The 72,089-nt window shown below is 39.7% G+C and overlaps 1 protein-coding gene across 2 annotated transcripts; it reads left to right on the top strand.

Moving 5' to 3' along the window:
• The first annotated feature begins 17,216 nt into the window (after window positions 1-17,216).
• LOC148037762 (ubiquinol oxidase 4, chloroplastic/chromoplastic-like) lies at window positions 17,217-38,582 on the top strand. Of its 2 annotated transcripts, none has more exons than XM_087676731.1 (9): window positions 17,217-17,531; window positions 17,732-17,870; window positions 23,136-23,229; window positions 23,380-23,495; window positions 23,714-23,822; window positions 37,568-37,636; window positions 37,716-37,787; window positions 37,868-37,915; window positions 38,037-38,582. In XM_087676731.1, exons 1-9 carry the CDS (start codon window positions 17,329-17,331, stop codon window positions 38,297-38,299), a joined length of 1,113 nt encoding a protein of 370 aa, XP_087532857.1. In that variant the 5' UTR covers window positions 17,217-17,328; the 3' UTR covers window positions 38,300-38,582. The 2 variants fall into 2 exon arrangements, with proteins under 2 accessions (XP_087532857.1, XP_087532858.1); XM_087676732.1 differs by having other exon boundaries at window positions 17,218-17,531; window positions 23,434-23,495.
• The last annotated feature ends 33,507 nt before the right edge of the window (window positions 38,583-72,089 follow it).

The raw sequence follows: 72,089 nt of genomic DNA on the forward strand, positions 1-72,089 counted from the left end.
TCCTAGCTCCTACGCTTATACTTCATACAACCAACAAATTTTTAGAAATTTTCAGTGCTTTCTAGGAGTTCAAATAGTACTTTTTAGTAATCAACTCATCCAGTTGCTTGGGCAAAACATTTTCAATCACAAGCTTGATAGTCACACTATTTTCACAATAATCAAGCACACTAACTAGTGTTCGATAAAACACCTATTGGGGGTAAAGGCGCCTTTGCCTAGCCGCCCGTGTATTGCTACACTGACAGTACCCGACACTGCACACTACAGGTGGTGGATGACTGTCACAATCACTTATTATTTATTCTTTTAGTGACAATTTGAATAAAGGAAGGCCTGGCCACACATTGTGGTTGTTGGAGTTCCCATTTCTTGTCTCTCTCTTTCTTGCTCTTGCTCTCGCGCCATAGCTCTCGTGTGCAAGCTTTGATCCTTCTCACCTTTCAATTGGTATTAGAGCAAGTCCTTTGCGAGCACTTTTCGACCTTCCCCAGCATCTACACGAGGTATGAGAGCTTGCTTCTCACTAAGTTCTCAGCCATTCTTTGACATGAACAACAGGGTTTCATGAAGAGGCAGCCATAGCTTCCATCATTGAAACTTGTTCTATTCACCTCTTGCTTGGACTTGTCCTAGGCTTGTGTAGGCCTATTGTAGGACTTCATTGGGATCTTGCTTATCCCCTACCCACCTTAATTTGGCCCCTCAAGTATAGCAGCATGCTCACGTTTTATTTGCACCTGCTTGCAAAAATGGCTCAAAAATCACTCTTTTTGTCATATCTTAGGCATTCGGAACCCGATTCAAACAAGATAAAAGTCTAAGTTGGGGTTTTCGCATGCTATGGATGAAATGGTTATGTTAGATTTTCCAAATTATGATGATAGAATATTTTGCAATAGATTTCAGGTCTGAGACAGCATGTATTTGTATGCCTATGGCTTATGTGATGCTTCTACTGATGTCTATTGATACTGGTCACTTGTGGATGTTATGCCTCTTATGTGAGACGCATTTAGAGCTGACTTAGCTTAGTCATTGACTATTTTGAATAGTCCCAGATCTGGCCAAAACAGGGCAGTACTTATCTCTTGAAGTCTATGCTTACCGGGATTGATCACTTGATGCATATTGATGCCTGGATTATGTCTACATGTATGGAGATGCTACGTTAATGGATTGCCATCATTTTGGTACTAATTTGAGGCCTGAAATACTCAATCTAGAGCAGTGAATGTCTGTTGTAAACAGTTGGGCTGAAGTTATTCTACTCATGTATGCTTATGCATATGCTATTTGGGTCATGTCTTGGAGATGTACATTGATGTATTGACAATCAGGGATTGGAAAAGAGTTCGGCATTGCTTCTTAATCATTGGTTGAGCTTGAGCTCTGCTTTCCATAGCATTTTGATATTTATCTTGGATGTATCTTGGTACTTATCGTGACCGCTGTGGACATGCACTTATGCTCATGTCACCTACCTATGTTAGTTACATTGTTTGAGCTTGGATGCTATTGGAGCTTTACTTGGGCTTGACATTTGATTGTCTGGAGCATATTTTGGAGGTTTATTGGCTTGCTAGAGTTTATTTTGGGATATACTTGATGTTTGTGGATGCTACATATGGATGTCACACTGCCTCCATGTCCGGGATGTCTCATTGATGCTTAATCTTGTACACTTGTCACTCGTGCTTGTACATGTTTTGTTCGAGTTTTGTTGCTTGATATTTACGGCCTTTGTGCCAGTGGGAGTGTCTTTGGATGCTTGACAAACATTGAGCAGGTGGTCTATGCTATTTGAGCTTTTGAGACTATTTGGGATTTCTTACCCTTTTGGATGATGCATGATTCATATGTCTTGGTTCCTTCCTATGCTTATGAGCTGACTCTTTGACTTGGGTCCCTTTCCTTGTGAGCTGACACCTACTTGTGTCAAGTCTTGGTAGTGGGGCAGACACACTTTGCTCCGTTGACTGGGGGTGTGCCTACTCACTGGTAGATATTTCATGACATGTTCGGGTGCTGGATTCATGCTTATCGACTATCATATGCCTATGTTATGCCCCGCATGATGCTGGTTATGGTATTGGCAGTATATGATTGACTTGGGATTCGCTTCTGGCACAGTTAGTTCTCATTTACTAAAATCTGTCATTTATTACAACAAGCTGAAATATGCAGATTTTGAGCACTTCTTTGAGGGTAATGCTTACTATTTGATGTTATCTTGGTCATATTTGGTGGACAGGTGCTTCTCTTGGTAAAATCCACTCTTTCAACCAGTTTTAGCAGTGGTTTTAGTGCATTTTCTGCTAATTACAACAACTTGCAATTTTGACTTTTTGCATTGATTTGGGACAGTATGGCTGGTCATCTAAAAGACACAACTCTCTTTAACATTGTCAAGTTGGATGGTACCAACTATGGGTATTGGAAGTCCCAAATATGACATGTTTTGATGCAGAAGTTGCAGATTAAACCCTTGCATTTCAAGGGTGTCAAACTTGAGGATATGGATGATGATGTTTGGATGGAAGTTGATGAGCTATGCAAGTCTACCATTATTTTGTCACTCTCAGAAGAGGTCCATCATAATGTTGTTGAAGATGAGAATCAAAGTGAATGGGGCTTATGGGAGAAAATTCAGGAGCTTTATGCGCAGCAAAGTCCTACATCACAGATGTATTGGTTGAAGTAGTTAATGAACGTTCTCATGAAGGAGGGGTCATCCCTATCATCTCATTTCAGTCAGTTTCATGCTATCATTAAGAATCTGTTGTCACAAGGTATTGAGTTCAACGATAACTTGCTCCCATTATTTCTACTTGGCACCCTTCTTGAATCATGGGATATATTCCATACTGCCATATGCACGAACAAGCTTGATGGGCTGAAAATCAAAGGTGTTGAGAGTGCTTTATTGACTGAGGAAATAAACAGGAGAAACAATGATGCTTTCTGTTCTTCACATGCATTGACCATTAGAGGTGGCAGAAATGGCAAGCATGATAATGATCATAAGGGCAAGGACTCTCAGAAGTCCAGGTCCAAGTCACATGGTCGCAGTAAGTCCCGTGGACGGAAGTCTGATCTTACCTGCCATTATTGTGGGAAAGCAAGACATATTAGGCCGCAGTGCCATAAAATGTGTGATGATAAGCACAAGGAAAAGGGAAAAGATAAAGTGCATGAAAATTCTTTTGAGCACAGCATAGTACCTACAAAGTTTAGTGTGAAGATAAAAGAGGTTAATGTAACACATGCCACTGATTCAGATGATGATTACATACTTGTAGCTTCTTCGTGCGATGCCTTACAGACTTCTGAGATACACTCTACGTATGCGCAGTGCTGGCTCTTGGATTCGGGTGCATCATTTCATGTGACACCTTGTAGAGATTGGTTTCATACGTATCATACTATGTCTAGTTCTGTGTGCCTTGGTGATGATAGGTCTCTTGACATTGTGGGTATTGGAGATGTTTGACTGTAGTTTCCTTCTGGCAGTTCTTTTGTTTTGCATGATGTGCACCATGTACCTGTGTCGACTCCCAACCTTATGTCAACTGGACAGCTTGATGATGCAGGGTATTTTGTGTCTTTTGGAGACTCTGCATGGAAGATTACTCGTGGCAGGCTTGTACTTGCAAGAGGTGCCAAGTCTGGCAGCCTCTATCCCTTACTTATATCAGGAGCTACATTGGATCATGTTTTGTATGTGGGTTCTATTCCCCATGTATCCCTTTGGCATGCTCGTTTGGGGCATATGTCTCTTAAAGAAATGAAAATGCTCCGTGCTTTGCAATATCTTCCGCCTTTTGACTCTTCGCATTTTGATTCTTGTGATCATTGTTTGTATGGCAGACAGACTAGAAATACGCATAAAAAGTCCGGTAAGAAACGCATGGGTGAGCCCTTGGCTCTTGTGCACTCAGATGTATGTGGGCCCCTGCCCTGTTAGTCACTTGGTGGGGCAAAGTACTTTGTTACTTTCATAGATGATTACTCACGTAAGGTTTGGGCTTATCCCATAAAGAGAAAATCCGATGTCTTAGACACATTTTAGCATTGGCTTGCATTGGCAGAGAACCAGTCTGGGAAAAGGCTCAAATTCCTAAGGTCAAATAATGGGGGTGAGTATGTATCATACGCTTTTGAGCAGTTTTGTGATGAGCGAGGTATTAAGCATCAGTTGACTACCCCTTACACCCTGCCCCAGAATGGTATGGCTGAACGCATGAATAGGACCATTCAAGAAAGGGTCCATAGCATGCTTAGCCAGGCTAGCTTACCACAACACTTTTGGGCTGAGGCAATTACTACTGCAGTGCATCTCATTAACAAGTCGCCTAGCAGTGGCATTGACTTTCAGGTTGCAGAGGAGGTATGGGCAATCAAACCCCCCTCTTATGATCATTTGTGTGTCTTTGGCTGTGAGGCATTCTGCCATGTGCCCAAGGACAAACGCAATAAGCTGGATCCTAAAAGTGTCAAATGCATTTTCATTGGCTATGGAGATGCAAGAGAGATGGGTTACCATCTATGGGATTTGCAGGTGTAGAAAGTGATCCGCAGCCATGATGTCATCTTTCATGAGGATAAAATGCATATGCATCCTGAATAAGTGGTTGAGATACACATAGTTATCTTTTAGGAGGAGTCACCTGCTCCCGTTCAACCCGCTCCACAGCTAGCTAGACAGTGCGCAGCATCACCTGATTCTCATGGCCCAAATGCTAGACATGCTAATGTTAGACAGGATGTCGGTCAGGCAGCAAAGCCTGGGTTGAGGCTTTCTACTAGAGATAGACAACCTCCTGACCATTTTGCACCCTCTATGGATTATGTACTAGTTACAGATGCAGGAGAGCCTCTTACTTATGATGAGGCTATCTGCAGGGGTGATTGTCACTCTTGGGAGAGGGCTATGCAATCTGAGCTTGACTCATTGCATAAGAATAAGACTTGGGATTTGGTTTCCTTGCCTCAAGGTAAGAAAGCTTTGCCATACAAGTGGGTGTACAAGCTGAAAAGTACCCCTGGACACCCCAAGTTGGCATACAAGGCTCGATTGGTTGCTAAGGGTTTTAAGCAGGAGCATGGTGTTGACTTTGATGAAGTCTTTTCTCTTGTGGTCAAGATGACCACCCTACACTTAATCTTGGCCTTAGTTGCACAGCTTGACCTGGACTTGTACCAGATGGATGTCAAGACGCCTTTTCTACATGGAGACTTGCATGATGAGATTTACATGGAGCAGCCTAAGGGCTTTGCAGACCTTGGCAGGGAACACCTAGTGTGCAAGCTCAAGAAGAGTCTATATGGCTTGAAGCAGGCACCTAGGGAATGGTACCATAAGTTTGATGCGTTCATGTAGTCACAATGCTACAGCCGTAGTGCTATGGATCCGTGCTTGTACACGAAGAAAGCCCGTGACAATTCTTTACTGATTTTGGTACTCTATGTGGATGACATGCTTTTAGAAGGGACAGCTTATGAGGAGCTAGATGCTCTTAAGGCTCGGCTCAAAAAGAGCTTTGAGATGAAAGATCTAGGACATGCCTCTCATATACTTGGTATGCACATTACGTGCGATCGATCTCAGGGACTACTCTATCTGTCTCACAGAGGGAGTACATTCATAAAGTCCTTAAGCGCTTCCGCATGCAAGATGTTAAGCCTATTGGCTGTCCATTACCTTCTTATATGAAGGTTTCACAGGCCGATTGTCTGCAGACAGATGAGCAGAGGGCTGTGATGGCCAAGATTCCCTATGCATGAGCCGTGGGCAATCTTATGTATGCCATGATAGCCACCCGTCCAGATATGGCTTTTGTAGTTGGGGTTGTGGCACGTTATATGGCTACACCTCGCAAGAAACATTGGGATGCCGTGAAGGGTATCATGAGGTACCTGAAAGGCACAACAGATATGTGTCTTTGTTATGGTAGCCAGGATACAAGAGTTGTGGGTTACACTGACTCTGATTATGCAGGACATGCAGATAGTAGGAAGTCCACTTCTGGCTATGTGTTCACTTATGCTGGAGGGGCTATCTCTTGGATGTCCAGGGCGCAAAAGTGTACGGCCCATTCTACTACAGAGACTGAGTATATTGCAGTCACAGAGGCTTGCAAGGAGGCTATCTGGTTAGGCCATTTGATTGCAGACCTTGGTATGATAGATGTTATGCCTACATTGCATTCGGATTCTATGAATGCCATTTAGTTGGCCAAGAATCTCGTCTTCCATGTGAAGAGGAAACATATTGAGGTGAGGTATCACGTCATTCGCGAGGTCGTTGAGGACAAGTCTATTGGCCTTGTCAAGATTCCAACTGAGCAAAATCCTGCAGACTTGCTCACAAAAAGTCTCACTACCGAGCACTTTGCCTTCCTCGGGAGATTGATGGGCATTGGATGAGATTACGTCTTTATCCTCATCCTATTGTACATGTGTACATGTTGTACTGTCTTTTTTTTTTCTCTCTCTCACTGGGGCAGATTCACCTTTAAGTGGGAGTTTGTTGGGGGTAAAGGCGCCTCCGCCTAGCCGCCCGTGTATTACTACACTAATAGTACCCACCACTGCACACTACAGGTGGCGGACGCCCGTCATAGTCACTTATTCTTTATTCTTTTAGTGACAGTTTGAATAAAAGAAGGCCCGGCCACACATTGTGGTTGTTGGAGTTCCCATTTCTTGTCTCTCTCTTTCTTGCTCTTGCTCTCTCGCCATAGCTCTCGCGTGCAAGCTTCGATCCTTCTCACCTTTCAACACCAAATAGCCAATCATAGATTTTTGATTGTTCATAATGATATAGCATTTAAGAAGTGGATTTTTTACTAAATTTACTAAAATCAACATTCATCCACATCGTTCTCTTGTTATGCACACACGTCCTAGTCTCTTCAAAAGACTACCCATAGCACTCATACCTAAATTGTTTTGTGGTGTTGTACTACCCTATCATGAGATCTTTTTCTCACCCTTAACCCACATGAATTTTAAAGATGAATAGTAAAAAAAATTAGTAAATTTTTAGCACTAATCATGTGCCTCAACCTTTACTGTTCATGTAAAAAATTTCATTCACAACAAGTGATGCATCTAATTGTAACAAGCATGACTGCTTTATGAGTTCCCATTGCCAAGCTCCCAATTCAGAAAATTCAACGTAGCTACAACTTACACCACTAGGTAGCTTAGGGGAATCCTTTGTCCGATGCCTCGAACTCTCTAGGGTGATCACTTGTGCTCCCTTGCTAAGATAACCATTGCCTATGTAGTCTTGTAGGTCATTGGGTAGCTGATGGGCACCTTTGCCAGATTCTCTAGTTGCTTTGGGGTGGGACACCTTGAACTAAAAGAAAATTAGGCTTGACCTATCTTGAAAATCCCTTTCTAGCTCTAATTTTGGGCATGAGTAGGGGTGTTGAGCTAAAAATTCATTCTAAACTTATTTAGCTCTTAATGATAGTCCCAATTGTTCATCATTAAGCACCTACTATCTAGCCTTCTCCATCAAGTGGCAATTGTTTTTGGCTTGATTTTTGGTGATTAGCTTTGCAAGACTGATGTCCACATTGTTCCTAGGCTATCATGTACCTAGCTATCTTGACAATCCCTTTCTAGCTCCAATTTTGGGCATGAGAAGGGGTGTTGAGCTAAAATGCATTCTAAACTTATTTAGCTCTTAATGATAGTCCCAATTGTTCATCATTAAGCACCTACTATCTAGCCTTCTCCATCAAGTGGCAATTGTTTTTAGCTTGATTTCTAGTCATTAGCTTTGCAAGATTGATGTCCACATTGTTCCTAGGCTATCACTTGCTATCATGTACCTATCTTGACAATCCCTTTCTAGCTCCAATTTTGGGCATGAGAAGGGTTGTTGAGCTAAAAATGCATTCTAAACTTATTTATCTCTTAATGATAGTCCCAATTGTTCATCATTAAGCACCTACTATCTAGCCTTCTCCATCAAGTGGCATTTGTTTTTAGCTTGATTTCTGGTGATTAGCTTTGCAAGACTGATGTCCACATTGTTCCTAGGCTATCACTTGCTATCATATAGCTATCTATCAATGTTTTCTATTGTATGATCATATATAGCCCATGTTTACTATTCTCAACTAGTTTCCTACTTGCCATGTTTTAATATCACAGTGAGAGCAAGAGAAAGTGTGCACAAGAGGGAGAGAGAGCTCAAGTACAAGAAGAAGATATTGCTTAATGAGTTGTTTACAAGTACAACTGGTACACTCTCCTCTACATTGAGAATGACATCTAGGCTATTTAAATAGCCTCTAATGGCTAGGGTTAGGGTTTTCGCTTGCCCTTTAGTTCATTCACACCCAACTATCATTATCCACCCTTGCATACATAGGATTCCCATGCCTATCTCTCAACACCCCCCCTCAATGGTAGAGTGGCATTAGACTACAAGATATGTTAATGCGCCCCCCCCCCCCCCCCCCTCGCCAAACAAAATAGGATGCTTTTACAAATCAGGCCACAAGAGTGCTTATAAGTAGAGGATTTATATATTTAGAAAAGTCAATTGGGCGTTTTGGAGACAAAGTTGGCTTCCAATTCTTTTGGTACTTCAAGGATGGTAGGACATTTACTAGTAATATGCTCTACCTTCTTACATTTGTGGGCACTTCAATTTGTCAGGATATTTTTTCCAATAGTTGTTGACAAGATGTCATTTCTTATTGCAAAAAGAAAATTTGGTGGATATATGAACCAAAACTTGCTCATGAGCTGTTGAAGTAGATGCCTAACTGGTGTTGCCTTCCTTTTTATTTCTTTTCTCCTCATCTAAACAAGATTGGATAGTGCTTTCTAAGGTTGGATTAGGGGTATTTGTAAGAGTAGTTACAAGGGTTGGGAATACCTTATTTACTACTTTCAAGAGAATTGCAATGGCAACTTCATCATGAATTGGAGCTTGAATTCAGGATAGTTGTGCCATGAGCCCCTTTATGTGAGAAATGAACTTACCTAGGTCTTCTCCTTGTTTGTACTCCAGGCTTAAAAAATTGATCTTAAGGAAAATTTTAGAGTTCTTTCCTTTAGCGCCATAAAGCTTTTCAAGCTCATCCCATTTCTCCTTTGGTAGTGGAGAGTTGGTCAATGTGATGAATCAAGGATTCGTCTAGATGAAGCATGATTATGGCTTGGGCTCTTTCATCATCTTCTACATCAAGTAGGTTTGATGGATCAATAACCTTGGTCACTTTGATGAAGGGCAAGTAGCCCCATTCCATCATTTTATACTTCATTAATACCTGCCATGGATGAAAGTATTTTCCATCAAACTTATGGATTTGAGGCCATGGCTATGATAGGAAGGTCTTACTGATTTCTCAAGGTAATGGCAGTGTCTAGTCCTTTACACAATGGCCAATAAGTGAGGAAGCAAAAGAGATGATTAATAAGTAGCGGGCTTAAATGTGATATGTTACAAAATGAGATGAGGGATCAGGATAATGGTTTATGTGTTTATAACCTACACATAGCCTTACAATGACAGTTAGGCACTTAATGAATATGCTTAAGATAGAGACTGATCTCCTAAATATTGAGATTTAGGGTGAAACATCTTTCACATACCCATTAGAAATAGGATCATGACTATGAGATGTAGCATTAGTGCTTACAAGCACTCATCTCATAGTATATATTTACAAGTCGGCTTTCTTACGAGCTTAATGATGTTCATCAAGTGTCATTGAACATGAGATGGAGCTTCCAAATTTGCAAGAGACTCCTTAGGACTTAAATTAGTGATTAGAATCACTATTAGTGTCAAACAAGGTGATTAATGTTGAAAGAAGAAATCTTAAAGCTTTTTGGCTATGGCAGCTAGAAAATCCACAGTTAGGGTTTCATAGAGATCTCTTTTTGTGGGCAGAGATTTGAGGAGTCCTCTTTTAGGAGGATAGCCTACTAAGGGGGCTATCAAAGCCCCATGAAGGTCGTCAACATTTCACCTTCAGCAAGTCGCACCATGTTGAAGAAGTCCATGCCGTATAGATTGTGCTAGTTTTGTGTTTTTTGAAATGTCGGCCTCCTAGCTACCCAATGTCAGACTTTGAAGCTCCAAGATATTGCACGTTGAGCTGGAGAAGAGATGTTCAAAAGAGGTATTGAGTTAAAATGCTCTCTTTTGCTCTCTCCAAGGTCCTCCAACATAGGTGGGTATGGCTGGCAACTATGGAGGTGAAGAGGTATGGTGAGAAAATGACATGCTCATGTTCACTTAGTGGGAAATGGAATTGAAGGAAGCTTGTTGGATTAGAGATGGCTCTGATATCATGTTGTAATATTAGAGTGAGAGTAAGAGAAAGTGTACACAAGAGGGAGAGAGAGCTCAAGAACAAGAAGAAGATCTTGCTTAATGAGTTGTTTACAAGTACAACTAGTACACTCTCCTCTACATTGAAAGTGACCTCTAGGCTATTTAAATAGCCTCTGATGGCTAGGGTTAGGGTTTCCCCCCTTCCCTCTAGTTCATTCACACCCATCTATCATTATCCACCCTTGCATACATGAAGTTCACATGCCCATCTCTCAACATGAAATGTGTTACCTTAGCCTATATGTTGCTATTCTACATCATTACCAACCTGCCACATCAACAAAACAAGTTGTTTTTTGTTGTTCCTACACTAGTCTGCTCCTTTGTCTCATTGTTATAGACCTAAGCTGCATTTTCTATTGCCAACTAGACATTCATAGAGGTTTCACTACATGATTTGAGATCCATCTAAATACAACACACTTTCCAACTCTGGTCTCTATCCTAGTCTTAGAGGTATGGGAGTTTGGGGGTTAGTATTTCACATTTGCATATTGTGTTTGTAGCATTGAGCATTATACATATATTCAACATTCATTATTCATTCATTATCTTCTTTCATGTTCATTGTATTTGAGTAACTCTAATCCTAACTATACTCTTTATCAATTTGTGCTTTATTGTATAATTGTGTTTGTTATCTCTATAGGAAAAGTATTTCTTTACATCACATATTGGATTGGATGAGTGGACTAACAAGTTGGATTGAGGTATGGCCATTTTGAGTTTTTAGTAATGCCCTTGGGATTGACTAATGCATAAGCTACTTTCAATATATTAGTCTAGGACATTTTTAGCCTCAAACTCATCCTTGATACCTTGAGGGAAAACAAGATCTAAGCAAAGTGGAGCAACTATTCCTTCTCCAAAAAGAAGATTGAGTACCTAGGGTTTATTGTATCAACGAAAGGAATCTTAGTCAAGCCTACAAAAGTGAGGGATGTTTAAGAGTGGTCATCTCCCTACACTATCCAAGAGATCCCAAGGGACTTCTCTATCAAAAGTTATGGACATTTTTCCAAGGAAACCCTATTTTTGACTATATACAAAACATTGACAACTACCCTTGTATTTTGTATTTCAAGTTTTAATTGGGACAAGATGGCTTATAATGTTAGACCTCCCCCCTAGCATGAAGGTGTGTATTCATGTCCACCTAGCTCTCGTGCATGATTATGGCCTCACTAAGTGTCATTTTCTTTATAAAGTACTCTCTTTGTTTTCATTTTGGTTTCTTTGTGTGATGAGTATTACATTGATATATACTTTGGCTATGGTTTCTTGGTCCATTACTTTGTATTTTTCTATGACCGTTAGGTTTTATTTTTAGTTAGAAGATAGTTTCATTTTAGTCAATAGGTGTTCGAGAGTAAGGGATGGTCATTAAGTGTCTCTCAATAAGGACCAAAGAGAATGGGTGAAGATATAGCCTCCATTTATAGAACTAGAATAATACCTAACTATATCATATACGAGAAAGCAAGGATAGGACAGCCTCGATGTGCTCGACATCACTATCCATTAGTAAATGACATGGAATAGGATGCTCCATGAAATGGACCTAGACATTGATGCAAAATAATTGGCTACCAAAATGAGTTTGCAATTGTAAAGTTTGCTACCAATATTATATCTTGGTAAAAAATTTAAATTGAGTCTATGATGCATACATAGTTCAAAACAAGGAAGACTTACCATAGATTGATCTTTTGCAAGGTAGAGCCAACTTGGGACATGTACCATATTGCTTTATGTGAGTATGCATACTCAATAATATGCACACCAACATGTAAGTCTCTCATTGTGGTATGATTGTATGTCATTTGTATTCTTGAGATGTTGTGGAAGAAGAGGATTCTCCTCCTTGTCCAGTTAGAGGAGCATGTATGGGTGGTAGTGGAGGTGGTGATGAGTCACAAATTGTATGGTGAGAAAATACAACATGACATTTTAATTAAAAAACAAACATAATAAAGAGATGAAGATCCCAATGATAATGATTAACATACATACATACATTTCGATTGATAAATAAATCGAAAAAGGAAAATTAACGAGCAAGAAAGTACATCCATCCTAAAGGAAATTATAGAATACAAGCACCAAATTTAAAAGATTTGCAAAAGCATTATCAACATCTTGGGCTTTTTTTTTTGCAAATACATATGCATGTACATTACTTGCATATGTATATTTACATTCCTTCTTGCATTTCTTACTTATTAATAATTTTAACAAAAATATATCTTAAATCTTCCCTGGGGGGGGGGGGGGGGGGGTCACTATATGTAAACCGTTTATATCCTGTGCATTCAAAGTATATTAGAAAATACCATTTCCTTACATATTATCGTAAGGTAATCAAATGACCCCTTGTCCTTTAAGAAACTTACAGATTTTTTCCAAATTGAAATTTAAAAGTCCCTTCTATAAATATAATATTGTAAATCTTACTAAATAAAATAATCATTCTTTTGATTGCACATGGTACACTTATATTTTTTTAGGTGACCTCCATGAGAATATTGCTTGTATTCTCTCTTTTATATTCACTATTTTTTATTGCTTACTAGTATAATGCATTAATTAAAATGTAAAAATTTGCATTTCATCCTAAAAATCAATTATCAAAGTGCATGAATAAAATTCATGGAAACATTTTAAAAGAGAAATGTGAATGGAGATTTGGTGGCCAAAACAAAAAATACAATAAACACTTTTGGAATATTAATTGAAATATTAGTTGACAATTTACTATATACAAATAACATGATGAACGTAATGGTCCTCTAAATCTATAGAGAACACAATGACAAATAGACTAGAACTGGCCACACTTCACATCTTGGAAGGATGTGAACATTAGGATTTCAAGCCACTTTTATAAGTGTTGACTATACAATTTATTAGGTTATAATTAGCTACATGCATATGTATCTTTATTCATAATGATCACTAAGTATACAAAAAGTTTTAAATGACAATTGAAAGATTATGGTTGTTTGTCTACATTTAAGGAGATGTGTGTGGTCACATATTACAGATATATAATGCTAAAACTCAACTTACCTCCTTGGGACATTTTTGTAAGTGTGCTATGAACAATTGTAATTATTATTATAAGTTGTTTTACTTGTCTTGCTTCTCCTCAGTTAAATGGTTTAATTTAACTTTATGCAAGAGTTACATGGAGAGATAGACACAGAGGAGATAGTGGACATGCATATTTTGACATTACAAAGACACGTGCACACATGCAATTTTGGGTGAATTTTAATTGCATGCATCTCATGTATCCATGTAATTTTGAGTGAATCCTAATTGTCAACACCTTTTGTTAATTCACATGAACAAATGAGTAGGTGTGCATACCATAATCACCTATCTTTGCCTTCATGATTTGATAGAGCTGCAACTAACTTTTGTGTACACAAACATGAGAGTATTGGTCAGCAAATGTGTGTGTGTGTGTGTTTTTGTTTGAGAGAGAGAGAGAGAGAGAGAGAGAGAGAGAGAGAGAGAGAGAGAGAGAGAGAGAGAGAGAGAGAGAAGCTCTGAAATAAGCTATTTATGCTTTTAAAGTTTTTCAAAAGTATTGCTTAAGGGATGCCTATCATGGGCATTGTTAGGATATTGCATGGTGATGATGATTTGATTTCATCTACTTTGGGGGGCCTTAATAATGAGAAAGCATGAAAATCTTTTGTTAATTCTGTGTATGCACAAAAGGTGTTTTTATATTTTGATGAGTTGGTATCTCTCATGAACTGAAGAGATCAACATGTAGGGTGAATCATTTGAATAAAGTGGTGAAGAGGTCTAAGCATTTCACTCAAGTTTAAAAAGGGAACATGGCAGATTCTCTTCAAGAGGTCATGCTATGGGTCGTGTTGGTGGTAACCTACAAAATATGTCAAATCACTAGTTTGGTGATATGCATATTTCGAGAGGTTGTGGTAGTTCAAGAGGAAGAGGTGGATGATAAAGTAAAATTTCTAGCAGTTTAGGTATCGTTTGCCATTATTGTGGAAGAATATGTCATAGTGCAATCCATTGTTTTGATATGAAGGATGAAACTCATAGTGGAAAGCTGTAGCAAGGAAATTATACATCATCTTTAAGACACATTGAGCAAAAAAGCGAGTGCTTTTTTACCATGAAGCATATAATGAATGTTGTTACAAGAAAGATGGCATGTGATGATATATGGTATATTTATTTTGGTGCATCTAATCATATGACTAGCCGTGTTGAATAGTTTGAAGATATGCAAGATTTACAAAGTTTAAGTTATGGAGAGAGAGTTGATGATTCTTGTCATTGGATTTCACATATTGGAAAAGTTCATTTAAGATTTGTTAAATTGGTTTATTTGGTGCTTTATGCATTGTTTATACGACACTTTCAACATAGCTAGAGTTGCCATTTAAATGATCTCCCGTAGCTATGCCTGTTTTCACACCTTGATTCTCATCGCCTATATGATGTAACCACATCATGCTCCTGTAGCAACACTATATCCAAGTTAGATTTGAGGATCCATTTCCAAAAATAAATCCTCTTAACATTACCATTAAGGCCTTTGGCATTATAGGTCACAATCTTGATTTGATCATGAGTCATTTCTTTTTTGTTGGTCATAGTTTTGCAATCTTTCAAAGCCCTTGTTACTTTTCTCCAAGATAACTTGTTCATTGAACTAGGTATCAAGCATAATTCCCTCTTACTTTTCCAATCTACTCACATTGATCTGCGCTAGACAACCATCCATGTTTTTGGCATCATACTACCCTATGCCTTTTGTTCTTGATACCGTTTGAATTTTAGCATCCATGCTTGGGTATTCCATACCCATATGCTTGAGTGGGACTTAATTGAGTTGTGTAAAGGCATTTACTCTACTTGACTATCTTGTTCCAAAAGTTTTTAACTTTCAACGATTTTGATAATGTGCTCTCATGTATCACTAGTTTTTACTTTTGATTGGAGCTTCTTCCTCTTTGACTTCTGAAGATCTACCATCCTTCATTCTTGTTGACATTAGGGTTTTCTCAATACTCTTTCTTGCAACTTGTAGATTGGATTTGACCACCTCCACCCAAGAGGCTTTGTTGATTAGGTTTAACTTGATCTTCCTCCTTTGCTACTTTTGGACACTCACTAAAGTAGTATCCCTACATATTGTAGTTGAAGTAGGTCCTTGCAAATTTACTCCAAACTAGCTTGAGCCCGAGTTCTGCCATATAAGGGATATCAATGGCAATATACTCTAGCTTATTTCCTTTTATGTCCCCTAGAAGACAAAGCTAGTTCTTGAAGGGGCTGGCCAAGGGAGAACTATAAAGTGATTTGCACAACTCCTTCTCAATACAAGGTAGTAGGTTCCACATGTGAGCAAGTAGGTCCAAAATCTCCCTACATGGCACATCCTTTTTGGAGGTTGCCCCCTTCATTGTCTCCATTCATTACCATGTCATGATGTACACAAGTTTGAGTCCCCAAGAGTAACGTGCTGGGCAAGAACCTTCTACATGGCTTCGTTGTTGTCAAAGACCACCTTAAAAAAAACTCTTTCTATCATGAAAGGTCTCATCCAACATGCCATTGTTTTGAGTATGGTATTGAGTTAGGTGGCTATCTCCATAGCCTTGGAAGGCAATTTTGTAAAAAAACACAAGGACTACCTTTGTATCAAATATGAACACATTGTTATATATATTGTCAAAGTTGAGTACAACATGTTCGAAAGAGCCCTTTTTTTGCCATCCATGTTTTATTGTGAATGGTTGATGTGAGGATCTCCAATACTAGTTGAGGATTGACCTCAATCTTGAGCTCGTAGCCTTCTTGTGAATTGAGTGAAGCATCGTTCACTTGGATATAATCCACTAATGGCTTTGTAGATCACGAACTTGCACCATGCACTTTTGCTTTTCTCATGTGTGAGGTTGTCACCACTCCTCTTAGAAGTGATTCATCATTTTCTCATATGTTATTGCCCTCCATAGTCACATCTTCTTGGGTAAGCTTGCTTAGTTTTTTTAGAGCCAAACCCCATGTAGAAGTTTGCATGCAAGGCTGGTCACATCATGTTAGTACTTGATGTCAGCAAGTATTAATCAATTGGCACTTTTGCTTTTCTCATGTGTGAGGTTGTCACCACTCCTCTAAGAAGTGTTTCATCATTTTCTCCTATGTTCTTGCCCACCATATTCACATCTTCTTGGGTAAGCTTGTTTGGTTTTCTTAGAGCCAAGCCCCATGTAGAAGTTTGCATGCAAGGCTAGCCACTACGTGTTAGTACTTGATGTCAGCAAGTATTAATCGATAATTAATGGCCCTTTTAATTAAGGTATTGAATGCCATGTTGCCACATCTCTCGTTGTTGCCCATTGGAGCCCTCTCCCACTATTTGGTATTTAACCCGAGAATCCTCAAAGACATTTGGATTCCACAAAGTCGCTTTTACAACACTTAGCAAGTGGAGCTTGATGTGATTGCTTTTTTGATATCGTAGGAGGTATCACATATGATGTTGTAGGTTTTTGTTACTTACAGTTATTGGAAGTGAATAGCTATTTTAAATATGCCTTTAGGGATGCCGGGCACATGATTTGATCTTGCACACCTTTTAAACTCAACCCATGCCCAAACCACCATGCCATGACCCCAATTGGCATTACCATTACCATTATTGGTTTGTGGACGTCACAAGATGCATCACTTACGATGTAAATTTTTATTAGTTACCTTTCAATACATGACGTATTATCACGATAACAAAAGAAAAGAAAAGACAAACGAAAGGTGACAAAAACGCATGTTAGCGCACCAGGGCGTAAATATCGGCAGGAATATCATTTTGCTCCGCCTTCTGCTCCCCCAATCTTCATTCATTCGTTCGTTCATTCTTTCCCTTCGGTTGGTAGCGCATTCTCACAGCAGCTGCAGCAATGGCTCACCATCATCACCATCATTATCATCATCATCTTCTGCGACAATCCGCTTCTCCAGTCGCCCAGCGGGTTATGGCCACCGCACAAGGCCGCACATTTTGTCCTCCCGCTCACAAATTTGATCACCAGCTCTGTGCCTTCCCCGCTCGTGTGCGCTTACCCCCCCTTCGCCGTCGTCCTCGCCAGTCCACTTCTTGCAGGTATGCTGGTGACGAATAAATCCTGTTCCATCAATCATTTATGCAGCCAGTGCTTTTGCGTTACTTTCTGTTTCTCTATAGCATCGGAGACCTGCCTTCTCTCTTTTAAGAAAATTCTGTTCGCGTGCAGTTTGCGCCTCTGCATAATGTTCTATTCAACTTAGACCTGTCTTTTTTCTGTTTTTGATTGCATTTGCCAGAACAAAGGGACTGATTAGATCAGTTTTAGCTGGAGACGTTGACGAGAATGAAGCAGGAACAGATGGCACTCGGGTATCAGCTCGTGGCTTGGAGAAATGGATTGTCAGGGCAGAACAAAAGTTCAATGTGTTAATAACAGTAAGTCCAGGCTGTGCTCACTTCTGTTTTCTAGAAATTTAGGGATTCTGCACTGTTTGGTTTGAACTGGTGTGAAGAGAAGATGGTGCTTGCAATTCGAGCTCAAGGAACAGCCTTGGTAGTCATTGAGTGCAGATATTCGGCCTTATATACCCTTTCATTTGTTGGGTGAGAGAGATTTTTCACTAAGTTGAGATGTTCACACTTGCATCTCACTTGGAGACATCTATCAATGTCTTATAACAGATAACAGTTTTTAGTGACTCGTCGTAAAAATTGTGTGTGATTTTGGGCAGGCGGGGGGGGGGGGGGGGGGGTGTTGGAGATTCTTGCCTTGGTCATTGGCGAATGCTTCATTGTGAGGTGATATTCGGTCATTTTGAGGCAAGAATTTTACCTGTCCCTTTGCTTTAAGACTCCTTTAGATTTAAAAAAAAAAGCTACTACCATATCTGCACTAGTTGTGAAGACTTCCAACTATGGGCAGTAGTTTACAACTTCAGAGCATGCAGGAGCTGTGTGTTTGCTAAACCCTTTGCTATCAACTGGCCTAGAAAGGCATACTTTTGTCAAAGGGGATTCAATACGATCCAATATGTTGCTGATGCTATTGATCAGAGCGGGTAATTACTTTTTTCCCTCAGGATAACAGAAGATATTGGTTAGAAACGTATATCTGACCTGTTCTGCATTTATTAAGAGATCTGATTCAGCAAAGATTGACACAATCCTGGAAGAATGACAATAATAGGTTGGCTGATTGGAAATCGGTTAATCATGCATCAAGGATTCTGTTCTTTTCCACATTCAACTTTCTGCTGCTAAAGCATACAAGATTCTTGTTTCCTTATCATTGCATTCACCAGCATGCTAACAAACTTTGGGAAGTAACTGTTAGAGGTCATTATTGCACCTCACATGTGTCCATCTTAAGGGGACCATGCGGTTACTCTTTTGGGCCACTTGCATTCTTCTCCTAAGTATTCATACTTGGGTTGTGCCTAAATATTTGTGATGTTTACCCTTTGCAGGATCACTTGTACTTTCTGCATTCCATTGTGGCTATCCTTGGGTGAGGGATCCTTTCTCTTGGATATGGAGACAGGATGGCTTGCCTTTTTTCCTCCTTGTGATGGTGATGGTTGTTGTACTTGCTTTGGTTGCACACTAAATTCAGTTTTGTTGCTCTCATTTGTCTTCTATGCTTTCATGTGTTTTGTGTCTCATCTCTGTGCTCTTCGATCTCATGTCCTGCTTCCATGTTTTGTCATTCAGACATGGTATCAAATGCTTAGGTTGTGTGCCTGACATTGCATTAGACTTTTCAGAGTGTTGAGGTTTGAAGTTTGTCTGCTAACATAGGTTTTTAGGTTGAGTGCTTGCACACTAGTTGCTGCTCTTCTGTCCTGGTAGCTCATGGTTTTTGTGCTGCTTTTGCTTTTGACACTTGCGTTAGTGATGTTTGTGCTGATGGCAGACATGGCAAGTGGCATGACATCATTGCCTGCAGTTTTGGAGGTTTTCATTGCTATCGGTGGGTTGCCGGAGTTTTTACTTTCCTCATTTTCTCCTCCATGGGGGTTTCTTTCATTTGCTGGCTGTTTTTACTTACTGATGTGCGCTCATGTGTGCTTTGACCTGCTGCCACTCCTGTTGACTTCTGCTTTTGCCACCTGGTGGCTTTACTATGGCAGTGACACAATGTTTTCTTCACATTCATTATTGAGTTTCTCCCCATTTCCAATAACATGTGCCAATCCTTCCTTTCCAGAAGCCTTTGCCTTCATTAGACCTTGTTTAATAAGCCCATCTCACATGAGTTTTCAGCTGTGCTTATAACAGTTGTTCCTATGGATCTGGAATTGTGCTTTTGTATAGCCACCTTTTTAGTCTTGGGGAGTGGATCTTCCCCTGAGGTAACCCCGTTCCCTTCTGATCCCTTTTCATTTCCTATTTACTTATGTTTCCTCCTTGTTTTCATCTAGAATCTCAGCTAAGGGGACATAACTATGCTCACGGGAAATCAAAATGAATGGTAGAAAATGCAAAGTGTATGACAACACATAGAATACTAATAACTACCTATATAAAATGCTGAATGAAAATGAATGATACAATCAGGGCTCTATGTCTAAAAAAACTGGGGCAGAGGTTTCTGAGAATGGTGTGTTGGAGTGTGTCGTACTTGAGTTGGATCCCATGGTGTTGGAGTGTGTCATACTTGAGATGGACCTTGAAATGCAGCAGCAACAGTCCATCAGTGACTTTGACAGTCTTGGATGAAGATTTCAATAGAAAAAATAGGTCTGATGATGACCGTGATGATGTCTGCAGCAGGTGTGGCAGTTGGGTGGCAAAACGACAATAGGCCAGCCTGTTGTACAGAAAAATGTAGCTTTGGGGTGATTCTTGATGATGTTAGTAGCTGGGTGACTGTGTAGACAGCAAAATGCAGGCTGGGAATGCTCCAGATTAGATTGCCAGCAAGTTTGGAATGGTGAGTGTGAGCAAGGGTGGCATGTCTACCAGCTGATCAACTTCCACCGCTCAAATTGGAGTAGGTCATCCTAGGCTGGGTGGAAGGTGGACAGCAGTCTCCTTCATCAGTGGCGATGCCCTCTAGATGGGCAGCAGGCTGAAATAGACCAGCAGCAGCCCCTAATGGGGTGGGCAGTAGTGTGAGGGTAGAAGGCTGATGGCTGAGCATTGAGGGTAATGAACGAGCGATGGAGGATGCACAAACAGTTGACTCTATGTATAGAGGATTTCAGTACATTTGTCCCACTGTGGTGATTTTGATGGTGTGATGATGAAGCACCGAAAGCAAAAAAGAATTGGAATGAGCATGTGAAATAGATGATAGATGTAGTACTTGACCTTTTGCTTCTATAGTCACCTCTTCTTGTGTTCACATCCTAATATGGGTTTGGATCTTCATGTTTGCTTAAACCCATTACATGTGCTTCAGAAGGACCAGTGGCAGGACTTGCAAAAATTGTATCATACATACCTTGCAGTGTATTTGATGGAGAAGATGACATTAGATAGCACATAGCTTCCAAGTTGATGTGTCACCTCCAACTCCTCTTTGAGTTGGGTTTTTAGTTCTGCACCTACATAGACCTATGATTGATGTGCATCTCCCTTCATGTTGGATCATGATGATAAGGGCTCAATCCGTGTTGATCTTTCTCTAAGCTTTACCTTAGAACAGAAGTGTATTTCTCGAGTGAGAAGATACATTGTGCATGTTAGTAGACTTTCCTTTGGAGAAAACTCTATCCTTTCCATCCTACGAGTCGATAGAGAATACCAATCCCTTGGAGCTGATGTCATAGGCTTTGAGGGAGATTGCTTTGGTGAAGATTTGGAAGACATCTCAAAAGGTGTTCTTGCATACTCTGGAAGGTTTGCTTTTCATGGAGAATAAGGATCTTTAGCTCTTAGAGCACCTTTGCCATGATACCATGTAAAGAAATGACATGGCAGATGCAGAGAAAATACAAAGTGTTTCACAACATGTAGATTGGGGCAGAGGTGTCTGAGAATGCTACTGGAGTGTGTCATATTCGAGATGGGTCCTGAAACGTACCAGCAATGATCCATAATGACTCTGATTTTGGATGAAGATGGCAGCATAAAATGCAGGTATAATGATGATCCTGATGATGTTTGTAGCACGCTAGAAGCTGACTGACTATTTAGGCAGCATAATACAGGCTAGGAATGCTCCAAATCAGGTCACTGGCAGGTCTAATCAGCTCCTCTGCAGGTCACGAGGCTGAAATGCTGGGTATGCAGCAAGGGCAGCCTGTCTACCATCTTTGAGTGATAATAAGCCTCCAAAACACGATTTGTAACAGGTTGTGACAGGCTGATGGCAGCAGGCTGCGATGGACCAGCAGCAGCTCCGGATGGGGTGGGGGCATTAGTGTGAAGGCAGAGGGATGATGGCTGAAGGCTGTGTGTAATGAATGGGGATGAAGGATGTACAAAAAACTAACTCTATTTATAGATTAATTTTGGTGCATTTGTTCTATTGTTCAAAAGTAAAGCCATTTGTTGTTGGTAATGAGCAATAAATGCAGTCTGGGGCTGTTTAAAGGAGAGACCATTAGGGTTAATGCATTGTATTTATGATTAATGCAAACCCTAGTATTAATGGCTCAACACCAATGATTTCTAGAAGGTGGTCAATGGTGAGGAGACAAAGCCCTCTCTTGGTGCAAAGGCCTACACAAAGTTATCTTCAAGCACAAGATGATCTTTATGTGGAGTGCATTTGGATGCAGAACAACAAAACACAAGGGCAATTTTCAGCTTTGGTCTGTTTATTGGGGCCTGACATTTCTCACTTATGAGAGGGCTATGAAGATCTGGGACAAGCTACATGGTGTATATGAGCAACAATCTTCTATGGGAGCTATTTATCTTCAATGCCAGCTGTACTCCCTCAGCTACAAGTCTGGTGAGACTGTGCAGTCCTTCCTCATGCACATCAAGATTATTCCCATCCAATGATTACTCTTCCCCCCGCCTTGACTGATCAGCAGCTTTCCTTGGTTTTCTTTAAGCTTCCTCATGAGTATGATGTTATAGCCAAAGCTTTACTGGTTTGAGTGTCTTCCGAGTTATTCTCCTTTGGTGGGTCGACTTCTATTCTCCTTGGGGAGTAATCTCTCTTCCAGGCATGGGGCAGGTCTCTTGCCTTGGCATTGGAGGCATTGTATCAGGTTTGGTTGCTGGGTCTACCAAGAATGCAGTGGCCTTTCATGTTTTTCGTGTCTCATCTTTATGGACTTTGATCTTGTGTTCTGCTTCCGCAATTTGTTGTTTTGACAATAACAAGGCCATTAAAGTGGTACAGATAATGTCCACATGGAAAATTAGGCTCTCCCCTAAGGAAGAATTGTTTCTTTGAAGATGTGTGAATGATGTTCTAGGCCTCGTTTTGGGTGAGGTGACATCTTACCTTACCATGTCACAGTCATTGCAGCTATGGTACTACTCATAGAAGACTGTTTTTGCAATGTTGCATCATTTGTTGTGCACTTTCTTATCCGATCATTTGGATGTCTTCCAGAATGTACCATCCTTACATTTTCAAAGAAATTTTAAATATTTGGGAAGCTTGTTGCTTCTATTGTAGTGCGTGCGCAACCAACCCCCCCCCCCACCCCAAAAAAAAAGAGAGAGAGAGAGAGAGAGAGAGAGAGAGAGAGAGAGAGGACGAATATTAATATTCTTAAGCTTTTCTTTTTGCAGGACTCAGTGATTGTGTTACTGGATGCTCTTTATGCAGACAGACATTATGCAAGGTTTTATGTGCTGGAGACCATTGCACGAGTCCCATACTTTGGTATGAAAGCGTCATTTGAGACTATTGTTTATTCCTGCCACAATCTTGTCAAACAAATGAGCATAGGGATTGGTTTTGACCTATCCTGTATGACCCTTCTGACTGCACTGCTGTTTAAATTGATGAGGTCTCTGTTCACTTTTCCCCCAGCATTCGTATCAGTCCTGCATTTGTATGAGAGTTTTGGCTGGTGGCGCCGTGCAGATTACCTCAAAGTTCATTTTGCAGAAAGCTGGAATGAGCTTCATCATTTACTTGTTATGGAGGTCTGATCAAGTTGTCTCTGGTCTGAATCTTCTTGAAGATTGTCAGTTATAACATTCATGTTTCATTAAAAAACTAAGCTTACTGTGTTTTGATTGAAAACCTACAGTTGGAAAGATTTTCTGGCTTTAGGAAGTGATAGTCGATGTTATAACCTTCATTTGTAAGCAGTTACGTTACCATGTTTTGATCGAAGTTCTCTGCTTGAAAAGACTTGCAGGCTTTAGGAGGGGATGAGAGATGGTTTGATCGATTCCTGGCTCAACATATTGCAGTGGCTTATTTTTTTGTCACAGCCATCATGTATCTTATCAGCCCCCGAATGGCATGTTAGTACATTTATCTTGCCTTCAAGTGTTTTTTAGCGTTCAGAAGAATTTGCTTATGTAGAGATGCATGGTGAGCAGGTTGACTCATTTTCAAGGTCATATTATTGGGAAGAACTTGAAAACTAATTTGTGAGGGAGGGAGGTAATGTTATCATCTCTTAAAGCCAAATTGACACATGAGATCAAAATTACATGATATAACTGGGAAATACAACTGTCTGTATAGTGCTGAAAAATATGAAAGAAAAAGTACCAAAGAATTGCGATGAAACATACAAGGGTGGAGATGAAAGATTGGGTGTGTGGTAATAGCCTTCAACTGAACTCCTCATAAGTCTTCCCAACATGTAATCAATCTCCTCCAAAGTGTAAATTTCTGGGAGACTCTGACAATGTTTGGAAATGATGCCTTAGATCCTCCTATGTAGCCTGGATTGTTGGGTGGAGCCCCAAAGCCTGCGTTGTCTAGCCTGAAATTGTGTGGTCCCTTCATTGTGAGCGCTCTCACAGTTGTCATCCAAACTGTCTCTGGACCTGCGATGAGTTGGGGTGTCCCTTTGGTGCAGTCTATTAATTTGCTCTGCACTGGTCTTGTAGGGTTGATTTGTGCTCCTGAAAAATGAATGTCTATTTCTGCAAATGTTATGTACAGAAAGGTCCAAACATCTCTGGTCTTTTTAGTCCTTTATGTTGGAAAGAAGAAATAAACTCCCAAAGAGAGAGATATCTCCTCTTGATCTCGTTGTACACATATGTAGTGCTCCTATATCTCAAGCTCCATATGGCATAATAAGCATGAATGCTGCTTTGCTGGCAATCTCCACAGGCTATATCTCTGTGTCCCAACTCCCAGTCTTCAATTGGTGAGAAGAGGTGCATATTGGTTCAATGGCTTTCATCAAACCATATATCTCGGCCATATCACGAAGCCATCCTCTAGTCTGTCCCTGTAGAAAGCCATCTTCGTCCCTAGCTGCTGTGGGGGTGAGCCATACCCTCTGAAAATCAAGTTTGGTGAGGTGCAGCATAATGACCCTACTGATCTGTGGGCTGAAGTTTCAACTATGGGGATCTAGAGACTTCTGGAAAGGGGAGTGGGGCCATAGAGAAGTCATGAGTCTGAAGCCATGTAGATCAATATCCACACCAACATGATCCATCACTCTCTCTAGGGCTAGGGCTAGTTTGGCAAACCTGTGCCGTGGGAGATCCCATAGGCTATTTAGAAATGTAATGAACGTGTCCACTACTGTAGGTGCTGCACCAAACTCTGCTCATATGATCATAAGTGGGATCTACCCGCTGCTGTATGTTGTCTTGGTTATCAATGTCACCAAAAATCTCTCAATGGAGATCAAGTTGAGGTTGCCATACCTGTACTCCATATAAAAGAGTTGGTGTGACTATAGTATCAAAGACCCATAGCTTGGTCTTTGGCTCCTGGAACCACACGTATGAGCATACCCTTTCCAGATCTTGTATGTCTAGGTGTCAATCTCACCTGAGCAGGAGCTGATCTCATGAAGAAAGCTGGACCACCACAGAAGACACCCAAGTATGTACACTAAGTTGCATAGTTCCCAAATATATCTTTATAGGTGAAGTGTGGTGCAGGGTGCCCCACCTTGTGAGCTCATGCTTGATTCTGGAGGCCTACAATGTGGTCCATGCTGAGAAGCATCCAGTGATTACTTGGAATAGTGGGGTCACTTCCATCGTAAGGCACATGAGTGTTTGTGGCAATTGTACTGCAGCCGGATGGAAAGCCCTCACACTCGACCATATTGAACACATTTTTTTAATAAGAGCGGCGATATGGCGGTGGCCTTTCCTTTATGAGCGCGATTGTTTCATGAATGATCATTTATATTCTTTTATGACCTCTACATATTGGCATATGTCCCACTAGTAATCCTAGTCTATCAAAATGCACTTGTTTTCTCTCACTAGTCATAGAACTGATTGTCAGAAAGCAGCACATTTTCCTTTTTCCACTCTCAGAAAGAAGGAAAGATGGGCTAGGTTTTTGACTGTAGATTAGATACCCACACAGCCTTATCTAAGGTTAGAACCACGAATGGTGCAGAAGAATGTGTTTTTGGCAGACGCTTGCTGTCGGTCCCTTTTTTATTTGTTGACCTAATGTTGTAACCATATCTGACACTTTTGAAGAACGTGCCATTCGGTTTGTTATGGTTTGGTTGTCTCAAATGGGCATTGGTCAGTGACAATTGTCTAGTAGGTTCGTTAGGCATGAATGTGTCCTGATAGCTAGTGCAGATAAGGGATCTTGTAGTTTGAACACCCTAAGTCTAGGTTGGTTGAGTCATTTAAAAGAACTTGTGGGCTCACATATGATGTGTTAGTGTTGTGACCATTCTAGGACTCTAATCCTTTGTAGCTGCATCCAACGTCTGGATGGTGTGGGCTGATTGTATAGAACATCAGCCCTCGTGATATGTGCCTGGCTTGATACGCTTGTTGATCTGGTGAGCTAGTTTGACATGATGTGGGCTGATGGTATGAGACATAATACATTAGCCCTTGAGGTATGAGCGTGGTCCAATATGCTTGCTGGTCTTAGTGACCTTGTTTGGCTCCATGCCATGGAGGTGAGCTTGATGTAACACCCCAATCCATCCTGCACACATGACAAGACACAAGCCATACCACCACCAACCTGCACCAATATGGGTGGGTTCGGCTTGCCTAGGGTATTGTGTCATGAGGATATTTATTTTTGAAACCTCACTTAACATGTGGATTAAATTTTAATCACATGATTAAGTAAATGTTGCACATGTGAGGTGCAACTGGGATTAGAGTAAATTTATGAGCATGGGACTTGAGAAATCACGGGATGTCAAAGGCAAAAGTTGCTATAAGTTATGTTGCATAGGTACTTGGTGGTATCTGGTGCCAATTGTTGGCCTAGGCGATTCATTTGGCCATAAGTGTCAGTTGGTGACACTAGAGATGTGGCGTTTAATGGTATCTAACACTGACCTAATGGTCAAAGATGGCACAAAGAGACTTGGGAGTGGAAGATGCCTAGCGAATTTAATTATTGGCTAGTCAGATTATTTTTTTGGGCACCGAAATAATTATTAGATAAAATTTCAATAAATTAAAGACTGAAAATTAATATTTAATGATGGATAATGTTGGAAAATCCATTTGGGAAGGCTGCCACTTGGAAAACTTACCCATACAAGCTGGTAAAAGGTTGAAGAAGAGGAAAAACGAGATCGTTCTTCTTGTAGCAAATGTGGGAGAGCTGTGAGCAGCCATGGCGAGCCTATTTTCAGCCATTGCAGCCAGCCACGAGTGAGTTCTGAGGAGGTGATTGCAGATTTGGACCCTCCACAGTTGGGCAATTGCATTTGAGTACAAGATGACAGCTGATTTGGATGTCTCAGTTGTAGAGGGGACATCATTTAATGCTGTTGTGGTAGGGCAGCAGCTGCATTTGACTGATTTTCAGTCATTCTTCTTGACAAAACTCTGAATTTCCTCTCTCTATAGCTTTCTCTCTCTTCTCCCAGCCATTTCATAGCCTTTCTTTGAAGATCTCAGCTTTTGGACCCTTGGAGGTTGAGAAATTGCAAATTTCTCTACTATAAACCCTAATTTACAGCAGAAATTAGGATTTATCAACAGCCTCGGAAAGCGTGCCAAAAATTGGAAGCTCCAAGACTTGGATTTTTCAGGGTTGAAGGTGAATTTCAGCTAAATTCAGGTGGAGGACTAGCCAGCCATTAAATTTGGGGCATTTCCATTGTCTATGAAGTGGGTGAAGACCAATTAAGTGCTTGAATCAAGGGGCAAATCATATTGAAGACTTGCTGGTCACTTTGGACAGCAAGGGGAGTTTGGATTGCGAAGGGGATCGGGAGAATCCCATTGTAAATCAACTTATTTTTCAATAAAGCTAAAGAAATACCGAAAGGGGTGCCAATTTTGGGCCTAATCGGGTGTGTATTGTCCAAGATCAATAGCTAAATTTGTATTTTCAGATTTGCATTTATTTTGTGTTGCTGTAATTAAGTTGTAATCAAGGATTTACCACCCATCCACGGAAGGAAGGCTGGTTTCATATTGAGTCCAATTATGGTGATCACATGATGAAAATGCTCTGGGTCAAAAAGATGGGAGAAGTCTCCATATACCCACAATTCCACAGCATGTAAAAGAGAGGGTAGAGACATCTCATTCTTTCCCAATGCCCAAATTTGGATCTCTCTTTCCCCCCTCCCCCTGTGTAAGGGTATGGGCTTTGTAGCTATACCATGGCGTTGGAGCCAAAAATACCTATATAGAGAGTAGTAGTGACTCTGAGCTCAGCTCGGTTTCCACTCTACGTGTGATTCCCTATACTCAGTGGTGAACCCTTCCATGTGCGGCGTCATGAGGGTGTAGTCTTGAGATGTGCCTTAATGTTGTATCTTTCGATATCATGAATACAAAGATTCCTTATTGATATATCTTGTGTGCCATTTTGCTGTGCCTTTTTATGCCTCATGACACGTTATCACTTGAAGTCCCGTGAAGGTTTGTAACACTTGGTATTAAAGCAACTCTAGCGTGGAGCATACTAGCTCGAGAGGGGAGTATGCTCATGGATGTGGAGGAGATCCTATCATAACACGTCGCGCAATGTGGCGCGATGACCCTGTCACAACATGATGTGACATGATGCGACACGACACGACTTGTCGCCCCTTGGGCGTGTTACCTGCTGAAAATTGAAAGAGAACTCGATGTGCCAACAAAGTTGAGAGGGAGTTGTAACATGATAGGGACGTGTGGCATACCATTTATAAATGTCTTGGAGAGAGTTGAGGCTGTGGGAGGAGACTTTCTTTGAGAGGAAGATGAGCCATGTCACTGACTCAAAATCGCATACAAGAAGAAAGAGAGCAAACGAAGAAGACCATCAAAGTGCTAAGAAAGACCCAACAAGGAACAGATGTGCTGTGCAATCTCGAAGAGAAGGCCGAAAAGCTGGATGAAGACGTGGAGGATCATGGTTGTGGCAAGTGAGGATGGCCCAAGACCTCGACAGGAAGTTTTAAGAGAAGATTATTCTGAGGTGGGACTGGGAGACTGCCTCTGGATTTGAAGGAGCCAAAGAGAGGGCCGAACCATACTTGAAGCAGATGCAGGCTAAAAGAGTCCAAGAGCTAAAGAATGGAGTGAAGCCAACCAAAGGACCAAGGAGCCAAGAAAAGGAGGAACATGTGAAAGAAGAATAATAAATATGGTCAGATGAAGATGAAGACTAGGGAGAGGATGAGCTCAACCCAGATCTTGGAATACCTTGTTCCAACAAGGAGCCAATGGCTACTACCGCGACTACTATTCGGAAGATTACTACCAAGAAGGCTACCTTGAAGACCAATACCTCGACAACGAATTCCCTCCTGAAGGAGATGGATACTACTGCCCTGAAGATGTTCCCATTGACTACCACCCTGAAGGAGAATACCTCAACACCAACTATCCCTATCCCGGAGAATGCCGATCCAAAGAAGTTCCAAAAAAGGAAGAAATGATTGAACATTATGTGAAGGGAGAAGGATGGAAAGTGGATGTGAGTTCAAAGGTAGAAAATATTATGATGGAGTTAGGATACAGGAAAGAAGATAAAGCAAGGTGGACATGTTAGAAGGATGAACCACTTTATCCACAGGTTGTGGCCCAGTTGAAAGATGAACCAGCGTTAGAAGAAGAGAAGGGGGAGGATGAGCTCAATCTTGATCTTGGAACATCTCCACCCATTGAGATTGAGGGTGAGGCCAGGTTGGCACCCTCTTATGAGGCACGAGATGCCTTTGATGAAGAAGGAGGTGAAGAAGTAGATGAAGAGATAGAGTTAGAAGATGAGAATGGAAGGGCGAAAGCACCTGGGGCAGGGCATCCACTACATGGAGCCAACACTTCTACTTTGGATGATATAGGTGAAGGAAAAAAAAGAAGAGAGGAGTTAGAAGAGAAGAAAGAAGAAAAGAGGGAGGGGATGAGCTCAGCCCAAATCTTGGAACACCTCTACCCCAACTACCTAAAGAAGAAGCGAAGGGTGAGGAGGAGCTCAGCCTAGATCTTGGAACACCTCGAGCTTGACAACTCTAATCCCAACAACCAACCAAACCCTCACAGTTCAATGATGAGAGTCTAGGAAAAGAGTTGAAGGAGAGAATCATGCAAATATGGGATGAGATAGAAGAAGATGATAGGAAAAAGGAAAAAAAAAGATTTATTAGATGGAGCCATAGAGAAGATCAAGGAAAAGATGAGACAAGAAAATAGAAGAAAAGAGATAGAAGAGCAAGTAGAGTTAGCTAGGAAGAAGCTAGAAGAGAAAGAAAAGCTAAAGCAAGATAGGAGGACTCAAATAGAAGAAAACAAGAAGAAGGAAGTTAGGAAAAAGATTGAGCAAGTAGAGAGAGGCGAAGGAACCAAGTTGGAAGAACAAGTATAGAGAGCTAGGAAGCCAAAGGAAGAAGATAGGCTAGAACAAGGAGAGCAAGAAAAGATAGACCTAGGGGAAGTAGGCCGAAAAGAAGGAAAGATAAGAGAATGAGAAGAATGAGAATGAGATGAAGAAGAAGGCGAAACCAAACGCCAAGAAACGGAGGCAGGGCGCTAGAACCAGGATGAGAGATGAGAATGAAGATGCCTCCAAAACCCCCCAAACTCTACTTGTGGCTAAGGACGAAGCAAACCGAGCTTTTGATCCAAGGCCACATCCCATCCTAGCCAACTTGGATCAAAGCTACTTCCGCAAACCAAAATCCGGTATAAGTGTTACGATTTAGTCCATTCACCTCCAAGAACCTCAACTCCAAATGAGGCTAAGAAGAGCCAAAGATGTGGCATGCACCAAAACTACAGCTTTCATACGAGAAGGCGAGTTGAACCAACTGGTTTGTCTAAGTTCAAAGCAAGCAAGAAAGATCCGGCAAGGAGGCCAAGGAAAATAGCCCAAGTTCTTGACTTGGCGATGAGGGCAAAGTATCTTGGCAAACGAACCAAGAGACTTAGGTCCCCAAGGCCCAAGGCGACGGCACAAAGAAAGGGAGGACCGGCGCAAGGAGCAACTCAATGGGCTACCTCCCTTAAGACGTGGCACAACATGGCTATAATTGCGGTATCACGCCTTGCCTCCAATAGCGCGACAACTTGGGATAGCGCCTACAAAGCTTGGCATGCAAAGCCATAAGTGCCAAGCCACATCAAGTTAGGACTATGAAGCCTCCACTCCTCAAATGTAATTGAGTCGAAGGTGGACTGGAATGCAAAAGAATAAAAGAACTAAGTCTAGATGGGTAGACGCTGGCTAGCTAGATAGAATAAGCTGATCCCCAAGTCATAGTGCGGCAGACACTGACCAACTTGATAGAAAAGGCTGCGTTAAGACCCGCTAATGAGTCAAGTCCTAGACTGGCAGACATTGACCAGCTTGATAGCATAAGCTGTGTTAAGACCCCGGAATGAGACAAGAAACCACCCTTATATTGCTGAGGACGGCAATTCATTAAGCGAGGGTGAGTGTAAGTGTATGGGCTTTGTAGCTATACCATGGGGTTGGAGTCAGAAACGCCTATATAGGGAGTAGTAGTGACTCTAAGCTCAGCTTGGTTTCCACTCTACGTGTGATTCCTTATACTCAGTGGTAAACCCTCACATGTGCGGTGTCACGAGGTTGTAGTCTTGAGCTGTGCCTCAATGTTGTATCTTTCGATATCATGAGTACAAAGATTCCTTATTGATATATCTTGTGTGCCATTCCACTGTGCCTTTTTGTGCCTCATGACAGGTTATGACTTGAAGTCCCGTGAAGGTCCGTACCCTCCCCCTCTGTTGAGCTAAAACACACTTTTTAGCTGACTAGCATTCTTAAACAACCCCAAAACACACTTAATTAATGAAAACCCTAAAAAGGGAAGGGGTTCGAGAGAGTTTCAGTGGTTCCAAAAACCCTAATTTTTGGGGCACCCTTCTACATCTATAAATAGATAGGCTGCCCCCATTCAGCATCATTCCATTTGTGTAGGTTTCACACTCTCTCGTGTAGATTTCAGCCATCAGTCTACCTCCATGTGCCTGTCGAGCCTTCGCGATTGCTGCCACCTCTCCCTCCAATCTCGGAGTGCCCTGGTGCCTTCTTCCAGTTGTCGCCCATTGTCTAGCATCATCTCCCAAGCTGCGTTTGGCCTCCAGCTGCTATCGCCAGCATCTCCAACATCAGGCGACATCCTACAACTTGTGTTTGCATCCTTCTGGAGCAGCCTGGCATCATTTCTCCCCTCTGCAAGTTGTTGCCTCTATCTCTGGCAGTCTCTGGTGTCAGCCTTTTGCAGTTTTCTCTCTTGTTACACTTCGATTGGTGGTTACTGACTTGGGATGTGTCTCCGATGGACGTCACACTCCGACATTGCTTTGCCCTTGAGCACACTGTACACTCTTACTTTCATTTACATCATTCATTCACTTCAGAGTTGTGTTCTCTCACTCTTCTTCTGTTTGTGTTTGAGTTTTGAGTTTTGCTCTCTGTGTCTATGTCTGTCTCTTTGTGTTTTTGTCGTGGTCGTACGCTTTGTGTTTCCTCAGTGCAAACCCTAGTAGTTTTCTTCACATGGTATCAGAGCCGGTGCTCTTGTAAAGAGTATCTTGCGGATATCATGGAGAGCTAGTCTTTGTGTGAGGCACACAATACGACTTGTAACCAAATCACAATGTCCCAGACACCTTCTTCTCCAGTTCTTATGATGTCCTATCAGGCTTCTCCATCACTGGAGACCCTGAGACGGCGTTATGGACTCGGTGAGGAGGATGACACTCCACTTTCACCTTCACCTTTTTTTTCTACTCCTATTTTAGTTTTCACTAACATGATAGAGGACTTTGAGGAGTACTATCACAACAAGTACGGTGATGTTTACACCTCTCCTACAAGCTTTGCTACCACATTTGGACCGGTTGGTGAGGTTGGCCACCTCTCCGATCATGGAGGACATACGGTATTCGGAACGTTTGGTGATCCATCTTTATCATCTCAGCTAGGTCCAATGTCAAGTTTATACAATCCTTTTGAGTTGCATGAATCAAAACCCTCACCCGTTTCTTCTTTTGAGGTAGAGGATCCAGATGACTTTGCGTATGTGAACTTTAATAGAGGGGGACCTACGAAGCAGATGACATCTATAGCTTCTGTTTCATTTGAGTATGTAACACACACTTCTCACTTCCCTCCCATCCCACCCTCTTTTATATCACACCTTGATCGCCTCTCATCATCTTTCCAAAACCTTGGATTACACTCCACATCTGCATCACACACCCTAGGGGTTGGATTTTCTATCTCCGCTCCTAGTATTTTCTCCTTCTCTACCCCATTCTCTATCTCTTTGTTCCATGGTAATTCATTAGGGGGAATGCCACCCTTTAACACAATGCCTCTTACTTTTCAGCAAATGAGCACACCCATAGCTCTTGGGTCGACTATGATGGGTATCCCCCTCACTATCCCCAATTTTACATCTCACATGTCCACTCAAACACAGGGGTTTTCATCCTCAGCTTATGGTGCGTCCTCACACTCTCCTTGGGTTACACCTACGCAGGAATTCCCATCTTTTGCTCCCCGTATTCCCATCCTATCTCCTTGGGTTACTCATGTGGCTACCATGCCCATGCCTAGTCAGCCCATCCCTACCTATGGATCCACCTTGCATACTACCCGTATGCCTGGTGGGCACCTTGGGACCCATTTCCAAGTGTACTCCACTCCCCCATCCTACCTACACTACACTTTTTCACACTATCCATCTCCGAGCACTACCATTCCTATTGCAACGGCCAAGAATGCCTTCACAGATAAGACACGTTCTAACGGGTCAAATTTCACCACTTGGTCGAATTTCATGCAACAAGTACTTGAGTCTTAGGGTCTTTGGGACCTCGTCATTGATCTAGAGTCTATGCTGGATCCTTAACTAGCTCACCCTGACTACATACGTCAATGGAGAGTCCACAATGTCACAACCAATGTTGAGCTGATGAAGGGATTGCTTTTCGAGTTCCACTCTCAGTTGCAGCACCTTCCACTCGCGTCAGAGCATTGGAGTCACCTTCTCGATCGCTATGTGGCTCGAGATCGTACTCGGCGCATCAATCTCGACTTTGAGCTTCATGAGCTCTCTATTAAGGAAGGGGATGATCTGAAAGTCAAGTTGACTGAATATAGGCGGTTACTCGCCGAGCTCACTACTACTGGCTCTCCAAAGTCAGATGACGATTGGGTTACATTCTTCTTGAATAAGTTGCGCGAAAAGTACTTCAATTTCATTCAATACATCATCTCACAACCTAGATTGCCAGCCTTCTACGAGTTTGAGTGCCAGTTCTTGCGTTATGCGAGGCCGCATGATCAAGTCCACAAGAAATCCTCATCACATCCTTATTCTGAGCAGAGGAACTGGTTGCCTGTTCTTTAGGAGGGAAAACCAACAATGGCAAGAACTTGCAAGATGCGAAGGCAAACCAATCAAAGGGTGACTCCTCTTCCTGAGATGGAACCAAAGAATCTAGACCTATTAGGCATCAACTCCCTAAGGAAAACCGGTTTTGCACACACTACCAGAGAGCAAGCCATGTGGACGAGGAGTATCGCTCCAAGGCCCAAGGTTTTCCACCTAAAAAGCCTCAGCAGACCGTTGCGACTGCACAGTCTAGTGGGGCTACGCCTTCTCCTCGTGCTTCATCTGCTCCTTCAGCATCCATTGTTGTTGCTGGACATGTAGCTCGAGTATAGCCTTAGCAGCCCATCTCTTTCACTACCCCTGAGGGACTGGCTGATTGGTTCGTAGGTTCCGACCCCGTTGCAGTTCATGCATCCATCCCACCTTTCTCTCCATCTCGTCAGGCATTTCCTTGGCAGAGCCCTGCTATTGGACGTATGTGATGGTGGCCACCTTCTTAGACTAGCATGTCTCTAGGTCCTTTCAGATACCCTAGGTCAGTCTAGCATTCATTTTTCGCACTCTTAGAGTCGGCCCATAGGATTCATTGTCCTTAGCTTTTCCATTCTTTTGTCTTCCGTTGCATTTACTCACACACATACACATTCATTGCATTTATTTTGAGTTAGATTTTCTTTTTGCTTTGGAGCATCTCACCATTGACCTCTGTGTTTGCAGATTCTTATCTCTTTTGCAGGGTTTTGTCTTTCAGTGTAGGGCTAACTTGTAGATTGCTTTGGTCCTACTTGGGCTAGAGACGTGGGGATGTGCACCGTTTCTTTCACGGTTTCATCATCCTAGGAGTACTTGCTCTTTTTCCAGCATGGCGGTTTTCCTTCTCAAGGCAAATCGTATAGCATCTCTCTCGATGCTATCATGGCGGTGACTTCTACCTGCTCTTTCAGCGGGGTGCTTCATCTACTTCATCCACTTCATCTTCTTTCATTCCTCATGATTCTCGGCATCATAAAAAGACCGACATCAGACTCCTCTTTCTTCTTCGGGATCTACATCCAAGTTGAGAGGGGGTTCCTACCCTTCTTGGTATTCTACAGATGCCAGCACTTTGTCTTCAACATTGGCCCCCTTGTTGTACCTTTCCCTTTGCATTGTATGATTTCATCATCCTTGTACTAGGGCACTTGGGCAAGTGAACAATTTCCCTACGAGGGACACTGTCCAAGTGGCACCTGTTGCATGAGCATTCTTTAGCATGTAGTATACTTTGCATCTCATTGTGCAGAGCACCACTTGAGCAGATCCTAAACTGTTTCCACTGGCGGCTATTGTCACCACACCATCATCCTCCTTCATCACATGGATACCTCATCACCTGTTTTTTCTCGTCATCGACATCCTTGAGTGGATGGGTATGCTTGTACTGTTTTGTGATGTGTTGGATGTACCCTCTCTACTTGTGTTCTTGGGTCACTGTAATTCAATTGGCTGCATCTCATATAATTTAACTCTCTTATTAAAAAAAAAAAGTTCAATGTGGTTCCATCCGCCTTTGTAGGGCTTGGTAGGCCACTAGGCAGCCGAGATGCACCCTTTGTCCGATGCCGTGTTCTCTTTGGGGTGACTACTTGGATTCTCTTGGTAAGATAACCATCGCCTCTGTAGACTTGGTAGGCCACTGGGCAGCCGACGTGCACTCTTTGTTCAATGCCCTGGTTGCTTTGGGATGGGACGCCTTGGGGTAAGTAAACATCATAGTGGTTGGCCTAACCTTTCAGCTCAGTTTTGGGCTTGAGAGGGGGTGTTGAGCTAAAACACACTTTTTAGCTGATTAGCATTCTTGAATAGCCCCAAAACACACTTAATTAATGAAAACCCTAAAAAGGGGAGGGGTCCGAGAGAGTTTCAGTGGTCTCCCAAAAACCCTAATTTTGGGGCACCCTTCTACATCTATAAATAGACAAGCTGCCCCCATTCAACATCATTTCGTCTTTGCAGGTTTCACTCTCTCTAGTGCAGATTTCAGCCATCAGTCTACCTCCACGTGGCTGTCCAGCCTTTGCGATTGCTGCCACCTCTCCCTCCAGCCTCGCAGTGCCTTGGTGCCTTCTTCCAGCTGTTGCCCACTGTTTGGCGCCATCTCCTAGGCTGTGTTTGGCCTCCAGCTGCCATCGCCAGCATCTCCAACATTAGGGGACATCCTACAGCCCGCGTTTGCATCCTTCTGGAGCCGCTTGGCATCATCTTTGCCGCTGTTGCCTATGTCTCTGGCAGCCCCTGGTGTCAGCCTTTTGCAATTTCCTCTCTGATCACACTCCAACTAGTGGTTACAGACTTGGGATCCATCTCCGGTGGATGTCACATTCCGACATCTCTCTGCCCTTGAGCACACTGTATACTCTTACATTCATTTACAGCATTCATTCACTTCAGAGTTGTGTTCTCTCTCTCTCTTCTTTTGTTTGTGTTTGAGTTTTGAGTTTTGTGTTTAGGGTCTGAGTTTTGCCCTCAGTGTCAATGTCTGTGTCTGTCTCTTTGTGTTTTTGTCGTGGTCGTACACTAGTGTTTCCTCAGTGCAAACCCTAGCAGTTTTCTTCATCACCCCCCCACCCAAAAAAAAAAACAAAATGAAGAAGAAGAAGAAAGAATCAGACCTTTAGAAAAAGAGAAAAAAAAGAATGGTGTCTTCATATGAGACATGTAAGAATGAGATCGTGGCAGCAACCGTCAACAAATAGAGGATGTTTGCTCGATGCCTCTCGATAGAGTGTTTCTGTGGGCTGTCTCCCAAAGGTTACTTCTTCTCACGCCCCTGGAGATGCCATTTCTTGTAGCACCCAGCATCTAGTCAATGGAGATGTATCACGATTCATGGAAGGTTGAGAAGGTGTAACCTTGCTATTGCACAAGTCATATGGACACTTACCGTCAATTTATGACCAGCATGATGGATTTCATATTATGAGGTTTACAAGTCGTGTCATGTACAGAACTAGCACACAGCTGTGTTTATTGGTGAATTCTGGCCCCGCCAAACTATCCGATAACTGTGGTTATTGGTGCTTCGGAGCTGCCAGATAGATGTGGTCATCTGTGAATTCTGGTGCTTTAGAAGCTGTTGAGGGGGGGGGGGGGGGGGGTGTCTATTAGAGTTTGATCAGGCAAATCTTTTTGTAGGTTCTGATGACTCTGTTTACGTATTTAGTTTGGCCTGCCCCTCTTACGTTATGTTTTGAGATGAAGTTGCTTTTTTGTATCCTGCAGATCACTTCTCTGAATGTGTTGAAAGGCATGCTTATTCTACATATGATAAATTTATCATGCAGCATGGGGGTAAGGGTCATGAATTACAAGTCAATATGTATCTGTCCAATGAAGAGTTTCTAACATTTTTGACTACTGTCATTTGCAGAGGCCTTGAAGAAGCTACCTGCACCAGAGGTTGCCATCAAATACTACACAGAGGGTGACCTGTATATGTTTGGTATGCCTGAAGTATTTCACAAGGTCTAAAAGATCTATTTGGTGTTCAGTTTTCATTTTATTTTCCTTGTGTTCTGACAGATGAATTTCAAACAAACCGGCCTCCTGAGTCTCGCAGGCCCAAAGTTGGTAAGCTTGTAATTATAATGTGAAGATGATGCTATTCTGTGGTAAATCCTAGTAGGATCAATGTTGATGTCTCTCTGGACAGCACATTTGTGACATGAGAGTGCTGGGCAACCTTTAACAGAGAACCTGTACGATGTCTTTGTGAACATCCGAGAAGACGAAGCGGAGCACTGTAAGACAATGCGTGCCTGCCAGACACCTGGAAGTTTGCACTCCCCTCATACAGTTCATCCTAAAGGCAAGGCAGATGTAGATGACACAGAGAACTGCACAGTATCTCCAGCAGAGTGTGCTGGCATTTTAGAATGCCTAACCGCATCACGCTCGTTTGCTGCACGTGCCCGACAGTCAGGAGTGGACATTCCAGTTCATCATGAGCCCTAGGCTTAATTCTGTTAATCTTTGGCAACTCAGTGTATGCCAGTGTTGACAAATGATTCAGCAGCTCAGACAGTTAAAGCTGTTGACTGGGCAGCACAGGCTACTGCGAACTCTGCCTGTTGCAACATTGTGCTTGTAAAAGTGGCCGAATCTTATGAAGTTAAGCATGTAGCAGAAAAGAATTATTGTTTTTGGACACGGCACCATCTCTTTAGGTGGCTTTGGAAGTTTTCTTGCGAGAGCCGTGTTGACTAGTTATGTAATTATGACATGATCTCCTTCCATATGTTATGTAGATTGGCATGATCTCGTTCTTTGTACCCCCTAGAAACTGTCAGTATGTGTGCTTGGACACTGGTGTCGGTTGCTCCCTTCCTGTTACTTTTTGGCACTTCTCTGTTTTGAGGTTAGAGAGTGTGATGGGAAATTGGAAAACAGTAAGGTGTGCAAAATATTTGACATGTCTGCGTCTGGACATATAATACTGGTCCTAAATTTCTATCAAGGAAGTAACTCTCGTAAGACTAGTTATCTTCTTTATGCCACTGGGCATAAAAATTGATGTCTTGGCTCATACTTGCATGAGCCTTTGAGGCGCTTAGAGAATTCTCTCACTCTCTCCCTACCCCGCCAAGATGTTTATGTTGAGATGGCGCCATTTAACTTCTCTCCAATGTGTTTATGAATGCTTTAATGGTGTTCTGTTCTTGCCAATGACAGTCCACAGCTTGAAAGAGCCGACGGACCTCTTTCATTGACGCAGGTTCTACCAGTCTGGAACAACTGTGTGCATCCACGCACACGTGTGTGGCGAGAGAGAGAGAGAGAGAGAGAGGGAGGGAGTCCCTTAGATGATCCCAACTCCTGGATTCACATTATTGAATTAGAAGATTTATCTGTGTATATGTAGGTGTGCATATAAATGTTTGGACGAAAATCTAACCACGTAAAACAATCAGACACAAAGGACATGACATAACCACGATATTGGCATCTAATTTATAAGAAAACTAAATTAAATGGAGGTCTCTTTTTCCAGAGTTATTGGTTTTTCCCTATAATCATTGGAAAAGATTTTATAGAATGAGATAACTTTTGAAGGTAAAGGAGTATTAGAAGCTATGAACATTGCTCAATGAAATTGGAGAGCTAATCATAGTGAGGCTTTATTCAAGAGAATTAATCATAATGGACCTTTATGTCGTAAGAGAAATAAAAATAAATGTTGACAAGGCTACTTTCAATGCTGATGCATGGAATGGACCCAACAAATGGAGAGATCAAATAGGACGTTAAATGGCCTTCTAGTCTATGAGGTTAAGGGGGGGGGGGGGGGGTGGTTTATACAGAGCTGAGTAACACTAACTTGGTGGGATAGAAATCTTGCTTGCACAGAGGTCACAACCACCATAACTACGTTGAGAACTTGAGAAGCATTGACAAGAAGTACTTTGGTTGAATATGATAAGATATGTCTATTCTAACTCTACATCTGTAAAGGTGACCATGATAACGACTCTTGCAATGTCATGATAAATTCTTATTGCGAGTCAGGGTCCATACCAACCATGAAGCATTGTAGCTTCTCATTTGTGTAGCATTGACTCATATTGACAAGTATAGTGGCAGGCTATAAAAACAAGCAAATCAATATGTAATATGCTTCCTTGCTCTTTCTTTCTCTTGCTCTTCCAATCCCCTTTGCCATCCCTTTGTGCATCTCATTGTTTGATCCATCTATTCAAATAGATTCAATGATGGCTTCAAATAGGTTATGTTCTTCATACACTTACATGGACTGGGATAAAACACAACTTGTAAACAAAATGTTCCATATTAGAAATACTTTCAAAGTGAATAAGGATCAAATGAGTGGAAGGTAATGAAGTCTTATCCACAATTTCTTTGATTTCACTTCCATGAACCTTGAAAGTCCTCTTTAGATAGTTGCACTTAGCCCCTCCATCACCACCCTATACCATTGGGCATCCAAGGTGACATGTTGAAATTGCAGTAATCAATCCATAAATTCTCTTGGATCTTCCTAAATTTAGGTGGTTCAAAGTGAATAAGACTCAAATGAGTGGAAGGTAATATAGTCTATGTACCTGCTTGCAATGTTTTGGGATCACAAAGATATAGCGTAGATCAGCCCATAATTTTATGGAGTTACTTTCACTAATCTTCAAGGTTCCCTTTTAGATAGTTGCACTTGTAGCCCCTCCATCAGCACCCTATACCATTGGACATTCAAGGTGAATATGCTAAAACTGTGGTAATCAATCCACAAAATCTATTGCATCTTTCCAAAGTACTCCATTTCTATCACCACATTTATCAACTTGAACAAATAAGAAAAGTAATACCTTTATGTTTCTCCATGTAAGAATTAAACTTCTCTATTGAAGCCTCTATGTATTTCCTATCATTTGATTCTTGCTCCACTATTTAATATTTTATATCCACATTTTTAAGCCTTGAAATATATAATGAAGTTGGAAAGACAAGTGTATGCAGCATGCTTCCCTTCCAATGTGTCTTTCCCATATAATGAATTGCATTCATCACACCAAATTCAAACTTGAGGTTCTTTGTTAACATCTTCATTGTTTAAGTCAAACCTATTGTCCCTTATGATTTTCGATTGTTATAACTTCAGCCTTACTCTATTTCATTCTTGTTTCCAAGTTTCAAGAATGCTTGGACTTAACAATCTACTTCTTTGGATGTGTGATTGCTTGGAGTGTCATTTTGTTCCTCCCAAACTTGTTCTAAACATTGTTTCTTATTTGAGAAAGGAATTTCATTTGTGATATTGGCACTCCTCTTAATTTGAACTTGAAATTTGTCACCAACAATCCACTTCTCCTCTTGTCATTTCCTAACAACATAGTTCTCCTAGATGAAATCCAGAGATCCATCTATAAGCTCATCACCCTCAATCTCTTCATAGATTTGAGAAAAAGTAGATTTGGATCCTTCTTTTCTCAGTCTCATGAGTCCTAGATATTCTTGAGTATCATTGAGAATCATTGGAAACTTGTGAAAAGATCTCATGAAGCCCAAATACCAAGGTCAATTGTGAGGGGACTGTATTCATCATTAAGAGGGTGTTATAAGAACATGAGCCAATTGGATGAGAAAAAACGATATTTCCAAATGTTATGTTTACTTAATAAGCACTCTAGGTTTATTAAATGAGAAAATAAAATATATTGTAATAAGCACTCTTATTTCTGCAATGTAAATATGAAGATATAATTATTAGTACATTTTAATATGTATAGGCTAGTCACCAATGTTTCACAATTTACCAACTAGAAAAGACTTACAAATACTAAATATGTACCATGAAAAAATATACGAGACAATAAATACAGTAAATTTCAAAATCTTTGAAAAAACTATCAACTAAGCAAGTTCTTTTGAGCCACATAAGACCATGGAATCTTGAAAATTATAATAATGTAACTAACTAAATCTTGAAGCACTAAAATCCTACTTAAGTATTTCATCTTTAGGAAACAAAGAGGGATATTGAAGAGTTCAATTATTTATTGATATCTATGCTTCCAAGAGATCCCTATTATTTTTAACATATATTTTTAAATCCATATATCTAACTTATCTTTTTTTAGAGTTATGATTTTTGTTTGTGCAAACATCTGAATGGAGCAAGAGATTTTACATGTGGAGTTGAAAAAAGTCACTTTCCACTAGTACATCACCCCTCTTTTTGTTTCCTTTGCTTTTCTTTAAAAAAAATAAATTACTACAAGGGGAGGATGAGTGGGGACTTTGATGGTCATATTCTACAAGGGGGAGGCAAGTGCCCCAAACCTCAATTTTTGATATTGTACATACATAGGTCATTGAAACATTAAACCCGTGATATGTATTGGGGGAATGCAAGAGGTATATACTTCAATATTTTGATATTATACACATGTACAAGTTTTGTTGAAACATCAAATCCATGATATGCACTAGGAAAATGCAAGAGGTAAATGGCTTAGTAAAGGATTAATGATTCTATTCTTATATTTATATCCATTAATAAAGAAGAGTCTCTCTATACACATTTCACACATTACAATGTATAAACCCAACTTTTCCACCTATTAGCTAGCCATAAGCATACTTCCTCAAGACTAATATAAATGGGGATCCATTTTATTGGAATACAAGGCCATTATTTTTAAGAGAGAAAGAGGGACAAGAGTTAGAATTCATATATAAATCAAGACTGTCTTCTCTCTTTATCCTAGGACTGATTGTACTTGATGTACTAATTGAGTCCTAATTCAATATTTGGTTATATTGAAGCATCAAAAGTCAACTTCAACTAGTATATAAACTAGCTTTCTACATGCTATGTAATAAACAATTCAATTTTACTTGAACCATAATAACTTTTTTCACAAACTTGTGAATCTTACTATTGCTAAAGTATTCAGAGAAAGTTTTGACTCTTGTAAATAGGTTTAGACTACTTGATCACCTAAATGTGAGTTATATACCAAAAGCTATGATGGCTTTATCAAATCAAGGCATCCAACCTGTCTAGTTATTATTATGCCATTAGCTTGTTTGAGTTCAAACCAATATTATGTAGTTGCAATGAGTCAGCTTATATTTTCCTTTGTACTTCTTTGCTATTATAATACACTTGAGTGCTTTCTTGTCTTGGCTCTTAATTGATTCTTATTTATTGATTTAGTCTTTATTCATTGGCTTATTGTAAGTTATGCCATCTTGTTTTCACTCGCTTATCTAAAGACACTTCAAATAAGTTGGTTATTTGGGATGGAAATATTTCCTTAATGTATTGTTGATCATATATTAAGAAAAAAAAAGAACTAAAAAATGGACCTTTTAGCCCCTTCTCTCTCCTTAAAACAAGGAAAAGAGAGAGAAGAATGGTAAAATAATCCTATTCTCTCTCCACTTTTGTAATCTCGTTTTACCTTTTTATATTATGCACAAAGAATTTTCTTAGATTCTTTCTCTCTCCTCATTTAAGAACCCTTTTTCAACCAAATTTTATATTAAAAAAGGAGTTAGTTATAGGAGTGTGATGCTTGGTTTTCAATGTAAAATAATTAGTAGATATGAAGTAATTGATATTTCAATCAAAAATAAAAAAGTAAAAATTTAAAATTTTATTTAAATATATTTTGGGGGGTTTTTTAAATATAATGTATTTTGGTTTAAAAAAACTTGTTGGTCAAATTTTCCATTTTTTAGAGATGTTTTTGAAGGTACAATTGAATTTTACTATTGTGATCTCTTCTCTATGATTATGCAATCTTCATTAACACGGAGAACTACTTATACCTCTCTTGCTCACAAATCACTCATCCATAACTATTGTATGCAATCTATCTATGTCTATTTATCTATCCTCCCTCATAGCACTAAGCTACCTCCTTCCCCTTGATACATTTATGTACCTCTCTGTGCATCTCTACTCTATCTCCTGAAATAACCAAGCATGGCTCTCCATTTTTATTAAAATCTCTATGCATCCCCTACAATCTATCTCCATATACACACCAAACCAACTATTTCCATTAACATCTTTATGTGTCTATCTCAGTGTCTCTACCTATGCCTCTCTAGTTTATCACTGTAAACTAAATAGCCCTATTCCTATTAAGATATAAGTGTGTCATTTGGCTTCTCTCGAGGTGAGCTCTCTAAATACTAAAACTCATATGCTCATTAGCATCTCTGTGTAATCAAGCTATATATTTGCAACAACTAGGACAAAAGCAATAAGTAAAATGTATATAGGAAAGAAGAAGCTACATATTGTAGTAGATGCCGAATATGCCCCATTAATACCATATTGGGGAATATGGAAATTTCCCATAAGTTTGGGACACATGGTTAAATCTTTGGATTTATCATAACTTGAAAACTATAACTCTAAATCGAGCACTCTATAGCTCAATAGATTCCATTTTTCAAGCACTTTCCAATGATAGGTTGGACCATACGATTTTGAGAAACTTATGGGCATGTTATCCGTGTGCCACATTTTTAGTATTAAAAAAATGGGAATTGGGAGATTCCCAAACTCACTAGTATTGTGTTCATTGTTTAAAAGGAACCAACTTACCATTGACAATCGTCATGTTTAATAGAGTTATAGACAAATGGTATTGAAGCAGTTGATGGGAAAATCTATCCAGTTGATCCCCTAACCAATAAGACTCTAACTTTGTTTGGAATTATAAAATTTTTGAAGTATATATGTGAGCGTAATAATGGGTTGATTGGTTACACTAAGTGGCTCACTGATCAAGCATTCAAAGTGTTTATAACTTGCCGAGCAACCATAAAAAATTATTATGATGTAATCATTACACATCAACTTCATATACAACATCTCATACAACAAGTCACATAGTTGAATGAGACTATAATTCAATAAAATAATCAGATTGTCTCAATGCAAGATACTATCCATGACATTGGTGTCTCATATGAGAAGATAAAGATACAATTGAATGATTATAAAGATTAACAACAAGCTAATATAGGAGTATAAACAAAAGAAGAAGCCAATCAATGAGTTAATTGTGAATAGTGACCAATGGAAGCAATGCATTTAAGCATGCAAGGAAGCTTAGAATGAAATCCTAGGTGAGGGTGAGCTTGGATAATATATTAGAAGATTGCTAAAGGTGAGTACATTGGAAAACTCTTCGAGAAATCTAAAGTTCAAGGTTGTGAAAGAGAAGGTGATTGAGTCCATGTTGAAAGATATGTCAAACAAGTTCTTAGTTGTGGATGTACAATCCATTTGTTACAGGCGGTTGGTATTAGTACGACAATGTACTAAAAAATATGCAAGGGTATGAAGGCCGGATTTGCTCATGTACTGAAGAGAAATAGAATCGTGTTTCTTCTTAGACCTTCAAAGTTACTAGAGGCCCAATCAATGGCAATGTGTAATGCAAAGGTTTTAGAGTTGATAAGAGATCCCATGCATGTTCAAGCTATGGAGATAAGTTTGGGACCAAAAATACATATGAGGTGAATTTCAATGAACTCAACAATTATGATCTAGATCTATATAAGATGTAGACATCAATGGTAATGTACTACAATATGTCTATTGAGGAATGTAATGATAAACTACAATTTTTCATAAAATTAGAGAAAAGTGAGGTCATCAAAGGAGTAAAAATTGAAAGAGCTTTACAATTTGATAGGAGAGACCTAGGAAACTTTAGTGTTCAATCAAAGCGCCATGTGTGGTGACTCACTGCATTTGAGGTTCTTAAGAAAACATTTGAGGCACTACAACTATTCTTTATGCAAACAAGCATTCCAAACATAATCCATTATCAAGAACATGGTGAGATGCTCTCGGCGGTTGAAGGGTATAGTCAACACTTGGTGGATCAACATCTTATAAGAGACTTGAAAACTTTAAAATGCATGTGTGGAATCTCCGATGGTGCAAATGCAAAGCATTGACAGAGAGGGTGAAAGGAAAGGATAGGAAGAAAAACTAGGGGCAAAGGGTGACAATTGTTGCACCAATGTGTGACAAAGAAGGTCCCACTTAGAAGCCCATCTTCAATATTCCATTGGATCATATTCATATTTGTTCATTGCATGCTTTTATCAAAATAATGGAGAAAATTATGTATGAGTATATTTGCTTGCTTACATGATGCAATCGGAAAAAGAAACCATTGCAATGTGTAGGAATGTGGAGTGAGTGCTATTAGAAATTAGACTACACAAGCTCAAGTAATGATTGCATTTTGATATCAATAATTGTGTATGTTTACAAAAGTGCAAACAACTCTCAATGCCATATTGATTTGTATGGCATATTGGTGATCTTTGGTTGGACCTAAGATGCTTACTATTTAGGGCTTAACACATACTTCTTTACATCTATTGCTTAGGTTATAATGCTTGAGAGAAGAACAAGCATTCTCTTGATGGAAGTACGTAACAAGAAAGATAAAGAAGGAAATTGGATCACGGATATGCATCATTACTTATCTTGGGTACATATGCATTCAAGTATGAAGGGAGTCTTCAAGGTGAAAGCATCTACAATTACAGATATATCAAAGTACTAAAAGGGTAAAATTTTAGCTCCCGGGCAAAGGAAGGTTGAGTCACATCTTGTAATAGAGGCATTGGTACAACATGTTTTCATGCAAAAGTAAATACATATTACACCCAATGTAACCGTTTAACAAAATATTGTAAAAATTAAGTCTTTATAACACATTGAGAATGAGAAATTTCATGATATATATGTAACTAATTGTCTTATATTTACAAAATTATACCCTTCAAATTACTATGAGTTGAAAAATATTAAGAGTTTCACAAGTTCTTTAAAGTGTCATCACCTTGAAATTAGTAGATTACTCTTTGAGGGGTACGTAGCTAAGCAGCTCGCAGAGAACCTTGTATTTTTCCACAACTCCAAGTACATATTGCCCAAGGGGGGTCAAGAATATGGAACCCTTGAGATCTATCAAATCTCAATAGCATAGAATGTCCATTGTATAGTAGTTTATACATATGTATAGCACAAGAATTTCAACAGATGTATTGAAGTCTATGAAACCAAGCACTAGATCAAAGAATATATACCTAAGTTGGCTCATACCAATTGCAATTTTTGTGCATATGTTCAAGAAATGTGAGGGTATGAGACATACCAAAAGCACGTATGCCATGAAAAGCTCATTAGAGGATTATGTAACAAGTATTCTAAACTTGGATATAAAAAATCACTCATAGTCTTACCACAGTAAAGTGGCGAGTCACGAACAAGAGACATGGGTTTTAGGTAAAATTTTACTATCTTGGTTGACTATTTTCTTACTTTGGGATGGATAAGCAAAAATTTTCTTCCCAATTATGGGCACTTTATTGCTCGATAGAGTTTATGCCTAGTGTTTAAGTATCATAGATGGAGGATGATCAAGGGTGAATGATTGTGCCTTGATCAAGACACACATGAAAGTACAATTGTGGATGTTACTGTCATCTATGAGAGTCACGAGCTCCAAGTGTCGCAGATAGAGGATGATTGGCCCTTGAGTATAATGTGCCAAAAAGTCACAATGTTAATAAAAAGTCCACTTGCTAGTTTCTATTTTAAATTAGATGGTAGAAATATTTGAAACCAAGATAAGGGTATTATTCCTAGTGGAAAATGCATGGCTCCACATATTTTAGAAATTGTAGAGTCTCCTTAAAATTCCAACACCACAAGTTGTAATATCCAACACTAGTAAACTTTCAAAATTTTTACTAATGAAATATTATCACTTTGCAAAATCATATGCTTGTAATATTCTAACTTTTTGTTATTTTTAACTTGTCATGTCTTTATGTAATTATATTCAAAACTATTCAAACATGTGTATGTGTACATGTACTTTAAATTTTAAGATAAGATGCATGTGTCCAATTGCACACCAGAGGAGAGCATTGCCTACCCTAACCTTGATTCCTTTTTATACACATTTTTTAATCAAGGTTAGACACATATATCTAGGTATCCACCCAAGGATGGGAAGAAGGCACCTCCCTTTCTATGTTAATTGATAGAGTGTATGTGTATTCTTGCAATTTACAATGAAATTTTTGAATATATATAATACCCTTTTACTAACATGTGATATATACACACACCTACGTAATGAGGGGGAGAGGGGGAATAGGGGCTCCTTCTAGATCATAGCTGATGCAATGCGCAATTATCACATTGATACATTTACATATGCATGTGAACTTTAGAAATATGCTAAGTAAAGCCATAACTAAACATTGTATGCAAACAATTCTTTAATGGTTTAACACTTAGGGTTTTTAAGGTGGAACTACTTTAGTTCGTATTTCTTTGTTTCATTTCACACATTCTCACTTCATCTCTCTACGTGCACCACATCTCTCCTCATTGCTGTTATCATGGATGCTTGCATATACTTTGACACATGGATCCATGAGACTCTCTTTGCACTTCAAACTCGAACACGTGCTCTCACAACTAGATCACCCCCTTCAAGTCTTGGAAGACTTTGTGACCATTGTGACTGATATAATACATGGTTGAGCAAGAGGATAAGATGAGCTATGGGAAAAACAAGAAAAACAAGAATGAGAATATGATAGAATGAAAGAAACTTGATTTGATTAATGAAACAAGTGCATTGTTATTTGGAATTTTAGCTATGAAACTCTTCCTTCTCTTTGCTTATGGAATGCATTCCATCCATTTGTGTGTGACCTATTTGGTTGCCACCTCATCCATCCTTATCCATCCACATCTCTTACACCTAGTTCCCATATGCATCAAATATGCTAACAAACCCCCCTTGATGTGTGGTTGGTCATTATACCAATTTCCATTGTCATTAAGCATATGATTATAAAATAAGAATCTCTCTTACCCCCCTGCCCAAAAAAAAATAAAAAATCATACTCATAAGTATGTGGTGTGACCAAACAGGATGTAAGAAAATAGCTTTTAGATTGATTTGGAAAGTTGTTCCCTTGGCTACATCATCGGTGCCATTAGTGGACATTACAATTGCAGGATTTAGAATAGGTGTCCAATGGATGGAGACACATCATTGGATTCATTTGATTTAGGTACATCATGATTTTGAAGCATCTTTTCTGCATGGTTTGCTTGTTGGAGTAGCACTCTCTTTCGAAATGATCAAAGCGTCTACAAATTGTGCATTGACGTTTACCTTTATTTATGAAAATATTTTCTTCATGATTAGTCAATCCACAATTATTCCATTTAAGCCTTGAATTTCTTATAGGGATGAAAACATTGTAATGAGTAGTGGTTGAAGTAGTCCCAATGGATTTAAATTTTCTTTCTCTCTCTAGTAAGGATGCCTCAATGTTGTGCACCTTCAAATGTTCCATATTAGACAATGTTCAACTAGATTTTGATAACCATATACATCACAACTCACTAATAAATAGCCTTGGCCTCATCTTCATCTAGCGTTCTTTTTAGAATAGCCAATTCTTGTTTAATGCCTTTGTATTTATTCAAGCGACCTGTGAATTACCACCAATGTGATGCATGCATTCATCACCTAAGCCTGCTTGCTATGTATCCCAATGCTTTCTCATTGTTCTCTTCATATTCTTCTCCTGAACTTATTGTGCCTCTCCCAATGATAATGCCCCATATGCTCTTCCGCATAAGAAGATACATCATTTTTTATTGCCAAGTGTGGAATACAAATCCTATAAATTTATTAATGATATCTTGAATTGACATGATGCTTTAATGGAGAGATCTTATTGGGCTTACAGATTAATGCCCAACAGTGTTTAACTCTGTACAAGGTATCCTTCAGATCTTACAATGAGGATTGACCAAGTTTTAATAAGCTAAATTTCTCATGGGGACAACCCTCTTAGAGACAAATTGATTTATGTAGGCAGTAGTGTGGATGGAACTTCTACAATAACCAATTTAGATGTTTACAATGTGAACACAGACTATTTAAAACTAGTTTGGATAGTTACAATGTGAACATGACCCAAGAAATAATTGGTTTGCAATAAATAAGTGTAAAAGGGAATTAACCTTAGTTTATAAGTTTTTTCTAAAAAAGAGGACTTATATAAGGAAAACAATGTGGAGCTACTATTGTGCTTTAGAAAAATGGCATTGATTATCCATGCCTTGAATGTGCCTCAATGGGTTGATTGCTTCTTGAATGTGTGGAGCTACCATTGTGCTTCAAAAAAATGGCGTTGATTATCCAGACCTTGAGTGTGCCGTCAATGGGTTGATTGCTTCTTGAACATCCTATAAGAGTAGGAAATTCAATTCAAAGGCTCACAATGAGGGCAATCACTCCTCTTCTTCTATATTCTGTCTTTGATGAACAAGAGTAGCCCCCCTACTCTTACTTGTCTGATAATTAAGCAGGCCCTCTGCTTGTGGCATAAGCAACCCCTCAGCTTGAGCTAGGCCCTTGCTTAAGCTAACCTCTTAAGCAAGGGATTTAAGCTGACCCTTTTCTTGCAACCAACCACAAGAGACTCGATAATTAAACCTTTTAAGGATGCATCAATGGCTGCTCTTCTTCCCTCTTTTGATGATCAAACTAGAAAGTAAGCATAACAAAAAGCTATACCTTGCTTGGAAAAGCCTCTTCAACATCGAGCTTCGAGCTTCTTCAAATGCACATGAATATGGATGCCTCTCTACCTCACAAGCCTCAAGGAAAGAGGTTCTAATACCATGTTAGAATACATGGTTGAGCAAGAGGATAAGATGAGCTATGGGGTAAAGAAGAAAAACAAGAATGAGACCATGATGGAACGAAAGGGACTTCATTTGATAATGAAGCAAGTACATTGTTTTATAGATTTTCAGCTATGCTACTCTTCCCTCTCTTTACTTATGGGATGCATTCCATCCTCTTTGGCTATCACCTCATCCATCCTTATATATCCACATCTCTTAGACCTAGTTCTCATACACATCAAATATTGAGTCACCACATGCACATACTCCATTGAGGGATCTGACATAGCTTGGGTGCCTTTGGAATAGCTCATGGTATTTCAAGAAGGAAAGAACCACCGAAAAGTAGTGAGTAAGTGTTTGACCCATGTGGATCCTTTACATAGAGTATGCATCGTTTCCATGGGCAATGCACTAGGTATAACACCTTTGGAGCTCATGGAACATGATTGCGCATCAGCAATTTACCTCCTTGCATTAGATACACCCATAGAGGAGGAAAGCGATGAAGATAGAACTCCATAGGTTGTTGCTATGATATACAAGGGAGAAGAGTTGATTGAAGAGCCAATAAATGTTCAAGTAAAATGTGAGGTGGTGGTGGTAGAGCAAAGGTTGTCTCTCATGGTGCCACCCTCTTCAGAAGAGCCACAAGTCAACAAATCCAACCTTGCCTCCTTGACACCATTGAAGTAGATAGCATGTAGTACTTGCTTCTATCAAATGTGCTAAAATACTTGGAAATGAAGGAAGAAGAGTTGTTCTCATTATCCTAGTTAGGGATTCGATGGAAGACCTCATTGATTATGATTATATTGATGTGCATCCAATGATGGAAGAGGATAGAAGATATGATGGCATAAGCTTATATATAGTGAGTGCCATCATAGGAGCATAGGAGTAGATTACCTTGGCTAAAGAATATTGCCTTGTGTTGAATGCTAAGTTTGAATTGCTATAGCACAATCTATTTGGACCAAGGCCCCAACTTCCTACCAAGGAGTTTGTGGATCCCTCTGCCCAAAGAGATACCTTGTTGGCACTTTCACTCGAGAAAATAAAGATACAAGATTATGAAAATGTGAGATTTCTAACTATCATACATTTTTACTCAACAAATCTTGATTGCAAGGTGCGTTAGGTTCTCGGAGTTTGCAACAAACTGTCCCAAACACTAAAATGTGGATAGGTTAGCTGCATGCATCATTTTTGGCCAAGATTTCACCAATGGACTCCACAGACTCGATGCACCCTACAATCAAGTTTTGTGACATTTTGATGAATCTAGATTAGTTACTAATCATGTTATTTGATTTGATCGTGTCATTCAAGATATACTATATATAGATGAGTTTGCATCAAGACAGGGAGGATCTCGACATATGGATCGGCAGAAGGATTTAGCTCTGAAGGAGTACATTGGCAATCTTGTTGCTGAATTGGTGGTCTTCCACAAGCAGTGCTCACCATGTAGGAGAGCACCATATGTATTTTTCTTGATGAATATAAGATATTTTACATTATCCCTATAAATAAATTTTCATTGAATAAATATGTGGTTTGCTTAAGTGTGACGATAATGTATGGTATGTTAATGAGACATTTGTATACATTAACATAGTTTGATTAGATTATATCAACATGAAGTACCTATACTCACATTGTGGATAGACGATAATGTAATTCATATCCATATCTAATATTACTTTTGATGCACACATACTTAAAAAAATAAATAAGCATCATGCATTTGAAAAAATAAAACAAAATAACTCTACTTAAACTAATTGAATTGAGCACACATTGCATAAGGAAAAAATATATATTTTGATTTACATAGTAGACAAAATATTTTGGCTTTCTAAGTATAATGATTCTATAGTACTCATGGTGTTGAGATATCGAGCTCCACTCTTGATATGCCAGGGTGACCATTGTGCATTTATGTCACCGACTTGTTAGCTGTAGATGCGGTTGGTACACCGCCCATGAATAATAGCTAGATGACAGCTATCCTTATCTACTCTAGTTCGTGGCTCAGTTAGTATGCCACCTTAGTTAGTTGAGTTTGGTTTGAGACCCATATATAGGGCTCTTCTATTTCTATGTACTAGAGTTATTTTTGGCTTACATAACTAAGAAGAGAAAAACTGTTTTCAGCCTCCACCTGTGTGTGTATTCTCCCATTGTGCAAGTAAGAAAGCTACAAGTGAGACTCCTTCCTTCTCTCCCACAATCGTAACATGGTATCAGAGCCTGGTTCGTGGTAAGGAGCTCAAGAAAGCAAACCAAGTTCATGGTGTTCTGGTAAGAGGACCAGTGTTGCTTTCATTTTTCGAGTTTGGGAGCAAGTCTCTGCAGGTAGCACAGTCAAAAAGTGCAAGAGTGCATTGTCCCAGATTGAGAGACCCTTCGTGGTGTAGCAAGAGGGCAATATATGCTGCGGGAAAGCGCTTTAGCCCTGGTTGCCCTGTTTTTTTGATTCGAGGCCATTTCGGTGCCTGTTTTGGAGGCGGAAGTTTTCCATACGCACTCAGAAAAAGGCCCTGTTTTTTGCTGTGCGACTACTGTTCTACAGGTCGGTGAAAAGTTACCGTAGAAACTGCATTGTATGCCTGTGCGCAGAGACATTGGGAGTTATAGAATCATCCTTGTTGCTTGTTGATGCAAAATCGTCATTAGGAAGTGACTGTGTGGTCAAATACCACTTTCGTCAGTTTTGCAGATTTGCCCTTGTGAGGCTAAAGCTGTGTTTTTTGCAGTGACAGAATTCTTTGCAGTATTCTATAATGGCATCTGATTCTCTTTCACAGATTGTCACTGAAAAGCTTGACAAGAACAACTTCCAAGCATGGAAGTTTAGAATGACGAATTTTCTTATGGGAAAAGGATATTGGGAATTCTTTGCAGGAAATGAAGAAGAACCAGTTCTTCATGATATTCCCAATCAATAGAAAATGCAGGCATTTAAAGGATGGCATGAGAGAGCCAGAAAAGTTATGTACTGGCTGTCTATCAGTATTTCAGACTCTATGATTGTGCATATTCAGGATGCAAGTACGCCAAAGGAGGCATGGGATACTTTGTCAAAAATGTATAGCACAAATATGCAAGTCAGGAAAATGCACCTCAAACAAGAGCTGCACAATGTGCAAAGAGAAAGTATGAGCATCAATGACTACTACATGAAGGTGAAGAAGATTGCAGATGCGCTTGCTTCCATTGGGTCGCCAGTGGAAGATGATGATTTAGTTTCTGTGACCTTGAATGGTCTAGGAAAGGATTATGGTGGTGCATCTTCTTTAGGAGGAACTTCAAAAGAAACTGTCTTCTACTCAAATGCTGGAAGAGGTAGACGCAGAGGTAGAGGAGACCGATCTGGAGGCCGTGGTAGAAATTAGAATATGCAGCAAACTCAAGAAAACCAGTTCTATGGAGGAGGACGTGGTAACTCTAGAGGCAAGGGGAGCCAAAGAGGTCGTGGTGGATAGCAAAGAGACCAAAATGCAAACAACAATGTTGAATGCTACTACTGTGGTAAAATGGGTCATATGGCTAAAGACTGCTATAAAAAGCAGAATGACATCATGAATGAAAAATTACAACAAGGGAATTATGCATCTTCTAGTAGACAGGGTGATGACAGAAACGAGCATTTGTTTATGGTGCAGCATATGACCAATTCTGTGACAAGTGCAGAAGAAAGCAACGATGTGTGGTATGTTCACTCAGGTGCATCAAACCACATGACAAGTCATACAGAATGGATGGAGGATGCAAGGAAAATGAAAAAATCAGGATTTGTGGAGACTGGTGATGATACTGTACGTCCTATTGTGCAGATTGGAAAAATTCCTTTGTTTATGCAGGATGGGAAAAAGAAATACCTGTCGGATGTATTTCATGTCCCGAATATCACCAAGAACGTGGTTTCTGTTGGTCAAATGGTTGAGCAGGGCTTGCAGGTCAGATTTAATTCTCATGGATGCTTTGTTGAGGATATGAAAAATAAAGGTCGCTTGATAGCAAAAGGAAAGAAGAAGGGCAGAATGTTTACGCTGGATGCAGATATGCCTGAATTGAGTGCAACAATGTTTGCACATGGGACCAGTGTAGTTGCAGATATTGATATCTGGCATAAACACATCGGTCATGTTAATGTACAACGAATTAAATCAATGTAGGCCCAAAATATTGTTGCAGGATTGCCTAAATTCAAGGTTGCAGAAATGCATAATGTATGTGAAGCCTGTCAATTTGGAAAACAAGCAAGGAAACCATTTCCTAGACATGTTCAAGAGAGTAAGAAGCCATTGGAATTAATCCACTCTGATGTGTGGACTACTAAAGCTGCATCTATTGGAGGCTGTCATTATTTTGTCACTTTTATTGATAACTATAGCAAAAAAATTTGGGTGTATTTTATGAAAAAGAAAAGTGAAGTGTTTGGGCATTTCAAAACTCTTAAAGCTATGGTTGAAAAAAAAACAAGCCTGCAAATAAAATGCCTAAGGTCAGATAGAGGGGGAGAGTACCTCTCAATTGAGTTTGCAAGGTTCCTGCAGGAGCATGGCATAAAGCAGCAATATTCATGCAGTCATACCCCACAACAAAATGGAATTGCAGAAAGGAAAACCAGGCATATCGGAGAGGTATCTCGTGCCATGCTCAACGAAAAAGACTTGCCAGATTTTTACTGGGCTGAAGCATACAATAGTCTACATAATGAACAGGACTCCCATTGCAGCAATATATGGGATGACTCCAGAGGAGAGGTATACTGGTAGGAAACTAGGTATTTCTCATTTGAATATTTTTGGTTGCATTGCCTATGTTCATGTGTCAGATGAGTTGAGATCCAAGTTGGATCCAAAAGCTAAGAAGTGCATCTTTATTGGTTACTCTCTGTAGAGCAGAAAGGGTATAAATACTATAACCCTTCTACTTGTAAGTTTACAGTGAGCAGAGATGTTGTTTTTGATGAGATGAGTAGCTAGTATAAACCAGTAAATGTGATTGATGATGTAGATGCACAAAATGGTAATGCTGCACAGAATTCACAGCAGTAGTCACAAAATATTAGTGGACCTGGAGTGTCCTCTAGCAGTGGTTCACATTCTTTGCCATGGACAGACAGATTGAGATTAGGAGAATCTCCTCAAAACAATGCAGATAGTGGTATGCAGGTTTCACGAAAAGGAAAAGAGAAGGTAGATTAGCCCATGTTTGATGTGAATGCAGGTCACTCTTATGTGGATGGTGAATCTAGTGGCTCAGAACAGAGCATTGATGATGAGTTAGGTATTCCTTCTATTGTTACACCTAGAGTAAGGAAGACCAGGGTTGTTTTGAGAGCACCTAGGAGTGAACCTACTTTGCGTAGGTCTACCAGATCTAGGTATCCTGTGGATAGGCTGAAGTATGATGGATTTACAGCCATTCACTATGCCTATATGGTCAAAGTGATATAGGAACCAGAACCCACTTCTTTTGAGCAAGCCATGGGAAAAGAAAAATGGGAGAAAGCCATGGATGAAGAAATGGATGCCTTGGAAGCAAATGCTACATGGGAATTGGTACCTTTGCCTAAAGATAAGAATGCAATTGGTTATAAGTGGGTTTATAAGGTGAAGCACAATGCAGATGGTTCTGTGAACATATACAAGGCAATATTAGTAGTCAAGGGGTATGCACAAACATATGGCATTGATTATGAAGAAACATTCAGTCTGGTTGCAAGGATGGCAACCGTAAGAGTAGTCATTGCTATGGCTGCATCAAAGGAATGGTCTTTACATCAGATGGATGTAAAGAATGCCTTCTTGCATGGTGATTTGCAAGAAGAGGTATATATGGAGCAGCCACCAGGCTATGTGCACGCTGTTCATCCTGAGTTTGTTTGCAGGTTGAAGAAAGCCTTGTATGGCTTGAAGAAAGCACCTAGAGCATGGTCTGACAAGATAGGACAGTATCTTGTCACTATTGGCTTTCAGATTTCCAAGGCAGATTTCTCACTTTATGTGAAAAAAACAGAGAAAGGTGTTATACTGCTTGTCATTTATGTTGATGATTTGATTATCACAAGTCATAGTGATGAAGATATCCTTCATGTGAAAATGCTATTGAAGCAGAAGTTTGAGATGAAGGATTTGGGAGAGTTGCGTTATTTCTTGGGCATTGAGGTGATTAGATCACCAAGTGGGATACGGCTCTTGCGTCCTAATATGGGATGACAGGCTGTAAGTCTATTTCAATTCCTTTGGAGCAGAATGTGAAGCTGAGTGCAGATGCAGGTGAGCTTCTCAAAGACCCTACTATGTACAGACGCATAGTAGGAAGTTTGATTTATATGACTATTACCAGGCCAGATTTGCACTATGCTGTTGGATTGGTAAGTCAATTTATGCAGGCTCCAAGGAAACCGCATTTGGATGCGGCTAGACGTATACTCAGGTATGTGAAGTCCACATTGCAGTATGGACTATTTTATGAGACTAGGGTTCAGATACAGTTACATGGATACACTGATGCTGATTGGGCTGGTAGTATTTTTGATAGATGATCTACTAGTGGATATGTGTTCTCTTTTGGGAGTGCTGCAGTCACTTGGAGCAGCAAGAAACAACCTACAGTTGCATTGTCGAGCACAGAGGCTGAGTACAGGGGTGCTGCAATGGCTGCATGTGAGGTAGCTTGGTTGCATAAGCTACTTTATGATATGCATTAGCCTACAGATGGGCCAGTTGTCATTTATTGTAACAACATGAGCAGTATACACTTGGCAAATAATCCAGTCTATCATGCTAGAACAAAGCACATTGAGGTGCATTATCACTATGTGCGGGAGAGGGTTTTACTAGGTCTTATTGATCTAGTTTATGTCAGCACAGAGGATTAGGCAGCTAACATATTCATGAAGGCATTGGGCGTAGAAAAGCTGCGCAAGCTCAGAGACCTGCTTGATGTGCAGGAATTGGGATTGAGCTTGAGGGGGAGTGTTGAGATATCGAGCTCCACTCGTGATATGCCAGGGTGACCATTGTGCATTTATGTCACTGACTTGTTAGCTGTAGATGCAGTTGGTACACCGCCCATGAATAATAGCTAGATGACAGCTATCCTTATCTACTCTAGTTCGTGGCTCAGTTAGTATGTTACCTTAGTTAGTTGAGTTTGGTTTGAGACCCATATATAGGGTTCTTCTATTTCTATGTACTAGAGTTCTTTTTGGCTTACACAACTAAGAAGAGGAAAACTGTTTTCAGCCTCCACCTGTGTGTGTATTCCCCCATTGTGCAAGCAAGAAAGCTACATGTGAGACTCCTTCCTTCTCTCCCACAATCTTAACACATGGAAAAACCCAAAAGGAGTCCCCTTGCTATGTTGAAGTTGGTGAACGATAAAGTTTATGTATTTATTTCTGATTGTGATGTGCTTTGCATGGATGGCTACTAGTTATGTATCATCAATAGGTCAATGATAAATCCTTATACAATTGTTTACAAGGCCTCCATGGTTGCAACTGTCCACTTGCATGGCAATGGGCCATTAGCCACTTGTGCCCAAAACCTTCCCAATCCTTTCAGATGCATGTCTTGCAATATTTCCCAAACAGCCTTCTAAAAGGAAGTTTTGGGATGAGAAGCTCATACCCACGTTGGATTCTCCTTACCCCTCAAAAGGAAATGGTTTTTGGTCTTTGTCTCCTTTTCTTTCATGGTGGTCTTTGTGGTCACGAGGGAGAACTTGCTATTGCACTAGAGGAGGATCCACCTCATACTCTAGGCAACATGCCATGGTGTTCTTTGTTGAGGGAAAATGATGAGTAGCTTGTTTGATACATGCCATACAAGCTCGAGGAGGGTGGGATGGAGGAGAGATAAAGGTTAGGGATGTGAGAATGGAGGAAGTAATGAAAGCAAGATGTAAAAATAAGAAGAAGAATGAACTTTTAACCCATTTAAACCTAAAAATTAGGTTAATGCAACTTCATACGCATGGCCCATTGTGTGATTGTGAATCCATAACCTCTTATTTAAATGTGATGGTACTTCATACATGCACTTGTTAAGTGGCCAAGAGCCCTTTTTTAAAAACAAAAAAAGGCCAAGAGATCCCTTATCCAAATTTTAGCATCTAGAGGAACTTTTCTACTCAACACTAGACTTTGAATAAGGGGTCTCTTGACCTTTTTTTTTGCTTAAAAAAAATATTGGTCTCTTGGCCACCTAACAAGTGCACATGTGAAGTTTCATTGCATTTCAATATAGTTTGGTGTTTTTAAATTATCTTATACTAAAATTGTGGATGGATCGATAATTGAGAAATGAACATTGTGATTACAAGCACCTAGAAACTTTGCACTACATAGACTATACAAAGCTATCAGAAGTAAAGTCTACAATGAGAAATGACAAAGTTTTACATGTTTTTCTATTGAAATTGATAGTGCTAGCAAAAACTACAACAAAGATGCACATTGAAGTTGAGAGTGAAGGACGAGAGTTAAAAAAAAAATATATTTAGGCAAGCACAACTGTTTTGCACTAGGACATAGTCACATGTCTAGTGCACAAGGAGAACACTACTCCAAAAAAGATAACATTATAAACTATATTCATTCTATTGGAACAAACACATCCTTCATTTCTTGAATATTTCTTACAAGTATTACACAACGCTAGGCATTAGTCATCAAGTCTACCAAAAAGGGCTTTGTAGCACACTACAGAGCATAAAGACATTATTTTGTGAAGTGATTGGGTCTATCCTAACCATTGGCCAAAACCCACCTCCTTCTTTTTATGTGATAGAGGTCTTGCACAATCTCATGAACAAGTCTTCAAAAACTTGCCTTCAGAATGACAAGATAAAAAAAGTACTAATACTTCATGATTTCTCTCAAGGCCATTATACTTGGCTTCATCTTGTATTTCTTGTAGGGATGTTGAGGAGGACCCATCTTAGGACGTCGGCTTAAGGAAGTTGGGTTAGGTTGAATAGCAGGTGGTTCATTTGTAAATTGTGAAGTGCCACTTTCTAAGAATATATCTGAGCTAATAGATACTTGATGAAGGTGAATATGATATGGGGCTTTGAGAGAAAGCTTCATTGTAGCTACCTTAGACCTAGCCATCTTTCCTACACAACAAGAGATTTGAAATCTCAATGAATAAGATAGAAAGTGAAACCCTCTTATATAATGCTTAAAGTTTAAGACTCATTCACATAGACACATTCTCTTTCTCTCTTAAATAATGAATTATATTCACACTGAACACATTCTTCATCTTGCTATCTTAGCTCTTTTTGGATCCGTTTACTACCTTCTCAAATCTTTGTTTCTAGCTACTTGGCATGGCTTTCTTTGGTATTTAAGGCGTCATAACACGCTATCATGTAGCTACGCAGACATAGTATGAAAAACCCTAGAGTGCATCATCATCCATCTTTGTTAGTAATCTAGAGAGTCGATGTCATATTAGTCATTAGTGTCAGTATCCATAGTATGAATGGCTCCAAAATACGAGATTTTTGGAAAAGTTTAACCTGTTTGGAGATTATTTATTGTAAATATAAAAAAAAGGTATAGAAAACTTCGAGAATAGAGTGACATGCAAAAAGCAAGTTGCTTTTTAGCCAACTTTGGAAAAGCTCATGGAAAAATAAGGGCTTTCAAAATTGCAGGGCATGCGATCTAGTTGATAGGAAACAAACAACACTTTGAAGAACGGGGAGAAGGAGTGATCTGGGAGAATTCTGACTAGGTTTCCTGGGATATCTTAGGGTTTTACCCTTCTTTTGGAGCCAACAAAACCATCAAAATTGGGGTTTGAGAGAGTAGTAGAGAGAAAGCTAATGTTTGGTGCATATTTTTGGTCTACCAGGGAGCTCCAGGAGATCTAATGCTTGGAGATTGCTTTCGAGTAGTCCTAGACAAGGATTTTATTTTTCTCAGGTTCTATCAATACAACACCATATTGGGGAATATGGAAATTTTCCATAAGTTTGAGACACGTGGTCAAATCTTTGGATTTGTCATAACTTGAGCACTATAACTCTAAATCGAGCACTCTATAGCTCAATAGATTCCATTTTTCAAGCACTTTCCAATGATAGGTCACATCATATGGTTTTGAAAAACTTATGGGCATGTTATCTGGGTGCCACCTTTTTAGTATTAAAAGGAATTGGGAGATTTCCAAACTCACTAATATTATGTTATACATAGTATTTTAATTCATTGACCTTTGTCTTTATCTTGTGTACCTCTTTCTATTCTTATTCTTGTCTTCTATATCCTATTCTCTACTTTCTTCTCTCTCTAATCCCTGATGGATACAACCTTTTGATTAAAACCCCTTCAACATTGGTGAACCTGATGTAAAAGGTCGTCTCAACAGAAGGAAAGACATAAGGGGAGAACCTTCAAGCACAATTTCTAGTGATGTTTTGCAGTAGTTAGTGCAGAATATGAACATGCTTATGTAGGTACAACAACAACAACAACAGATGATGCAGGCTTCTACTCAAATAGAAACTGTTGTGATAAATGAGCATGAGATGAAGTTGTTTAATAGAAGGAATGTATCCGCATATTTGTATATCTATGCTCAAAAGATGTTCTTTGGGATGGCTCAACTTGCATGGAGCCAATATTTTGTATGAGTTACTGTACATGAATTAAAAGCTTGAGTTATTGAATTGTATATGTAGGATGCTAATTGGGTAGCTTTCAAGAAGACACTAAGGGAAGAATTTTACATTGAAGACACTAGTTTGATTACCCACAAAACTTTCCACGAGTGAGTTCTATAATCCAATAAGGGTCTTGTGTTGGCTACATAGTTATTAAGAGAATTTGAAAGTCGGTTTGAACAGTTAGATCTTGCAAAACAACAAGCTCTTGCAAGTCAGAAAATTGAATTGTTTCTACAAGGAATAGATCTTGAGCTTCTTTGATGATGTGTTAGAGAATCAGACTATAAAGATAGGGCGTAAAACAGAGTGGAGGCATGTTAATGAAGCTATTACTACACTGGTGAAAAAGCATAGAAGAAGAGAAAGATTGCATGTATCTAGCTTGCCCACTATTATGGGAAAAACAATTGATGTATCTAGTAAGCCACCCACTTCTGTGGCTAACCCTATGGCTGCATCTGCTATTTGCACTATTAGGGAAGATATATTAGATGAATTGGTTAAGGCATGTGGGATCTTCAATTCAAGGTTACAAAATTGGATGAGAAAGGACAAGATGAAAGGGGATGTGCAACAGTCCCTAAACTAGAGAAAAGATATATGTGGTGTGATAGTTTGTGGCACGAAAGGAAGGATTGTGCTACTTATTGGAGATCTTGGAATGACGACTCATCTTTTGGAAAGATGGCAAGATCCATGCATGAGTAATGGGATTGCCTCTTGCTTTGAATTTTGGAAAGGGAGGTATGCAAAAGTTGTTGGAAGACTTGGCTATCCAAAATGCTTATGCACTATACATGCTTCTACTTTTGGTCTATAGTTGGATAAAATGCCTGCCCAAGTCCAAAGGGCTACAATATGGATACATGCTTTGCATGCAGTTGAAAAGAGGAAAGTTATTGATAGTGAAATGTCTCATGTAGCAAGGCAAGAAATTCGTGACATAATTGGATGGGAATCATGGGTAGATGTATATTTAGTGGATGCATATTTAGCAAAAGGACAAAACACAGATGTACTTGTGGAAGAGAAACAGAAGAGAGATGATGATAATAAAGGGATATCTAAGAGAGTGACAAGAAGAAGTGTGGATTTGCCTAACGTTGCAAATCAATCACCTCTCGAGCATGTTATGGAAGATGTTGGGTAGGAGCAGAAATAGGATAGCAAGCAAGAGGGCAAACAACTAGGATATAAGTTGTAGTCTGATATTGAGACAACCACGGATGCCTTGGAAGATCCTATTGTGAAAGAGTCAGACATTGTATCTATAGATTTTCTTAATGCATCTGAAGAAGTTTATGAAGCTCATGTTTTACTCGATGTAGGGATTCAGGGGGAGACTGGTGAAGTATTGGATGCACATGATTTGCATGATATGGTTATCAATTCTAAGACAATTCATGATGAGCTCGAGGATATGCCTTTAGAGGATGTTAGATATGATGCTCCACAAATGGAGAATGTTTCGGATGCTTTATCAGAGGCCTTGATAGGAAATCTAAAGATACTTCAAGATATGGAATGCTTCACTATTTTTGGTAATGGTTAGCATGTGTTGGATGCAAGTGAGGCTTAGTTTATGTTTGGTGTGGTACACAATTATTAGTATAAGTAGATTTCCATGCATTGGACTTTGAAAGAGCAGGCATGTTGCTATGTATTTGTTGATGGGTGCATTGATAGCATGTATATGGAGATTTAATAGCCTCTAGTATATGATGCGCACCCAAGGCCTAATGGCCTTGGAGTGGATACTTGATATGGTATTAGAGTTATGCAAATGCTAGTCATTTTAATCCATGATCTAGGGGGATGCCTTCTTATATGCATGATGAGTGACAAGTTGATGCTATGGTTGTTTGACTTGGATGGTGCATCTATGGCATATACCGGAGGATGTGTAGGTTCAGAGGGGGTGGATGTCGTGCCACTAGGTAGACATAGTATGAAAAACCGTGGAGTGCATCATCATTCGTTTTCTTATTAATCTAAAGAGTCAATGTCATATTAGTCATTATTAGTATTAGTGTCCATAGTATGGATGGTTCCAAAATACAGGATTTTTGGATACGTCCAGTCTATTTTTGATATTTTGGATATTATTTCTTGTAAATATCCAAAAAAGGTGTTGAAAACTTCTAGAATAGAGTAACATGCAAAAAGAAAGTTGCTTTTCAATCAGTTTTGGAAAAGCTCATGAAAAAATAAGGGCTTTCGAAATCACGTGGCATGTGATAGCAATTGACATGCTCCAAATAGCACTTCGAATGGGGAGAAGAAGAAGGAGCGATTTGGGAAAATTCTAAGCAGGTGTCCTAAAGTTTTACCCTCCTTTTGAAGCCAACAAAACCATCAGATTTGCGGTCTAAACAGCAGAGAGGAAGCTAATATTTGGTGCACGTATTTGGTCTGCTAGGGAGCTCGAGGAGATCTAATGCTTGGAGATTTCTTCCAAGTAGTCCTAGACAAGGATTTTGTTTGTCTTCTTAGGTTCTATCAATACATAGTGTTTTGCTTCATTGAGATTTGTCTTTATCTTGTGTACCTCTTGTCTATTCTTCTTCTTCTCTTTTATCTACTATTCTCTACTTCCTTCTTTCTCTGATCCTTGGTGGATATGACCTTTAGACTAAAACCCCTCCAACAATGCTCTTTTAGCAAGACGAAGTGATTTAATCACATTTGTATCCAATTCATCAACACTTTAATTTGCTCTCTTCTTCATGAGTCGAGCTTCATCCACTATTATGATCCTGTACCACCAAGATAGCAATTGGATAAATGGATTGCTGCCATTTTCCCCTCCACCATGATTGATTTTTTTTGTGGTATGCACCTTGTGCTATCCAATGTGAAATTTCCATCCCTTGCATGGATCAAACTTTGTTGCTTTCCCTTTTTGCAAAGTATGGCTCATGTATATCAAGGATATGCTACAACGGCACATATCATACATGAATAAAAATATACTCAATAATTTATACAATTCACACACTTTTAAAATATCGACTTAGTGCACACCATGTAATGTGTGATAGAACTTTTGTCCCATGGTTTCACCATATTTTCATAGAAGCTATGTACATCATCGATAAACTCTTGCTTATCTCCATTATCAAACACCATCTTTCAAAGCAAGGGAGCCAATTTATTAAGACTAATCCAAACCTTGGCTTTGGCCAACCTTGTTTTACCTCCATTAGTTTGATCAAGAATTATAGTATGCAACTTTTTCCACCCATCATAGCCTTGCAGCCTACACGAAAAGTCAAGAACTTAGGCTATTTTCCTTGGACTCTTTGTCTGATCTTTCTTTCTTGCCTTGAACTTTGATAAACTAGTTGGTCTAGCTTTCCTTTTCACATGGAAGGTGTGGTCTTGGTGCATGGCACCTCTTTGGATCTTCTTAGTCTCATTTGGAGTTGAAGTTCTTGGGGAGGAATGGAATAAATCATCACACTTAGATAGTATTTTGGGTTGCGAAAGTATAGGGATCATTGAAGTTCTTGGGATGACACCCATGTCTAGAATGCTTGGTGTGCCATGAATCTAGAGGATTAAGATTAAACTCCTTGCACTACTTGTGCCATGAATGGTAAGATCTTAATCTTTACTAGCATTGAATATGTTCCCAATGGGTTCCATAGTCTAAAGACATTCACATTAAAAGTGAGTTGGCCAGCAAAGTTTACTTCCATGGTACTAAGTTACCTTGGTTGGACCATATTGCAAGTAATCCCTTATACTTTCCCTTCTTTGAGGGTTTATCCTTAGACTCATTCTGTCTAAGCTCATAAAGGTTTGCCTCTTTGGACTCAAAGGCATAGCCAATGACTCCATTGCTGAAGTACACTTCATTCCTACTTTGATCTAAGTTGGTTGGGATGGTATGTGGCCTTGGATCGAAAGCTTGGTTTGCTTCATCCTTAGCCACAAGTTTAGCTTGGGGGGTTTTGAAGGCATCTGCATTCTCATCTCTCATCTTGGCTTTAGTGGCATGCCTCCGTTTCTTGGCATTTGATTTTGCCTTTTTCTTCTTCTCATTCTCATTCTCCTCATTCTCTATCTTTCTTTCTTCTTTTTGGCCAACTTCACCTAGGTCTATCTTTTGCTCTTCTTCTTCCTTCTTGTTCTTACCTAAGTCCAAGTCATCTTCTATCTCTTCTTCCTTTGCCTTCATGCCTTCGTCTAATGCTCTTCTTGTTCTAGCCTATCTTCTTTCTTTGGCTTCCTAGCTCTCTACACTAGTTCTTATAGCTTGGCTCCTCCGCCTATTTCTACTTGCTCAAACTTTTTCCTAACATTCTTCTTCTTCTTGTCTTCTACTTGTTTCCACATATCTTCTCTAGCTTCTCTTTCTCTTCTAATTTCTTCCTAGCTAACTCTACTTACTCTTCGGTCTCTTTTCTTCTCTTTTGTTGTCTTATCCTTTCCTTGATCTTCACTATGGCTCCATCTAATATATCTTTTTCTTCTTCTTTTCTATCATCATCTTCTATCTCATCCTATATTTTCATGATTCTCTCCTTCAACTCCCTTTTTAGACTATCATAATTGAACTTTGAGGATTTGGTTGGTTGTTGGGTTTGGGGTTGGGATTGTCGAGGTCAAGGTGTTCCAAGATCTAGCCTATGCCTCCCATGTCTCACAGGAGAGTGCCAACCTGGCCTTACCCTCAATCTCAATGGATGGAGGTGTTCCAAGATCAAGATCAAGCTCTTCCTCTCCCTTCTCAAACTACATTTCTTCTAAGACTCAACTAGGTTGTAGCCTATGGGTGCAAGGGTTCATTCTTTTGACACATCTAGCTATCTTCATCTTCTTTCTTATATCCTAACTCCATCATAATATTTTCTACCTTGGAATGCACATCCATTCTCAATCCTTTTCCCTTCACACAATACTCCATCATTTCTTCCTCTTCTTGAACTCCTTTGGGTTGGCATTCTTTGGGAAGGATATTGATAATCGGTGTAGAGGTATTCTCCTTCTAGGTGGTAGTCAATGGGAAAATCTTTGGGATAATAGTATCCATATTTTTTTGGAGGATATTCATGGTAGAGGTATTGGTATTCAGGATAACCTTCTTGGTAGTAGTCTTCAAGGTAGTAGTTTGAGGTAGTAGCAGTCAGCTTCTTCTTATTGGGGATGAGGTGTTCCAAGATCTAGCTAATCTCCTCCTCTATCGTCTCTTCTTCTTTATCTTCATCTCACTAGAACTCTTCTTCTTCTTTCACTTAATTCTTTTTTTCTTGGCTCTTTGGTTCTTCTTTGGTTGGCTTCACTCCATTCTTCAGCTCTTGGAATCTTTCATCTCTCATTTGCTTTAAGTATGGTTCAACTTGCTTTTTGGCATCTTTAGATCTAAAGGTAGTCTCCGAGTTCCATCTTAGCATGATTTCTTCTTGAAGGTCCATGTCAAGGTCTCAGGCCACCTTCACTTGCCACAACCAAGCTCTCTCTCGCACCATGCTCAACGGGTAGTCGACTACCTCTAGGTCTTCCTCTAGCTCTTCAACCTTCTCTTCAAGATTACATAGCACATCCATTCCTTTGTGGTCTTCTCTAGTGCTTTGATAGTCTTCCCTATTTTCTCGATTAGTTTGAGTCATAGATCTTTCTTCTTATATGTGATTCTGAGCTAGTGACGTAGCTCGTCCTCCTCTTCAAAGAAAGTGTCCTTTCATAGCTTCAACTCTCTCCAATACATTTTGCAATGGTATGTCATGCATCCCTATCACACAGTGGCTCCCTCTCAACTTTTTTGGCATGGAATTTTCTCTTCCAGTTTCTAGCAGGTAACATGATCAGGTGGCATCGTGATGTGGAGCGTTGTGCTATGTCATGTCGTGTCATGTCTTCTCGTGTTGCATCATGTCGTGTTGGGGTCATTGCTTTCGCATTGCATAATGTATTATGGTAGGATCTCTGCATTTGTGAGCCTGTTCCCCTCTTGAGCTAGTATGCTCTGTGCTAGAATTGCTATGATACCAAGTATTATAGACCTTCGCGGGATTTCAAGTCATAACCTGTCATGAGGCACAAAATGGCACAATGAAAAGGCATACAATGTATATAAATAATGAATCCTTTGTATTCATGATATAGAAAGATACAACATTGAGGCATAGCTCAGGACTACACCCTCGTGATGTTGCACATGTGAGGTTTCACCATTGAGTATCTAGCGAATCACATGTAGAGTGGAACCCAAGTAGGGCTTAGAGCCATTACTACTCCCTATATAGGTGTTTTTGGATCCAACACAATGGCATAGCTACAAAGGCCATACCCTTACAACCCCCTCTCTCCCCCCTTGTGCGCCCCCTAAAAACAAAAGGAAGACACAATAGAAAGAGAAACATGCAAATAAGAGAGAATATAGATGATTTTATTGATTGTGAAAAACAAGTGCAATATACATAATTTCTTTGTAACATTTGGAATCACTTGTTAGAATCCATCCCATCCATAGCCTTGTGACCTTTGAATTCTTCTTCCATGTATAATATTGCAATACTAGGCCATCTCTGACAAGTATAGTGATGTATTAGTGTTCATGTCGTAGGCAACTTTCCTAGCACATGTTGCTGGGAGGTGGTAGAGCAACACAACATAACCTCTATAGCCAAAATCAATAAATGTAAGAAACCAACACACCAACAAAAGGGCACCAATAGCACACTTAGAAATACAAACTTCTTCCAAAATCCTTGACCCAATCAACCCATGGCATAATAAGGGGACCACCCTTAAACATTGGCAAGGGACAAGGTAAAATGAATGCAATATTTCAATGTTTATAAACAAGTCTCATTGGTAGGGTGAAGATACATGGTTTATCTTTCTTGTCTTTAAAGGACATTATTTTACATAATTTATCATGAGTTATAGTACACAAGATTTATAGATATTCTATATATTTTTAGAAAATGGTGCTTATGTAGGGCACACAAGGTACAACTTGTAGGGGAGAAATCCTCAAGGATTAGTTAGCTCCAAAACCATCATGTTGAGATCACAAAGAAATATGGCAAGCTTCTTTTCTAGAAACATTGGCTCTAAAAATAGCTAACCATAGTTACCCAACAAGGAAATAGACTAGCCAACTTTCATTTCTAAAAGTGATAGGTTGAGCATCATTGAAAGCTTTTCACTTTTGTTAAATATAAAATTTGATTACATCATCAAATATGCAACACATTTGCAAAACAATGTGCAAGAAGAGCTGGTCATATTGGATTGGGCAAATGCTACCAGCTCTACACAGAAAGTGCATACCGAAATGAGATGCTATCAACATATTTCCTAGAGATTTAGAGAATCAACCTTGGTATGACAAGTTTACAGATGAAGGCTATGGGCATTAATGATTTATAATCATTTGACTTTATGGACCATTTGATTGGCTCCCTCCTCTACTCATGGACAGTCCTCATATATGGTTATATTGATGGTGGGAATCTGTAGCATGCATTCCACCTCTAGCACTAGATGAAAATGACCATTTTCAACCTAACAACTATATATTTGTTAGCCTTGTAAAGCCTATGCCAAGGCCAAGTTATTTGTCGCCATGTGAGAGGGAAATCCACAATTTTTGCTTCCTTTGTTTCTTCCCTCTCATTCTCTCCTCCCTTGTCCTTGCAACATCCCCTCTATGTTCTTCTTCACCCCTCCCATTTCTCTCTTCTAATTTAGCTTTGGCTAACCACACAAAGATGTGCTTCTTGCACTTTCTAGGAAGGCATTATTATCTTATGCTCCACTACACAAGTTTCCTAGGCTCTCTCTCTCAAGTAACTGCGATCATCTTAGGTTTTGGCTCATGCCTTGGGAGTTGCTGGTGGGCTATTCTCATCACAAGCATGGAGGAGGATGATATGAAAGATCACAGTCTTCAAGATAATCACAACAAGCACAAAATGAAGACTCCTTTGAAGCTTGAAACCCTTGCAAGGGTCTTTGCAAGAAGGTAGGGCATGCATTTATAATGTTAATAACGTGTTGCTCAAGTGTTGCCCTCTCTTTTTGTTTCTATTTTTTCTTTGAGTAGAGGAGAAATACCATTCATAAGTCATAAGAGCATGGCTTTGTCTAGGGATTTTTGACAGGTAGATACATATGTGAATTTGTGATAGAAGATTGAAGGCAAGCACACCTTAGTGCTAAAACGAACAATTGATGTCTATGGTTTCCTGTCTATAGTTCCCTATGTAGTAGAACACATGCTTGATGGGGAAGCACTCAACTATTTTCAATAGATGCAATTGGATAAGGTGTCTCTTTGAGTACTTATTGTCAAAGAGTGGACTAGAGAGGAAGAAAGAGAAGAGAGAGACTATATAAGGGAGAGAAGATGAGGTGCATAAGAGAGTGACAAGGAGAGAGAAAGACTAGGAAAGGATCCAAAAATCAAGTCCCTTACACCTTTTATACCGGCTAGTGTAGCTCATATTTTACCCTCATTATTTTATTTCCCCTCTCTTACATTCTATCCCCACCCAAAGGTTTTTGCCCTAAAAAACAAGTTGGGCACTTATTACAAAAAGACACGGTAGGAGCAGACTAGAGTACTACTCTGCTGCAGACATTACAAGGGTTACCTGATGGAATGACGCTAATTGTTGATGTATAAAGGGTCATTGATCAAGTATGATATATAGGTATGATTGGGGAATGATAACATTTAAATCTTGACCCATATTCTCTAAGAAAATGAAGGTTGTAGATAGTGGACAACATGCTATCTACTACAAGACCCAGTTGTAGTAAATTTGGGATAACTTTTTGTAGGGAACTCCGATCAAGGTGTCTAATACATAAAAATAGCGTTCTTAACAAGTACTTTCAAACCATGTATGGCACTCAGTTCTATCTACAATTCATAATAAAATCTGGTTCAAAATAGTGAGTTGTTTGCAATCTTTCTTGCACTAAAAATATAGCCATAAATAACCAATCTTCAACCAAACGAGCCTACCAAAAAGAAGGAATTGCCTGCAAGATGGATGTTGGTCTTAATGAGATCCCCAAGAAATCCATTAACCTCCTAGATCAAAAGGTATTCTGTTATAATGATTTTCCAAGAGAAGAGAATGGCCATCAACCACATACTCCAATGCACTCAGATTAAATGGATACAAGGAAGTATCCCCATAATCAACTCCATAATCACATCCATAATCTCTCGGATCATAGGGAAGCATAATGCCATCTTCATCTTCATCTATGCCCAAATCATGTGTTACATCATCATTAGACATTTACCAATCATCGTAACCATGATTAAGGTGCTCATTATCAAATGTGTTCAATGGTTGTTGTAAACCTTGATTAAGTGTAAATTGATGCTCAAGAAGATCATTCTTGAGGTTTCTCCAAGAGTTTAAAACCATCTACATCTATGAGCGCCTCATGTGATTCTTCAACTAATATGTCATTAACTTGTACATCTTGCTTTTGATTCTTCCCTTCTTGTACATCTTCTTGGTTATTTTCTTCTTCTTGTTCATCTTCTTATTGATCATATTGATCATTATCCCCTTCTTGTTGTTCAGCTTGCTCATTGCTATCTTCTTCACCATCAACACCTTAAAAAGAACTCATCATTACATTTGGGTGATCATGAGGTATAAACTGATTGGGATAAAGGATATCATGGTAAATATGAACTTGCTGATGATCAAAGCTAAAAGAGTATGAATAAGCATGACCATTATCATCACATCCATAAGAACTAAGCTGTTGAATCAAGGAAGGTTCACATGTATAATCATGACTATGTTGCTGAAAAGATGGATTCTTAGATGCATAAGCATGTTTCCCATAATAGCCATTCTACTGCCAAGGTTCACTAGAATGATACCATGCATTATGACATGGTACATCACATCTATAATCATCAATTGTTGGAAAACACGGGATCTAGAGCATGGCAGTGATTATGGAGGATGGAAGATGAAGACACAACTCATGATGACATGACAAGGACTAGTGGACTTGACAAAGACAGAGACTTAGACTAGACTAACTAACAATATCAAAGACACTAACTGAAAAGAGAAAGCATCATGATATTGCATTCATCTCACATGAAAAAGTGGTAGTCAAGTACAATGCTTTATAGTTGTTGGATGGGTAGCAGTCTCCCTCTTTGTGCCTATGGGATAAAGTAGCTTGCATATCCTTAGCCTAAACTTTGTCATACAAAGAGGCTACAAAAGAGGCTATAGTAGGTTTGATTGAAAATATCTCAACACCCCTCCTCAATCACAACTAGAGAGTACAAAGTGTGTAGAGGCTTTAGTGAGAGCAATATCTACAAAGTGTGGGCACACAATAAACATGGCAAAACACTAGAGGTTGTCGCTAAAAAGGCTAAGTGTAGGTACCGCAAACATGGTGGATATCTAGAGGCTATAATAGGGGCCTCACAAAGTGTACAGAGGTTGTAGTACAAGGCTACATGAGGAGTTTACAAGCTTATGTCAGAAGCATTTGGCCTAGGCATTACAAGGCTGAAAAAAGTCTAGTAAAAAAAATGGGTCAAGGACCGTCAGGCCCTTGCAATTTTTGGTATTTCTTTTCTCCTAGATCTTCAATTTATTGTAGGTCTTCTTGTCGATGTAGTATAGCTTACTCTCTTTGATCTTGTACTTGTTCTTCACTTTGCTTGTAGCTTCAATGTCCACCGCTTTGATCTTTTGGTCCTCTTCTTCTAGGTCCTTCTGGTCTTCTTCTTCATTGACTTTGCTTGCATTAGTTGCATTAGTCTTCATGTCCATGTCCCCCTCAAGAAAATATATC

The sequence above is a fragment of the Lygodium microphyllum genome, chromosome 4, assembly GCF_053477565.2.
Source record: "Lygodium microphyllum isolate KBCC chromosome 4, Lygodium_microphyllum_v1.1.10, whole genome shotgun sequence".
Lineage (NCBI taxonomy): Eukaryota > Viridiplantae > Streptophyta > Polypodiopsida > Schizaeales > Lygodiaceae > Lygodium > Lygodium microphyllum.

Excerpts from the sequence above, each read along its gene's own strand:
- LOC148037762 (XM_087676731.1), top strand. The coding sequence starts at position 17,329 with ATGGCTCACCATCATCACCATCATTATCATCATCATCTTCTGCGACAA. Across the intron at positions 23,496-23,713 it reads ATCATTTACTTGTTATGGAG|GCTTTAGGAGGGGATGAGAG; the intron begins GTCTGATCAAGT and ends AAAGACTTGCAG. Across the intron at positions 37,788-37,867 it reads GGGTGACCTGTATATGTTTG|ATGAATTTCAAACAAACCGG; the intron begins GTATGCCTGAAG and ends GTGTTCTGACAG.